Source organism: Manis pentadactyla, chromosome 8 (genome assembly GCF_030020395.1).
Source record: "Manis pentadactyla isolate mManPen7 chromosome 8, mManPen7.hap1, whole genome shotgun sequence".
NCBI classification, from domain to species: Eukaryota; Metazoa; Chordata; class Mammalia; order Pholidota; family Manidae; genus Manis; species Manis pentadactyla.
This window is the reverse complement of record NC_080026.1, coordinates 71,558,402-71,630,490: the sequence shown is the minus strand read 5'-3', so window position 1 is coordinate 71,630,490 and position 72,089 is coordinate 71,558,402. Positions and strand designations below refer to the sequence as shown.

Below are 72,089 nucleotides of genomic sequence, written 5' to 3'. Positions count from 1 at the left end.
ATTTGTTTCTGAGTTTTGTGTTCTTTGCATTTCTTTCTATATTTTTACTTTCAGAATGGGGGAGGCTGCTCCTATCCCTAAGGAAAGTCCATTAGGACATATTTCGAAAAAGTGGTCAGCCCACAGCTATGAACCTATTGTTGGGCTGCCGCAGTTATTTAAGAAGACCTCCAAGGGGACAGCATGCACTCGGCTCCTGTGTGAGGAGCCTGACCCCTGGAGGCCACCAGGCCTGGGCACTGGCTGCGCAGCTGTGTGAGGCCTGGAGAGCCCAGGGAGGGGGCACTCTCAGGCGGTGACCTAATTTTTTTGTTTTTATAATTTTTATTTTGGTATCATTAATCTACAATTACATGAGTGACATTATGGTTACTAGACTTTCCCCATCATCAAGTCCCCACCACATACCGCATTACAGTCACTGTCCATCAGCATAGCAAGATACTGTAGAATCACTGTCTTCTCTGTGTGGTACAGCCCTCCCCATGCTCCCCACCTCCTACATTATGCCTGCTAATGTAATGTCCCTTTTCCCCCCTTGGCCCTCTCTTCCCACCCAACCTCCCCAGTCCCTTTCCCTTTCATAACTGTTAGTCCATTCTTGGGTTCTGTCAGTCTGCTGCTGTTTTGTTCCTTCAGTTTTTTTCTTTGTTCTTGATATACTCCACATATGTGTTGGATTATTTGATACTTGTCTTTTTCTGCTTGACTTATTTCACTGAACATAATACCCTCTAGCTCCATCCATGTTGTTGCAAATGGTAGAATTTGTTTTCTTCTTATGGCTGAATTATTCCACTGTGTATATGTACCACATCATCTTTAGCCATTCATCTACTGATGGACACTTAGGTTGCTTCCAGTTCTTGGCTATTATAAATAGTGCTGCAATAAACATAGGGGTACCTATGTCTTTTTCAAACTGGGCTTCTGCATTCTTAGGGTAAATTTCTAGCAGTAAAATTTCTGGGTCAATGGTATTTCTATTTTTACTTTTTTGAGGAACGTCCATACTGCTTTCCACAAAGGCTGAACTAATTTACATTCCCACCAGCAGTGTAGGAGGGCTCCCCTTTCTCTACTTCTTCACCAACATTTGCTGTTGTTTGTCTTTGGGATGTTGGCCATCCTGACTGGTGTGCGGTGATATCTCATTGTCATTTTAATTTGCATTTCTCTGATGATTAGGGATGTGGAGCATCTTTTCATGTGTCTGTTGGCCATCTGAATTTCTTCCTTGGAGCAGTGTCTGTTCAGATCCTCCGTCCATTTTTTAATTGGATTATTTGCTTTTTCTTAAGGTGCATGAGTTCTTTATATATTTTCAATGCCAACCCTTTATCAGAATATATTCTCCCACACTGTAGGATGTTTTTGTTCTATTGATGGTGTCCTTTGCTGTACAGAAGCTTTTCAGCTTGATATAGTCCCACTTGTTCATCTTTGCTTTTGTTTCCCTTGCCCAGGGGGATATGTTCATGAAGAATTTGTTCATATTTATGTCCAAGAGATTTTGCCTATGTTTTTTTCTAAGAGTTTTATGATTTCATGACTTACATTCAGGTTTTTGATCCATTTTGAATTTACTTTTGTGTCTGGGGTTAGACAGTGATCCAGTTTCATTCTCTTACATGTAGCTGTCCAGTTTTGCCAACACCAGCTGTTGTAGAGGCTCTTATTTCCACATTGTATATCCATGGCTCCTTTATCATATATTTATTGACTGTATATGTTTGGGCTAAAACATGATTTTTATCTCTACAATAACCACACTTTCCTGAAAAACAGTCATAGAAAAACTTGTTTGGAAAATAATTGAAAAACAATGATATGCTTCATAAAGAAAAAATGTCTGACAATTGTGGATAAATTATTTGGATCAAGGGCCCAGAGGAGTAGCGCATCCTCCCTGGCCTGTGACCATGGCACCTGTCTGAGTTTTACTGCATGGGACCAGGAAAGCCAATATATCAGGATCATTAGGGGCTTTTCCATCCTCCTTCCTTCCTTGAATAGTAGCCCCATCTAACATGACCAACCTCCTGGTTTGCCACGAAAAGTCCCTCATCCCCTAGCACATGGTTCCAGTTATTCACCATCCCCACCACTCACCCTGATTAAGTCACCACCTGGGTCAGTGACTGAGGACACCAAGGGCGTGTGGCAAGCTTTGGCTATGTGGGCAGGGAGAAGCCTGCTAAAGAGCCTGGGGTAAGGTGACGAGGCCAAAGAAGCTTTGCCCACCCACTAGGGGATGAGCCTCTGTCCTCTGACTCAGATCTCCTTTGTTTTCAGGTCAGAAAGCATGAAGGACACCTGGAAGAAGTATTACAGAATGGTGACTGGAATACTGGAGAGGTTCCCAAAGTACGGCTGCTGTTTTTTCCTCTCCAGGCATAGTACACAAATGCTTACACACAATGGGCACTGGTGGCCCTCAGGTCAGAAACCAAGATGGTATCCTGAAGCAGGAAACCGGGACAGATCCGAGTGCTTCAATCGGGTCTCAGCAGCTTTGCTTGGCTCCTCCCTAGAAGTCAGGACAATTTGCTGAGGACACAGGACACAATCTGCCCTTGATAACCTCACAGATTAGGAAACATGCAAAGCAGTAATCCAGTAACTAAACACCTGGTCAAATGGTGCCAAGGGCCAAAAATAAAAATGAAAGACTTGCGTGACAACTTTAATGAAAAAGTAGTGATTCTTAGAGGATAATAAATTCAGGGATGGCTTTCTAGAGGATGTAATTTGATGTAGGTGTTTAAAGATGGGAAAGACAGGGTAACAGGAACTGGTAAGGACACTTCTTGTGCAGTGAGTGACCTGGTGTGCTGGACAGTGTGGTTAACTCAGGGAAACACTGGGAGACAAAGCTGGAAAAGTCAGCTTTGGGTCAAGGCCACAGAGAGTCATAATTCCAAGTTAAGGGGCTTGGAATTCCTGCTGTGAAAAATAGGGAACTATAGATGTTTCTTGAGCAGAGGTCTGATAAAAATAACAATGTGCTTCATAAAGACAAAGTCTGACAGTTGTGGATAAATTATTTGGATCAAGAGCCCAGAGCAGTAGGAAGCTCAGATAAGTACCTATGATAGCAATTTAGCCAAAGGATAATGAGGGTAAGTAGACCAAACCACCAAAAGAGAGTAATCGGGAGGGGAAAAAGGAAGGGATGTACCTAAATGGCCCCCAAGAGAGAGAGTCATTTCTTTAAGGAGGAGCTGGAAAAGGAGGTTGGTGAAGACGCAAAGACTTTAACATTAGAGGAGCACGTAGGCATCTTTCTCCATGTTCATGCATCAGGCACATGCACACGTTTGTGTGTATGTGTGTGTGCACTGATACTTGTGGGATGTTGGAAATACAGGGATGGAGTATTCCCTTCTGGGAAGGTCACACAACTTATAGGACTCCAGTTCCTTCACTAAAGTTATGGGAACTCCCAGAGTTTGGGAAATGGACTCCAGAATGGAAGAGACCGGATGGGTAGTAGGTATATTCCCATGCACCCCTTCCCTGGCATAACAGCTCCATCAGTTTGAGCCTGTGTTTTTCACTTCTACAAGTCCATGCTTCCTGCCCAGCAAAAAAATGCAGATCTCCATAATCACCTATGGCACACACGGCAACACCCGCGTGGATATCACCTCAAACAGGTAAGTGGTGCTTTGATCCCATAAGACAAACCCAGTCACAGGGACAACCACAGAACTGAGGGGCTCCCTGATACCGCATTTAAGCTGGGCTGCCTTGGGCCATACTCAGTACCCACCCTGACAGCCCTAGTTCCCTGGGTCCCAATGACCCTTCTAGGACTGGCACTTACTGAACCCTGCCCTAGTCTCCACCCCTCTGAGCCCAGCCTTCTGCCTGCCCTGAGTCCTTCCCTCCATGCCCAGCCCTTTCCCTAGAACAGACTGACCAGGAGGATTCTCTGGATTGGGTGGAGCAGATGTGGGAGTCCTTTGGGGACACTACAGAGAACTGGCAGTTGTGTGTCACTCTCTGCCCTGGGCCACTGGGAAAAGAGGGATGCAGAATCAGAAACAGGGAGGAAGGGATGGGTGTCATCCAGGTGTTGGCACTTCAGTGGAGTGGAGCACGGTCCCACTGGATCTGGTCAGGTGAGCCCAGAAGTGGATCCTGAACACCAGGCTGAGACAGGGTGCTGGAGGAAGGATTGATGGGCCTGGATCCCAGGTGGGTCATAAGTGGGAAGTGGGAAGGTGTGGAACTTCTGAGTAGCTGAGAGGTTAAGATTATTCTGGAGGCAAATGAGTGGATTCCACCTGAGAGTGGGTGGAGCACCGAAGAGAGCCTGGAAGGTCCTAGGGCCTGTGGCACAGAGCTGCTGTTCAGGACCATGGAGAGAAAACAGGAGCAGCAGAGTGAGCAGGGCTAGCCAGCCCTCAGGGGAGGGAGCCTGGTGGTGCCAGGGCATGAGGACAGCACTCCCAAGTCTGATCCTGAGGAGGAGCAGGGGGCACATGGCCACTCTGTGAGCCTGGGTGGCCAATCCTGCTTTCACAGTTTGAAGGCGAGAGAGACCTGTGTGGGTTTGAGGTGGAAGAAAGCCATTGCACGGGAAGGGACTCTGGCAAGGGGGAGAGGCAGGGGTGCTGGGTTTGGGTTTCAGGAGTAGCAATTACCAGATAGTGGGGAAGAGAACACTGCCGCCTCCAAGCTGGGGAAATAGGGTCCAGACCTTATGAAACTAGAGAAAGTATGGGGGGGTCATGGAGGACCTCTGTGATCCTCTCTGGGGAGTGAGAGTGGAGCCCACTTCCCTGAGGTGAGGGTTCAGGACAGGAGTAAGTCCAGGAAGCAGGAAAGGTGTAAAAACCTGTGCCTATGGGAGAGATATTTTGAGTAGCCTGGTATCCCTTCCATGAGCAGAGCTGGGGGCAGGGCTGGAAGGGCAGCACACTCAGGGGAGAGTCAACTGAGATGAGAGATGCTGGGTAAGGTGGGTCCTGGGCTGGGGTTGAGGAGGGCTCAGAGGGGCAGCACATTCGGCAGTGCTGTCGGCCAGTGGGAGATCTTCCAAATTGTGGTGAGAAGGGGGGGTTTGTGGGATGGGCTGGGCAGGGTGTGCTTTGGCCTGAACTGGCCTTGGGTCCCAGGCCTCACCCCAGGGCTGGGCGGGTCAGTGCTGGATCTGGGGCCCTCAGATCTCAGCCCTGGGCAGCATCTCTTCTGCCCATGGTGAGAACCCAGCCTTCAGGGCCCATGGTCTCCTTCACCTTGCTGTGCCAGCTCACCTCATCACGTGGGGTCAGCTTGACGTAGACCCCGATGCCTTCCCATGTCCCAGTGCCAACCTGAGCTGTCTGTCCAAACAGGGCTGGCAAGCTGAGGGTCACCTCTCTTTTGCCTGCATGGATAGCCCACAGGACCACTTCCCAGCCCCTGCTCTTTTCTTTGGGAGCACATGATGTCCAGCAGCCCTAGGGCTCTAATTTGGCAGTTTGTTACTTCCTAAGCACCCATACAGAAGGAGAAGTCTTCGAGGGGATTGAGTCACCTCAGGGGACAGAGGCAGGGGAGGACAGGAAAAGCCAGTGGTATAAGCAGGGTGACCTTTCTGAGCTCAGCCTTACCTATGGGAGCACAGTGTGCCCTCACCAGGGTCCCCCGGGGCTGAGCCATGCTGCTAGTCACACTGTGATGGAATCACAGTGGTGACCTCCCCACACTCACCATGGACAGTCAAGGCATGTCCCTGGGTGAGGTCCCCCAGGTCAGCAGGGTTGAGACAGACCTGAGCACAGAGAAAGCCAGGCCATACCCATTGGGCCAGCAAAGCAGCGTCTCCCCCTCACGTTGCTCAGTGGATGGGGGACTGAGAAGGTGAGTACTAGGATGCCAATGCAAAAGACACAGGACAGAAGGGCTGAGACAGGGCTACTTGACTTGGCCCTCTCCTATCTTGGCAGGTCTGCATGTGCAGGTGTGCCAGGACACTTCGGGGGTGTTTATAATATGCAACCCCTCACTCCAATTCCCCCTTGCTCTTGAATTTTTTTTTTTTTTTCAGAACAAAAATAGATGAAGGCATTAGCAGTCTTCACACTATAGTGCCTTCAGGAGCCAGAACCTATATAAAGGATTGAATAAGGTACAGAATCTAGACCTCTGAGACCTGGCTCTGCTTTATCAAGTTCTTAGAGGATCATGGACTTATTACACTATCCTCCTTATTTTCTTCATTTTTTTGCAGGCAAATGAGCAGATTGGGCTGCACTTCCAATGTAAGTTGGCTTTTGCGTTCTTTGTGGTCAGGAACGGGGACAGAGCCAGGCCTGGGCCTCAGTGAGGTCAGTGCAGACCCTTGCAGGCCATGTCCAGGTGCTGACTCCTGGAGCTAGCTGGTTGCTCTCTCTGAGCTGCAGCTTCCTGCTCTGAGCAGTGAAGAGGAAAACCACCCACAGTAACGTTTCTCATCACAACATGGGGTCATGTGTGCACCTCTGGGTTCCTAGGAAGTATGAGGTGCTGGCCCTGGAGTGGGGCTGGATGAAAGAGAAAAGGAAAAACCCAGAGGCTCCTAGAACTGCAGGGCTTCATTCAACTGAAGAAGAGAGCTTGATCTTCCTCACTGCCGACCACACATTCCTCCCTGAGTCCTTCTCCCTTCAACTCCTTCCCTTGGGTTGATGATCCTGCTCTGCCTGTGTCTCCCATAGTAAGAAGGCTGTGCCTGTCCCAGAACCATCTTCATCTCAGCTATAGGGTCCAGGAAAGATGTGTGGGCCCAGGGAAAGGCATTGAGCTGGGCAGGGAGTCTGCTTATCAAGCGCCTCTGACCTCAAGCCCTGAACCTGGGTCCACAGATGCCCACAGGAGAGCTGTGGGTGAGGTCCATAGCTGGGCCAGGCCTGCAAGGACCTGTGGGAATCTTGCAGGGTGGGGGTGCCCATTCCTGCCTTTGCTCATCTGGAAGGCTGATGCTTGTCCAGTGAAATTGCTAGAGCGCCTTTCAGGGCAAAGGTTGTACCATCTGGTAGAAGTGACAGTTCTGTAGGAAGAAGCTGGGCCTGGTTTCCTCATTCATAAAGTGGGTGCTGGGCTAGGGCCCCTTTCTTGCTACAGGAATAAGCTACAAAGATGTAGACCTCTGAGACCTGGCTCTGAGGTCAGGTGTGTGGACGGCTGGTGCTCAGGTCTGGAAGGCCTCTCCCCAGGAGGGTGAGGTGTGGAGAGCAGTGCTCGGGTCACTCCTGGCGCCTTTTCTGGTAATGCTATGCCCTTTCCCTCTTTGCAGTTACAACGTATCCCAGCCTGGTTATTGCTGTGTCGGCTGGGACACTGCTGCCAAACATCATTCAGAAGAGTAAGGTCAAAGTGAGTCCAGTCCAAAGTTAAAATCATTTTGCTTCATGCACCTGGGTGTTTCATACTTATGGCTTGCTTTCTTGTAGGCTGACAAGGCTAAGAATATGGGGGCTGAGGTTTACCTTGTGGGGATAAAAGACTATAAAAAGATGAGTTATTCTGAACAGGTAACCAGGTGCCACTCATGAGCCTAAATGTGGAAAGCTTTCAAAGTTAGCTTTGAAAGCGTTGCCCAGATGTTGGCCCTTAACCTACCCCAAGAATCTGCACAGCAGATGGTCCTGCAGAATGAATAACAAGGGCTGTGTAAAACCTACACAGCAGAGGTGAGGGTGGAAGAGCTTTCCCTTCCCTGTGGGTGGGGTGCTGGCAGATGCCAGGGTCTGGCCCTTGGTGTCTGTCTCCTGGGATGGGGACCTCTGTGTCATCAATCGCTGTTTATGGATCATGCCATCTCCTTTTCCTTGTAGCTGAAAAAGATTGTACCTCAAAAATCCTGTATTTATGGGGAGCATGACTACAGGTCCATGGATGAAATTATTAACTCCGTGAGTGTGGGCTAAATGGGAGAAGGAGTTTGGGGGTCTTGGCCATGCCCTCTCCCTTCATCACCCTGACCCTACCACCCTCTCTCTATGACAGCTTGTGGTAAATGCCTGTAAGAACGTTATGAATCATGATGCTAACAAGCCCTGTATAGGAGGTAAGAGCTACAGTCAGTCTTGAAGGTGTGTGAGTGGGTGTGTGTTTCATGTGAATGTCAGCATACATGAGTGTGCTGCTAGGTGAAGAAGTCAGAGGGCCAGGGTCCCTGAGGAAGCAGGCAGGATACACTCTATCTGCATAATTTCTATCATGCAGCTGTGGAAACAACTGCACAATGAACCACCCTACCTGGTCTCACAATTCCTAGTTGACCACATTTTCTTATCATGTATGGATCTATCATGAATGGTTCACTCTCATTCTCTCTCCCCTCAACAATCCATCTGATTTTTGAAGCATCTCACAGTGTATTACTGACATCAGGCTACCTCATATCAAACCCTTCAGTCTGCGTACCTTAATCTTAAACTATGGACAAATGTTTGTTAAGATTTCTCTTCTTGAAGTGCAGGAATGGTAAGGGTGCCATTTGACAAGGCTGAGAAAATGCACAGGACCCTGTGTAAGCCAGCCTGTGGACATACAGAACTTAGCGCTGCCCCAGGAAAACCCCCCTGGATGATGCCCTCCCAGGCAGTTGCCCCCCACCCTGCTCCTGGGGGCAGCTCCCCTCCTGACATTTCCTCCACAGGCAGTCCGCTTCTTTGCAACCTCTCCTCAGTGGACATGTCATGTGCTGTGCATGCTGGGTCCAGCCTGGTGTGCTGGGCACAGTGGTCTGAGATTCACCCCTCCTGTGTGTTTGCTGGGGATGCTCAGGCTGTTCACCCCCGGGGGCCATGCTGGAGGTGGGGCCTTGAATTCATTTTCCTAACGTGACTGGCCATTGCAGGACCATCTGTGCAGCAAGGGACCCTCCTGCCGCCCAGCCTCGGTAGACCACTATCCCTCCACTATGATAAGGGTCCCCATTTGTCGCATCCTGCTGTTTCCCAGAAAGGACTACTATGAAGACTTGACTATATATGTTACATACCTGTGTAATGAGTACTCAGTTACACATGTGTACACCTATTGCAATATATTTGACAAGGATATTATATTCCATATTAATGGGATCATGCACTACATAGTATTTTCCAGCAATCTGCATAGCAGTCCATCAAACTGAAGGACCATATTAATCTCATTAGTCTTCCTTGCTCAATAGTAAGATTGTTCCTGAAAGAAATGCTACTGCAAGCCACCCTGTGGGGAATTCCCCAAGCATACCTCTCTGTGGGCATGGGGTAGGGTTCCCCTGGGATCAGTACCAGCAGGAGAATTGCTGCAGGAAGGGGACACATAGATGAAAAGTAGGTCTGCAGTGTGAGAATTGTCTCAAAGGGAGAGAACGGTGTCCCAGCCCCTGCCTGGCTGCCCCAGGGCACTCACCTCTCCATCTGTGCACCTGCCAGTCCTGGCAGTCAGCCACCCGCCCTCACTACCCAGCTCCACCTGGCCTTCCCAGGGAGCTGCCTGCCTTCAATATCCTTTCCCTGGAGCCCAGGCAGCCTGGTATATTACTTTCCTCCCAGAAATAAAGCTCTCCTTTCCAGAATGGATCTTTCTTCCATCCTGGGGCTGCAGGTCCCTTTGCCATCTTATTGCTCATGGGGAGTGGGACTATAGGTAAATACAGCTCCCTGCAGGTTCACTGTAGTTCCTATTAACTTCATTTCCCTCCCAGAGTTGTTACTGTTGCAGAAATGGGGTGAGGGCTGCTGGGAAGCAGGAGGAGCAGCTGTGTAGGCTCACACATCTTCAACATGAACACTCTTCCTCAAAATTTGGTAGGAGTAAGCCAGATCTCTGAAGGCTAGTTGCTAGGGACCCAGGGAAAGTGGTTCTTCCTGAAAGGGACTTAAAAGGCAGCAGGGACACAAGGCAGGGCAGGAAGCATGGAACAGAGGGGGCACTGTGCATGGTTCCCGGGAGTGCCAGCACCTGCCTTGCTCTGGGCTCTCAGCCCTGTCCTGAGCTGCTTCCCTGCCTGCGTGTCACAGGCATGGCAACAGAGGCTGGACCCAAACTTCCCCATGAGACTCAGGCTGGCCAGGTCCCCTCGTGGGGCTCTCAGGCTCAGGACTCAGACACAGGGGGAGCAGTGAGCATGCAGTCTGGTCCCTAGCAGCACTGTGCTGAGATAGTATGCAGAGAGGGTGGGTCCCTTAGGGACGCCAACCTGCCTTTGTGGGCCATGGGCCTGATTTCCAAGCACAGGGCCATCTGCTGGCCTTCCCCGCTCTCTCCAAGTCTCAGCGCTCTCTCCATGCTGCCATGAGTCTTGGGCTAGCCTAGGACTGGGCCACTGCCATCAGGAGTCCTTGGGGGCCAGGCAAGTACCATGAGCAAGATTCACGGGCCAGGCCAAGCCAAGGGTGACTGGCTGCCCTGTGAGGGATCCTGGGGTGAAGGCAGGTGCTGGGCACTGGGGAGCTCCCCACCTCTAAGCAGCACATGGCCCCAAGGCCAGGCAGTAGTTGACGTGCAAAATACAAACCCAGTGAGCCAGGTGTCCCCATTGTCCAGAAAGCTAGGAGTCTGGGTTATTAGGAAAAATGTTCACTTTTATATGCAGGCTCCCACTTCTTGGAAGCACTTAACAGTCTAACAAATCAGATCAGCTTCAGTCCACAGGCCAAAAATCTATTTTCTTCATAGCAGAGAATTTGCCAACTTCACCTTGATCTTATGGGTCTGGGTCAGGAAGTCCTGAAGCAGGAGGAACTGGGCCTGCATGGTCCAAGGTTGTGCAGTCATTTGAGGAATTGTTCCTTGAGTTCATTGGCCTTGGGTGATGAGTCATCAGGGGTTGGAATTTGCCAGGCCTGGGCCGGGAGGCAGTGGTGCAGTCTAATGACCTCAAGATTGCAACAGGAAGATCTGAATAGTGTCCTGGCTAACTCCCCAGAGCTGGGCCACTAGCTGTCCTCTCTGTAGCTGCTTCAGGGACTGGGAATCACTTGGGGGGTCCAATCACCCTGTGAAAGGATAGAACCCAAAACTGAACCTTTGCATATCAGTGTCTCCCAAGAAGGTTGAATGAAGTGCTGTTGATTCCCAGAGGGTGTTGGTGAGCCCCATGAAGGGTCAGGAAGAGGATGGAGAAGTACGATCATCTGCAAAGCTCCAGAAAGCAGCCAGGACAGGACTTTCCTAGGCAATTCTCCCGTGCATTGTCCTTGACTCTTTGCCTTGCCTGAGTTCTGGCCCTGCCCCGGGTTGTCCAGAGTGTCAGAGACACTTGGCCAACAGGGAGAATAAGATGCCCATGTGTCAGAAATTCCCACAGGTACCTAGACTTGGGGATTCTGCTCAGCCCTGAGTCAGAGCCGACTCAGCCTCAATGTCTTGGCTCCTCTCATTTATGTAAAGGTGGTCTGGGAGAGAGCCCTGTGTGCACCTATTAGGAGGCACCTTGGTATATCAAGTCAAAAACCCATGGCTGACTTTCCCCTGAGAGGAGGCTGGGTGCCTTTAATGGGCTTCATGAATCATAGGCAGTGGGGAGGGGTGCCCCAAGTGCTAAGGCCCAGCCCAGGTGCCTGAGAGGACACCCTCAGTACCCTAGGTGAAGATGTGGGCTGGGAGGTTTCACAGATGTTGTATCAGACACAGCTGCTTCCTCACAGGAGTCCCCTGGGAATCGTGTTTGGGGATGGCCTGCCATGACTGAGATCTGAGGGAAGACAGCACTGAGCCCTTCCTCACACAGACCTTTCAATGTTACCCTTGCAGCCTATTATGATGGGGAATTTCGCTTCATGGACACAACAGGAAGAGAAGATCAAGTTCTTTGCAGATACAGACTGGAGAACAACAGTATTTATAGTAAGTGGCTCCCTCCTTTCCTCCAAGACAGTCCTACAGCATGCTGTAATCTGCTCAGTAGGTCAAGCCTTCAAAGCCCTTGCTGACCATTCACTGAGGAAACAGGCAATGCGGACAAGTAGGAGGAAGGGACTGGTGGGGAGCCTGGACACCTGCCACTCCTAACAGGAAGTTGATTCATCCCCAGCACCACCCCCTGCACCTGGGAGCAGCCTTTCCTGTAGCCCTGGCTGGGACTGGGTCTGGGTCTGCCCTCAGAGCTGCATCCCCCTGGGCTCTAGTCCATGGAGGGAAGTGGGGACAGCCCCAGGGCTCTGAGTCTCTTCCAGGTCTCCCAGGTTGGTGTGTTCTCTTTGGATTGAAAGATGATGCCAACTGGGACTGGGACTGGGATCCTGGCTCAGGCATACACTTCATGTGTGGCCTTGGCCAAACAAGTGTCCCTTCTCACTTTTTTCTCTGTAGTAGCTGTACTAACTAAGCTCTATCACATATGTCAACCTCTACTTGGAAATAGGAAGCAGGTGTGTACCTGCATGATGGGGGAGTGGCCTGAAGAAGCCCAGGGCGGGAGCAGGGAGATGTGCTACCCCTGGTGCTGAGGTGGGTGTGATCTTTCCCACAAATATCTGGGCTACAGCTGGACTTTTTGGGTCCTCCTCAGCCCTCCCAGTTAACCACTTGACATTTGATCTGCTTACATTACATTGAACTGACTTATTTTTCAGTCATCTGGTAAACCCAGAAGAGCCACTCCCCCAGCCCACCTCTAAGCCCTCTGTCATTCCTTTCATGGGTGCAGAGAACTGGGCAGGGCACTGCCATTACCACGTTTCCACACCTTACAGTGTGTAGACAGCCTCCAGGAATGAGATTTCCCTTGGTCCTTACATCCCAGTAGGGGCCTAGTGACAAAGCAAGCCCTTACGTGACAGCTCATGTTTATGCAGCACTTAGTACATCAATAGCCTTACATGCACTATCCCAATTCTCAAAAGAGACTTACTGCTATTCCTGTGTGTGGATCGGCACCAGAGGCAGGGGCAATTGAAGAGTTTTCCCAAGGTCATGAGCTGGGGCAGGAGGAGTTGGAAAGTACTCACAGGTGACTGACTGCCTAGTCAGGGATGTCTGCCTTGCTGGCACGACAGTCTTGAGGAAGACTGGACACAATGTTTCCCCCCTGAAAATATGTTCACATACTTCCTCTCTGGTCTGTGGCTGGACTTCCTTCCACCCTGAAGATCATCGGTGTTCTGTGCAAGGAGGACCGTACTAGGTTCTCACACAGAAGGTCCCTCCCCACATTTCAGCAAACATTTTAGAAAACATAGAGAAGTAGTTTAAATCAATCTTTGGATATGTTTCATGTTCTCTGCTTTTAGTGCGTGAGATTTTCATATTTTAAAATGTGGCAAGTTGAAGTATTCAGTTTAGTTTGTTAGTATGGGTGGAAAACTCCTGTCCACTCAACAATACTTTGCTGGATCCTTGGTACACTGGGTGCCTGCCATCACTGCACTGGACCCGCTCTAGACACTGACACTGTATTAAAATTTAATTTAACTCACAATTATTTGGATTTTTGCAAATTCCAGTCAACCTACTGCTGAAACATAATTCCTCTTCCCTAACCATACTTATCATTAGGTTTTCTTTATCAGTGCCAGTGAAAGAGTAATCCAGTTCAGAAGTCCATAGCTAATCTGACACCTGGGTCAGGGCCAAAGGCGGGCCATGTGGAAAATGAACCGTTTTGTTGGAAATAGCTCTGACCAGTGGTCAGAGCAGGATCTAAACCATTAGGGCTCAGCAGTGGGATGATGCCACAACTACTGGTCATGTAACCTCAAGTCTCCTGAGTGCCATCTGCCACATTCCCACAAAAGAACAAAGCTAACCAAAGGAAGCCCTATGCCCTCCTTGGGCTCCCCATTTCCCCATTCTCAACAAATGGCTCCTCCACCCACCCAGTCATTCTGGTCAGCACCGTGTGTGCCATCCATGATTCCTCTTTGCTCATCCCCACATTCAGGCCTATGACCTCTGTGTCCAAAACATAACCTGATCTGGCCAGCCCCCTCATCAGATTCATTGTCCTTAGAATAAAACCCAGAGTCTCTCCCAGGGCCCACGAGGCATGCCACCCTCCAGTCACTCACTTCTTCCTGCCGAACAAGCTCAGCTTGTGTGGCCCCCAGGCCTGGGCAGATGCAGTCCCAGTGAGGACACTCTTCCCTAGACTCTTTGCGTAGGTTTGAAACCTCATCTGGTTTCAGCTCCAGGATCATCTCACTGACACCCTTTTTTCAATGGAAATTTTTGTCAACAAACAAAAGTAGCAATAATTGTATAATGAACTCGAATCATCTTCACCTACTTTCATCTTCACCTACCAGCTCTGCCAGTCTTTTCTTGATACCCTCATTGTGACTATTTTGGAGCAAATACCAGAAATCACATCATTGCCACTCCTAAATATTTCAGTTTCTCTTAAAAATAAACTGTACCTCAAAGACAGGACAGGTCACCCATTCCTAGGCTGCTGCCCCCTCCCTCCATGCCCTATCCCTTGCCTTGTTTGTTGATGTCACAGCACTTTTCACTATCTGGCATTTGTCTTGGTCATTGTCATTTTGTTGTCTACCTCCCCCTCCAATTGCTCAACTGTAAGGCCCATGAGAGCAGGGGCTCTGCCAGCCTTGTTTCCATTAGACAGCAGAGCATTGCATGGTGCCTAGTGCATGGTAGGTGCTCAGAAGGGTGAAGGGAAGAGAGGCTGACACCTGTCACAGTATTAGCTTTGCTTGCTAAGGGCAGATGGGAGGGGAGACATGGCTGTGGGGACATGTCCATTCACATTATTCTCTTGGATTTTCTTTTAGTACAAGATCCCATTTCTGTGAAACATGATTCAATACTTTGCCATGGACATGTGCTTAGGGAAGAAGGAGAGTACGTGCCCTGGAAGAGCCAGATGGTCAGTTTTTGCCAACATGGCATGTACAATATGGGGGATGCCCCCTCTGGCGGAGCTGCTCACGCCTGTTATGGGAGGGCTTGGGGCCTCCTCTGCACTCACCTGTGTGGGGGGGCTCACTGATCCCCTATCACCCAGGCTCTACCAAGAAGGGCAGGATGCAGGAGGTGATGGGCCCCAGGGATGGTACCTTTGGCCCAGGCAGCTTTCAGGGCCAAGCCAGCATACTCTGTCAAAAAAAAAGAGTTTGGAAGGTGACACCAAGCAGCCAGCATGGCCACTTAGCCCACCGCCACAAGGGCATCTGGCACATGTAGGGCTCCTCACGGCCTGCTCAGCTTCCATCACAGAGGTTGACATCATATCACCTGTGGTGGCTCTCCTGTCCCATGCTGTCTGCTCTCTGGTGGCCCTAACACCTACTGATCAAAGACACTACAATGAGGACCTCTGTGGGCTATGGTTTTGAACTAAGTGCTTAAATTTTGCCTGTCTGCACAGCCTGCCCTTTCTGTGCTTTAGGCTCGTGGTGATGGATTACAGCCTAAACATGAGTAACACCTTCTCAAATAATCAGCTGAAATTCATGGGCATCAACTGTGTGAGTGTCAGGGGGTGCTGCAACCTCCTTGTGGGACAACTGGGTTTCCCTGCACTGGAAGGAGAGACACTCTTGGGAGTCTAGAGACCAGCAGACGGGAACAATGTCCAGGGCAGGCCGAGCAAGTAGCTTGTGCAGCTGGGCAGCTGGGTGGCTTCTCACAGCCAGTTCCAGGCCCTTAGCCTTTCATCAGGGAGCTGTGCCCTGGCTCAGGCTTGGGAAGTGCCCTGGGAGTGCCTCTACAAAAGTATGTGAGATGCAGCCAGCTGTCTAGACTTTGCAGCACCTCTGCTCTTCTGAGAAACAAGTGTCCCCGAAGGCAGATGGAAGGGACCAGTTGGAGCTCACAGAAGACTCCAGAAACAGTGCTGCGATTCTGCCCACACTGACTCCAACTTGCCACCTCCCTGGGGCAGGCTTATTGGTGGGGTGTTCAGAGCTCCATATGGATCTGGCTGGGAAGATTTGGGGCAGCTGAGAGGCTATGTGTAGGGAGCTGGAGCCCCAGGCCCTCCAAACTGGGGTCTCAGTCCCAGGGGCCCTGGAGGCTGGGACCAACTGTGGCGTTGCATAGTCAGGATGAATTTCCACAGCACTGGTGTCCTAGTGTGGGTACAGCCGTGAGCCCAGTTGTGACCATCACAGCCCCTGACTGCCAAGCCTGCTGGGGGAACACCAGCTGACCTTTTGTAGGTGCCCTCAGTCTCCCTTCTGCCTTCCTCCCTTCTCCTGCTCCTGGGCTACCTCTCTGCCAACTCCCTCTGAACTGCTTAGGAAGGTTCCCTTTCTCTTGGTGGGAAAGCTGTCAAGGCTGGGCCTCAGCTCATGGAGAGGCACCTGGGAATGAAGGTGGTGCTCCCCAGGTGCCCACTTCTCAGAGCTGCACATCATCTGGGCATTTAGCCCAGGGAAGCATGACGTAGGCCACAGGATCAGGCTGCCAGAGAGGTGTGCTGGGAGGAGGTGTGCCTAACGCCACCACCATTGTGCCCAGTAGCATCTTCTGAGGCTTCCAATAGCACTGGCCCTACTGTGCGTGTCTGTTTATACTTTTCCCTGGATGTTCGCTCATGGATCAGCAGACAGATCTGACCTATTTGCCCATCAGTAGTCCCACTCAGTGACAATGGCTCTTCAACAGGGACATTCGGGGAATAACTCAGGAGCCAACTGGTGAATCACTCCCAGCACAGTGCTTCTCCCCCAGCCCTGACCTGGCCTCTCCTTTCCTCCACCCTGTCTCCTGGGCACTGAGTCTCCCCCTGTCCCTCTCCCACTTCTCTGAAAGCACTTCTGTTGGACTACAGCAGGGTTCACAGCACCTGAGACCACAGATGCAGTGTGCTGGCCCTTTGCTATGAATATCAACAGGACAGTAGTCCCATTCCTCAATGCCACACATAGGCCCGGCCTGTGCTAGGACTTGCTAAAACCTCTCTCTAAACCTCACAGGTGTCCACTCATTTGCTCCTACAGATGTGGAATTGTGGGCTCGGAGGGGCTGAGCAGCTTTGTGGAAGGGTGCAGGGCAGATGAGGCTACGGGGAGATAGACCCAGGGTGCTGCACTGATCCTACAATTCCCCTTCATCCCGGCCCCAGCAGCCCCTCCTGCAGCCCCCTGGGCAACTTAGCCCGTGTGCTCCTCACCAGGCCCCTGTGCTGTCAGCTCAGGTGTGCAGTGGGGGCTACCTGTGGCCCAGCACGGAGGATGCCAGAGTTCCTGACAGGGCTCTGGGGCAGAGCCTCAGAGCAGTCTGTGGTCCAAGGCTCCTCAGGGGCTCCTAGGGTACCAGCCCTTGCCTCCTACTCCAGCTGTGACCTCACAGAGTGGGGAAGCCGACACAGCACAAAAACAGATGGACAGGGAGACAGTGGGAGATGCTGGATGGGTGGTAGGATCCTGGGAAAAGCACACACAGGCCCACCCCAAGACCTTGCCTCCTGTACTTTCTGCAGGCAAAGTCTGAGCTCCAGATTAACCAGGTGACAACCACAGAGCCCATGACTGTCTAGGTGAGGACGACAAAGATGACAACTATCCCACTGGAAGAGACAGCAGTGACAGATGTTGTCCCACCATCTGCACCATCTCCACCACCTGCACGCCCTGGAAGCCCTGTCCTTGCAATACATATGTCCACTTGGCTAGGCAATAGTGCCTGGTTGCTCAGTCAAACACCAGTCTAGATGTTCCTATGAAAGTGTTTTTTAAGATATGATTAATATTTAAATCAGTAGGCTTTGAAAAAAGAAGATTACTCTCCATAATGTGAATAGGCCTCATTCAATCAGTTGAAAGCCTTCAGAGAAAAGGATGAGGTTGCCCAAAGAAGGAATCTGGCCTCATGGCTGCAATACAGAAACCTTGCCACAGTTAACAGCCTGCCTGGCCAGCTTTTCAGATTTCTCAGTAGAGATGACAGTATCAACTCTTACCTGAATTTCTAGCCTTCAGGATTATTCTACAGGTTTAGGACTTGCCAGCTGCCACAATCACATAAATTAATTCAGTCTCTCCTTCTTGCTCTTTTTGTAATTGGAAAGGGTTTCTGGATAACCCTGACTAATGCAGGTATCATAATTTTTGTATTCAAAATTTAATATTATGATTTCTGCTTCAAGACTATAATGAAATAACTGGTACCACACTAAACAACCATGATAAACATAAAAATACACAAAAAATAGATGAGACAACCATTTGTAGGCATCAGACAAAAGGCAGCACAGAAATTCAATCCTGAGAAAAGGCAGATTCATGAGCTGAGTTCCATGAATGCCCTGCCTCTTGGCCTGAGGACATTTTTCTAACTCTAATGCAGTGAGTAGGAAAGACAGAGATAAGGAAATAAATAAATAAATAAAGTCTACTTAGAACTAGCAAAGCTTAAGCCAAGCCCTGACAAGAGTTACTGGGGAGACAGAATTTGGAGGTTGATTTGTCAAGTTAGATTAACTCAGAAAATAAGTTAGGCTTTCTACAGATCTGTGTTAACAAAGAGTAGAAAGAACCCAGCCTACACAAATTCAAGGTGATCAGCTAGTAATTGACTTACTGACCAGAACAAAAACTCTTCAGTGGAAGGTAACACAATACTTACCTTTCACAATGAATTAGGATCAATGTCTAATTATGTGATTAAAATTATATATATTAGGCATGCAGGGGAAAATAGAACAGAAAAAATCACAGTCAATGAAGAATGTATACAACAGAAACCAACTTCAAATGGCCAGGTATTAGACTAGAAAACAAAAAATGTTTAAGCAGCTATTACAAATCTATTCAGAGAACTGAAGGAAGATATGGTCAAGTAACAACAACAAAAAAAAATATGTTCAAAATTTAATGAATGAATAGACTCTACAGAAAAAGAAAACTATATGGAAATTACAGAAATAAAAAGTACAATCACAAAATTGAAAGTACAATCACAAAAAGTACAATCACTGAATTGCCTTAAGAGCTATTTTGATATGAAAGGAGAAATGGTCAGCATGCTATGGATGAATCAACAGAATTACCCAATCTGAAAAACAAAGGAAAAAATGGCTGAAGATAAATGAACAAAGTTCATCAGGGAACTGAGGCACAACCTCAGATAGTCTAACATGTCTGTAAGAGCTCTAGAATAAAAAGAAGATGAGAATGAGGCAGAAAAGATTTGAAGAATTAAAGGCTGGAAATTCCCAAATGTGATGAAAATCATTTATTTATATATCCAGGAGTCTCAAGATACATGAAGAAGGATAAATGCTCAAAAACCCACTTATGAACACATCAAAGTCACAGTGGTTACAACCAAATATAAAAAGAAAATCTCGACTGACTCCGAAGAAACCACATTATATACAGAGATCAATGGTAAGAATAAATGCTGACTTCTCAAAATAAATAATGGAAGCCAAAAGATACTGGAACAATTTTCAAGTGCTAAAAGAAAAGAGAAATAGAATTCTCTAAGAACAATATCCTTCAAAAAGGGAGGATGAGATAGAGCTATATTTTGTTTAAAGCTCTTTTTTAGATAAGTACCAGCAAACATACATTATGAGAAATCCTAAAGGGTATTTGTCAGGCTTATGGTGAATGATACCAGAGGGAAACTTTGACCCATAGGAAAAAACAAAGACAACCAGAAATTTTATCATGCATTTAAGGGAGGTGCAATACTAATTTTACTCAGTTTTTCAGAAAATAGAGGAAGGGAGAAAGAACACTTCCCTGATCACTTTTTGAGGTCAAACAATAAAAGCTGACAAAGAATTTGTGGAAAATTTTAAATGTAGACCAGTATTAGCCATCATCATAGATTCAAAACTCCAGATCAAATACTAGAAAATGAAATCCAGACTTATATAGAAATGATAATTCAAAATGATCATATACATTATCCCTATAATGCCAAGTTGGCAAACCATTTGAAATTAAATATGATTTACCATACTAACATGTAAAAGAGGAAAAGATTATATGATCATCATTATATCTCCATTATTTCAATAGAGGCTGAAAATATTTTGAAAAGATCAAATACTCATTCATGGTAAAAGAAAAGAAAGAAGGAAGGAGGAAAGAAGGAAGGAAGGAAATGAAATAAAGGGAAAAAAGGCATGGAGCAAACTAGAAATAGAAAGCATCATCTTCAAACTAGTAAAAACTTTTACAAAATACCTATAGATAATATTATATTTAATGATGAAAAAGGAATGCTTTATTTATCACAGCCCTAGCTGAACCATCAGCAGGTGAATGGATAATGAAATAGTGGTACATTCATTCAATTAAGTACTACTCAGCAGTAAAAAGAATGAGCATGCACACACATACACACAAATAAACACAAATGAATCTCAAAATCGCTATTCAGAACAAAAGAAACCAGATATAAAATAGTGCTTATAATATGGTTTGATTTATATAAAATTAGAGAACCTAAAAAACTAATGTATAAAGCTAATTTATGCTTAATATACATACATAGGTGCTATACAAAACTATTGCATAGTCCTAAAAATAAGTGGTTATTTCACTTAGTATAATACCCTTTAGATCTATCCATTTTGTCACAAATGGCAGGATTTCTTTCTTTTTTATGGCTGAATAATATTCCATTGTGTATATATACCACTTATTCTTTATCCATTAATGTCTAACTGCACCAGTAGGGGTTAATAATGTAGGTAACTATTGAACCACTGTGTTGTGTACTTGAAATATAAGATTGTGTATCAACTATACTTCAATTAAAGAAAATAAATAAAAAAGATCAGGATGCATGAAACATGCAAAAGCCATAAGGGAACTTTCTGAGGTGATATAAATGCTCTATCTATATTTTGGATAGGGCTATGGTTAACAAGTGCACAGATGTATCAATTATCAAACTGTCAACTTCAAAAGAATGGCTTTTTTCATTTAGATCATACCTCAATAAAGTTGATTAAGATGTATACTATTAAAATCTAACATAAAGAATTGTTCTTTATAGTCTAAATTATGATAGAGAATAGACATAGCTAGATATTACAGATGTCAAAGAAACAGTGAAAAGCAATACAACATATTAACTGAGGTATGAAAGGGATTTCAGGCAATTTTTATCTTTGTGATTATAACTGACAAACATTGTAATTTACAAACTTGCTAAAAATCATGCTGTAAGTTAAAAAAGAGGGATATGAAAAAGAAAATCAAATATCTGATAAATGATAAAATATCTGATATGTGGTAGATTTTCAGGATATATTTTGAACTTCCTTGCAGCTCTTTCTTTTTTATACTCTCTTTTACCAATTTACCACATTTCCGGTGTCTTCTGCCTTTACTTCTCTTTTTCTTATTTCCATTATATAACACACATTTCTCCATATCCAGATCTGATGATTTTGATGAGAACTTTTTTGTTAATTCAGTTCAAGTCATTACCAGAAATCTCCAAGGAATACATGATAAAGTTTGCACAATACTGAAGCTAACAGAGCCATACACAAAAACAAGATGGTAAGAAAATAGAATGTGACTCCACTGTAATAGCATTGTTTCATTTCTCCAGACCTCAGCTCAGCCAGGACCACAGTTTTTTACATGCCTCTTGGAATATCAACATCAGCCGGCTCTGAGAGAAACTCTGGCTAAGATCCATAATGGTAAACTTACACTCAGGGGATCCTCTCAGAGGAAGGCCTGAAAGAAAGCGTGGATTACACAAACTGGCAGTCATTGGTCAAATCCTTCTGTTGGATTTTTTTCTTTTGGAAGCCAGCTGGGAAGGCTCCCCTTTTCTTATCTGCCCTTAATGAAGGAAAGCCTTTGTGATCCTACCTTTGGCAATCCAGGAAATCAGTACATCCATTCTAGCAGACACATTGCTCTCTGAGGGAAATGACAGCACAGGGCCCCAGGGTCACTGTAGAGTTAATGCTGGTTGATACCGGAGGAGACTAAAAATGGAAAACAACAAAAATACTTGCTGATTGTATTTCCCTTTATAGTGTTTCCTCACTTAAATTTTTATATACCTCTTAGGAAGATGTTTCTAAAAAACTACAGAAATAAGGCATATAAAGACTGGCTGGAAGGCTATTGACTTTATTTGCTGACAACTTGATAAGTTAGTTTAAAATACTAAAACAGACATTAAAAACAAAAGAATTCTATTACCAGAATTATTGTTGCAGTTCCAAAAGTTACAATGTCAATAAAGATTAATTTTATTTCTATATAATAACCATAAATAATTGGAAAAATATAATTAAAAAATACCACTATTTTAAAGATATGACTAGATTTCTTGATTAGGGATAAATTTAACAAAAAAGGTGAAATATCTGTTTACTGAAAACTAGAAAACATTGCCTGAGAAATTACGGACGCAAACAAATGGAGAGACATATCAAGTTCACACAATGGAAGACTGAATACTGCTAAGGTTTTCTCCATTTTGATCAAAGCGTGTATTCTCAACATGGGCGATAGACCCCAAAGAAGTGAACTGGTACTTAGGGGGTAAAGAAATCCTTAGATATTCCAATGTCTTGTCACTTTCCAAAGTTCAACCCTCCTGATGAAATCTTATACATTACTGTATAATTTATCTTACTTCAGTGAATTTAAATATAATTTATTTTTTTTCTCCTAGGTGTTAGGAGGATAACAAACAAAAGACAGAACTAAATGTAAAATATCTGTACACTGAAAGTGAACTAAAAACTCATGATAATCCCAATCAAAACTCCAGCAGGGTTTTAATAAATTGGCAAAATGTGATGCCACCACACATCTACTAGAATGGCTATAACTCACAATTCCAATGTATGGCAAAGATGTGAAGCAGCTGATATGCTTATGCATTACTGGTTGGAATGTAAAAGAGTACAAAAATTATTAAAAATAGTTTCTTATAGAGTTTAACATCTGCTTACTACACAATCCATCAATATCACTTTTAGCAAATTTCCCAAGAGAAATGGAATCATATTCACAGACTAGTATAAGAATGTCCATATTTCATCACTATTTTCTCAAAGTTACAATCATTCTACAAGACCATGAACTAGAGAATGGATAAAATAAGAATATAGTATATTGAGGAGGGGCAGAGCCAAGATGGCAGCGTGAGTAGGACAGTGGGAATCTCCTCCCAGAAACATATATTTTTGAAAAGACAACAAATACACCTATCCCTAAAAGAGAGACAAGAGTATACAGGACAACAGCCAGACTACATCCACACCCGCGAGAACCCAGTGCCTGGCGAAGAGGGTAAGATACAAGCCATGGCCCGGTGGGACCCGAGCGCCCCTCACTCCAGCTCCTGGCGGGAGGAGAAGAGTTGGAGCGGGCAGGGAGAAGAAGCCCAGGAATGCTAAATAGCCAAACCTAGACATCCACACCCAGAGTGCAGACACACAGTGCGTGGGGTGCTGGATACTAGGGAAACAGGACAGTAAGTCTTGTGAATGGGTCCCCACAGCTGGTGCTCCTGGGACAAAGAAAAGCGAGTGCTTTTTGAAAATCTTAAAGGGACAGGGACCCCATGGCTGGACAGAAGCGTCCCAAGACACTTAGGTCAGCAGCTGGGAATCCCGGGGAACTCCGGGCACCCTAAACCCTGGGCAGCAGCTCTGAGACCCCTCACAGTAGATAAACAGCCCCCTGCCCTTTTCCCCTCCAGCGCAGCCCCTCTATAGCACAGCAGCGGCCTGAGGCTGGCCACACCCACAGCAAGGGAGCTTCCTTCATAGTGGCCAGGCAAGAAACAGAGACCCAGTCTACGCGCGACTGCCCAACACAAGCTGCTAGGGGTCACCGTTCTCCCAGTAAAGAAAGGCCAGGAGCAAGTGGAAAGGGTCTTATCTCTCCCAGGTGACAGACAAGTCAATGGCATACCACTGCATCTATCAATATGAAAAGGCAAAAAAATCTGATCCAGACCAGACTAACCCAGACATCTTCCACATCCTCCCCTGAGAAGGAATCTGGGGAGATAGATTTAACCACCAATCTTCCTGAAAAAGAATTCAAAACAAAAGTCATAACCATACTGACGGACCTGCAGAGAAATATGCAACAACTAAGGAGGGAGAATACAGAAATAAAAGAATCTCTGGGAGGACTTCAAAGGAGAATGGATGAGATGCAAGAGACCATCAATGGACTGGAAAACAGAGAACAGGAACACAGAGAAGCTGATGCAGAGAGAGATAAAAGGATCTCCAGGAATGAAAGAATTTTAAGAGAACTGTGTGACCAATCGAAACGGAACAATATCTGCATTACAGGGGTACCAGAAGAAGAAGAGAGAGAAAAAGGGATAGAAAGTGTCTTTGAAGAAATAATTGCTGAAAACCTCCCCAAACTAGGGGAGGAAATGGCCTCTCAGACCACAGATATACACAGAACTCCCATGACAAGGGATCCAAGGAGGGCAACACCAAGACACATAATAATTACAATGGCAGAATGAATGCCAGAAGAGAATGGCATGATATACTTAATGCAATGAAACACAAGGGCCTTCAACCAAGAATACTGCATCCAGCACAATTATCATTTAAATATGAAGGAGGGATTAAACAATTCCCAGACAAGCAAAAGTTGAGGGAATTTGCCTCCCACAAACCACCTCTACAGGGCATCTTACAGGGACTGCTCTAGATGGGAGCACTCCTAAAAAGAGCACAGAACAGAACACCCAACATATGAAGAAGGGAGGAGGAGGGATAAGAAGGGAGAGAAATAAAGCATCATCAGACTGTGTTTATAATAGCTCAATAAGCAAGTTAAGTTAGACAGCAAGATAGGAAAGAAGCTAACTTGAACCTTTGGTAACCACAAACTTAAAGCCTGCAATGGCAATAAGTACATACCTTTCAATAATCACCCTAAATGTAAATGGATTGAATGCACCAATCAAAAGACATAGAGTAATAGAATGGATAAAAAAGCAAGACCCATCCATATGCTGCTTACAAAAGACTCACCTCAAACCCAAAGATATGCACAGACTTAAAGTCAAGGGATGGAAAAAGATATTTCATGCAAACAACAGAGAGAAAAAATCAGGTGTTGCAATACTAGTATCAGACAAAATAGACTTCAAAATAAAGATAGTAACAAAAGATAAAGAAGGAAATTACATAATGATAAAGGGCTCAGTCCAACAAGAGGATATAACCATTATAAATATATATGCACCCAATACAGGAGCACCAACATATGTGAAACAAATACTAACAGAATTAAAGGAGGAAACAGAATGCAATGCTTTCATTTTGGGAGACTTTAACACACCATTCACTCCAAAGGACAGATCCATCAGACAGAAAATAAGTAAGGACACAGAGGAACTGAACAACACACTAGAACAGATGGACCTAATAGACATCTACAGAACTCTACATCCAAAAGCAACAGGATACAAATTCTTCTCAAGTGCACATGGAACATTCTCCAGAATAGACCACATACTAGGACACAAAAAGAGCCTCAGTAAATTCCAAAAGATTGAAACCCTACCAACCAACTTTTCAGACCACAAAGGCATTAAGCTAGAAATAAACTGTTCAAAGAAAGCAAAAAGGCTCACAAACACATGGAGGCTAAACAACACGCTCCTAAATAATCAATGGATCAATGACCAAATCAAAATGGAGAGCCAGCAATATATGGAAAAAAATGACAACAACAACACTAAGCCCCAACTTCTGTGGGACACAGCAAAAGCAGTCTTAAGAGGAAAGTATAAAGCAATCCAAGCATATTTAAAAAAGGAAGAGCAATCCCAAATGAACGGTCTAATGTCACAACTATCGAAATTGGAAAAAGAAGAACAAATGAGGCCTAAGGTGAGGCCTAAGGTCAGCAGAAGGAGGGACATAATAAAGATCAGAGAAGAAATAAATAAAATTGAGAAGAATAAAACAATAGCAAAAATCAATGAAAGCAAGAGCTGGTTCTTTGAGAAAATAAACAAAATAGATAAGCTTCTAGCCAGACTTATTAAGAGGAAAAGAGAGTCAACACACATCAACAGAATCAGAAATGAGAAAGGAAAAATCACAACGGACCCCACAGGAATACAAAGAATTATTAGAGAGTACTATGAAAACCTATATGCTAACAAGCTGGGAAACCTAGGAGAAATGGACAACTTCCTAGAAAAATGCAACCTTCCAAGACTGACCCAAAAAGAAACAGAAAGTCTAAACAGACCAATTACCAACAATGAAATTGAAGCGGTAATCAAAAAACTACCAAAGAACAAAACGCCCGGGCCAGATGGATTTACCTCAGGATTTTATCAGACATACAGGGAAGACATAATACCCATTCTCCTTAAAGTTTTGCAAAAAATAGAGGAGGAGGGAATACTCCCAAACTCATTCTATGATGCCAACATCACCCTAATACCAAAACCAGGCAAAGACCCCACCAAAAACGAAAACTACAGACCAATATCCCTGATGAACATAGATGCAAAAATACTCAACAAAATATTAGCAAACCGAATTTAAAAATACATCAAAAGGATCATACACCATGACCGAGTGGGATTCATCCCAGGGATGCAAGGATGGTACAACATTCGAAAATCCATCAACATCATCTACCACATCAACAAAAAGAAAGACAAAAACCACATGATCATCTCCATAGATGCTGAAAAAGCATTTGACAAAATTCAACATCCATTCATGATAAAAACTCTCAACAAAATGGGTATAGAGGGCAAGTACCTCAACATAATAAAGGCCATATATGATAAACCCACAGCCAACATCATACTGAGCAGCAAGAAGCTGAAAGCTTTTCCACTGCGATCGGGAAAAAGACAGGGATGCCCACTCTCCCCACTGTTATTCAACATAGTACTGGAGGTCCTAGCCACGGCAATCAGACACAACAAAGAAATACAAGGAATCCAGATTGGTAAAGAAGAAGTTAAACTGTCACTATTTGCAGATGACATGATATTGTACATAAAAATCCCTAAAGACTCCACTCCAAAACTACTAGAGCTAATATCGGAATTCAGCAAAGTTGCACGATACAAAATTAACACACAGAAATCTGTGGCTTTCCTATACACTAATGATAAACTAATAGAAAGAGAAATCAGGAAGACAATTCCATTCAGAATAGCATCAAAAATAATAAAATACCTAGGAATTAACCTAACCAAGGAAGTGAAAGACCTATACCCTGAAAACTACAAGTCACTCTTAAGGGAAATTAAAGAGGTCACTAACAAATGGAAACTCATCCCATGCTCCTGGCTAGGAAGAATTAAAATCGTCAAAATGGCCATCTTGCCCAAAGCAATATACAGATTTGATGCAATCCCTATCAAACTACCAAGAGCATTCTTCAATGAACTGGAACAAATCATTCAAAAATTCATATGGAAACACCAAAGTCCCCAAATAGCTAAAGCAATCCTGAGAAGGAAGAATAAAGTGGGGGGAATCTCACTCCCCAACTTCAAGCTCTACTACAAAGCCACAGTAATCAAGACAATTTGGTACTGGCACAAGAACAGAGCCACAGACCAATGGAACAGAATAGAGACTCCAAACATTAACCCAAACATATATGGTCAACTAATATTCGATAAAGGGGCCATGGACATACAATGGGGAAATGACAGTCTCTTCAACAGATGGTGCTGGCAAAACTGGACAGCTACATGTAAGGGAATGAAACTGGACCAATGTCTAATCCCATACACAAAAGTAAATTCGAAATGGATCAAAGACTTGAATGTAAGTCACGAAACCATAAAACTCTTAGAAAGAAACATAGGCAAAAATCTCTTAAGACATAAACATGAGTGACCTCTTCTTGAACATATCTCCCTGGGCAAGGGAAATTAACGCAAAAATGAACAAATGGAACTATATCAAGCTGAAAAGCTTCTGTACAGCAAAGGACACCATCAATAGAACAAAAAGCTTTCCTACAGTATGGGAGAATATATTCGAAAATGACAGATCCGATAAAGGGTTGACATCCAAAATATATAAAGAGCTCACACACCTCAACAAACAATAAGCAAATAATCCAATTAAAAAATGGGCAGAGGAGCTGAAGAGACAGTTCTCTAAAGAAGAAATTCAGATGGCCAACAGACACATGAAAAGATGTTCCACATCACTTGTCATCAGAGAAATGCAAATTAAAACCACAATGAGATATCATCTCACACCAGTAAGGATGGCTACCATCCAAAAGACAAACAACAAATGTTGGCGAGATTGCAGAGAAAGGGGAACCCTCCTACACTGCTGGTGGGAATGTAAATTAGTTCAACCATTGTGGAAAGCAGTATGGAGGGTCCTCAAAATGCTCAAAATAGAAATACCATTTGACCCAGGAATTCCACTTCTAGGAATTTTCCCTAAGAATGCAGCACTCCAGTTTGAAAAAGACAGATGCACCCCTATGTTTATCGCTGCAATATTTACAATAGCCAAGATATGGAAGCAACCTAAATGTCCATCAGTAGATGAATGGATAAAGATGTGGTACATATACACAATGGAATATTACTCAGCTATAAGAAAAAAACAGATCCTACCATTTGCAACAACATGGATGGAGCTAGAGGGTACTATGCTCAGTAAAATAAGCCAGGAGGAGAAAGACAAGTACCAAATGATTTCACTCATATGTGGAGTATAAGAACAAGAGAAAACTGAAGGAACAAAACAGCAGCAGAAGCACAGAACCCAAGAATGGACTAACAGTTACCAAAGGGAAAGGGACTGGGGATGACAGGTGGGAAGGGAGGGATAAGGGAGGGAAAAAAGAAAGGGGGCATTATGATTAACATGTATAGTGAGGGGGGGGCACGGGGAGGGCTGTGCAACACAGAGAAGACAAGTAGTGATTTTACAGCATCTTACTATGTTGATGGACAGTGACTGTGAACGGGTATGTGGAGGGGACTTGCTGAAGGGGGGAACCTAGTAAACATAATGTCCTTTATGTAATTGTAGATTAATGATACCAAAATAAAATTAATAAATTAAAAAAAAAGAGATTCTTCCATTAGTGGATTATTAATAAAGAATTTAATAGGATTAGGTCTTCCTCCCCTGGTGTTTACCAATATGTCAGGTATAAGCATTACCCATTCTCCTAGAATTCTTGTGCTTGATATTAAATTAACCTGTCAGTACTACTATAATTTCTGATTGTATGTGTATTAATTGTACTCGTATACCTTCTTATTGTAATTCCACTATGCATGTAAAATGGCCATATGGATATAGACACCCAAATGGTTGGGTGTTTCTGTGTGATAACAAAATCTATCAAGCCTTTTCTTCACATTACCAAGGTGTTTGTGGCATAGAACGTATTCTTCCTGCTCTCATAGATCATCCTGGATATACGCATAGGAGATCTCCTCAAGCCCTACCCTCTGGCTGTAATGACAACTTGAAGTTGTTAAATTCTGCTGCTGTTGCAGTTGCTGCTGCATTCGTTTTGCCAGTCCCCGGACTTGCTACTGGGATGCAAAATGAAAGATATCTAAGTTGGCCTGTGCGTATAGTAAGACTACAAACTTGACTGCTTCTATATTATCTGAACTCAACCAGGAACTGGGAGAAGTACAAGTTGCAGTACTTCAAAATCGTGCTACTATAGATTATCTATCATTAAAAGAACATCATGGGATGTGAACAGTTTCCAGGTATGTGTTGTTTTAATTTGTCTGATTTTTCTCAAACTATCCAAAATCAATTAGATAATATTCATCATGTTATTGGTAAGTTTTCACAAATGCCTAGATTATCAAATTGGTTTTCTTGGTTTCATTGGATATGGCCAATACTTATAGGTGTACTATTATGTATTTGTCTTCCTGTTTTGGTAATGTGGGTACATCATTTGACTACGAGTTTATTGAAGCCAATACATGCTTATGCTACTTTTCAAGAAGTAACGTCTAAGAAGTGATTGTTCTCTTTCTACATACCCCCCATGAAAGTTCGTGCAGTGAAACATTGTATTCTGTGATTTTTATGATTATGGCTGGACATAAGAGTATGAGAAAAAGCACCGACCTACTTCAGATGCCTCTTTTTGCTGCATGCTATCTCCCTGTATGGCCCTGGAGGATGGCTAATTAGCCAGAGACAAGTAAGATTCCTCATGGGAGGAACAACCTTGGACAGGCACAGTTGCAGGGGGCCAACAGGTGAGGAGAAGGGGGCCAACTGAGGCAAGGCTTAGAACCTCATCCCCCCATTTATGTGAGGCATTCTCTGCTGTTTTCACCCAGCTAAATTAATACCTAAATTTAAAAGTGGACTTCTTGCTTGTATTACACCCACTGTTCTGGTGTTCTTTAATTAAAAAATAAGAGGGAAATGTGGGTTTGAAATATATTTTAATTGTCTATGACTAAAATGTTTTTTCTATTACCTCTGGTGCATGCTTAGGAATGCTATATCTTAACTCAGATCTGTTTCCATGACATGGCTGTTCCTACATTGTTCTTATGTTTTAGAGAACGTTGTGCCCCAGCAAACTGGAGGCAGCTAAACACTAGGTGTGGAATTAGTTAGTAATTATGTATGTATGAAATCACTAACTCAGAATACTATTGTTATTAAACAACTATGTGATCAATAAATATGAGAGGTGCCCTCTCAGCACCACTCTTGCACTGTTACGCCTTGAGTCCCCTGGCTGGTCCTTTTAGGTCTTCAATATCTCATCGTATCTCCTCCCTTATCTGCGGGTCAGAGGCAGGGAGGGACCGACATGGCAGTAAAGTATGAAGGACGAGGGGTCTGGCTTGAAGATGTAGGGTCAGGGTTGATCACAGTGACCCATGTGGGAAACGGGAATTGTAGCGAATGATAAAAGCAGTTGTTATCAGGCATTTTATATGGTTCAGTTCTCAAATTGGAAGCCAAGCAAATCACTAACAGGAATCATGACACACAAATGCAGTGCATGATCCTTGATTGTATTCAGAAATAGGGAAAACTGCTATAAACAATATTATTGCAACAATGTGCAATTTTGCATATGGGTAATATGGCACATAATAGTACTGTATCGATATTAAATTTCCTGAGTGTGGTAATTATTTAATGGTTATGTAGGAGAATATCCTTGTTCTTGGTAGATACAAACTGAAGTATTTAGTGGTAAACTGACAGAGTATTTGTATCAAATTGCTTCCAAAAAATACAAAGGAGACATAAAGCAAATGTAGCAAAATGTTAACAATGAGTGAATCTAGAGGACAGAAGCTTGATATTTTTCAAAATGAAAAAAAAAAACCTTGGGAGGAGGAAAAAAACAAAACTAGCATACATTTGGTGCACTGGATTTCTATTGCTCTGCCAGATGGGGAACACTTACCCCAAAATAGGAATAGTTAGGTACATGATCACTGTTGAACATGATTTAAAATGTAGATGCTGGATGGAATTGACATAGGCGACACTGGGCCTCCCAAGTGTCAGTAGTCTGCTGTCACCTGCTGGCCTCGTATTTGTCCATGTTCTCCAGTTCTCTACGGGCTCACAGTGGTTAGGACTGGGAACTCTTATAAGCCTCATATTTGGTTGAGTGAGGGCCTTCTGTTCTCATAAACATCCTGTATGACCCCACCTGTGGGCAACATCAGCTTCTCCTTGTCTGCAGTCCCTTGTGCTGTGGGGCACTAGAGCCTGTCCTTTGGTTCAGAGCCTTGTTAAGTAACTACAGCTGTAGTTCTTCATCGCGCCTATGCAGGATGTACACACAGTAAGTACTTGTTTTAGCTGTACTCAATGTCATGGAAATGGCATGCAGATTTAAGTGGCATTTTTGAAAACTAACTTGAAGTCTTAAACCCTTGGAGCAACAGGGCACTTAGCTAACTGGCAAGTACCAGAAACCTGAAATGACAACTATGAACAAGTTGAAGAGAAGAGCCTAGAGGAAAACATCAAATGCTCCCCTTTCTGCCTCTCTTGATACAGTCTCAGTTGCTTACTTATTGGATGTGGGCTGCCAAACTGATGAAAAGGGCCAGCTAAGACTGACGAAGATATTGAGATATGGACAGACATACTTTTATAGGGATCTTCATGAATGCTTATTCCTATGAGCGGGTCCTGCTTCACTGTGAAGCTGGTGAGCATCAGGTCTGTGAAACTTCCCAAGATTTTGTAAATCAAATATTCTGATATTTTCTTATTCAGAACCCTAAAGAAATGATGGGTATGTGATGGCTGTTAAGAAGGTATCCTGGTAATATAACTATTGGGGTCTGTTTGCCAATAGGTTTCAGCCCTGGGCAAGTTGACTATGGATTCAGTGCAACCAAAGAAATGACATTAGAACATTCTTGGGGTGAAAGGGTTTATTACCTGGCTGGTTCTCCTGGGGGTAGGTCAAGCACTAGCATCTCTGCCTCTGCCCAGAGCACTGGGCCGAGCTCTCTATATAGCGTAACAATAGCTCATTGCTAATGGATGTGGAAGCAGCAGCCGAGCAAAAGGCCAGTTACATCATCAGGTGGTTTAAGTTCCGTGAGGATCCTGGCCATAGGAACCCCAACTTCCCCACACTCCACCCCTCCAGGATTCTCGCCTTACAATCTACATGCTCTCAGTCTTCCACAATGGTCCCTGTGTGAGAAAGCTGGAGCACTGTAACCAGATTCCACAACAGCAACAGAGGATAACAACAACTTAGAGATAATAACATAAAGTAAGACACAACAAGACTTTGAACAAAAATTATAATAATCCTCAAGCCAGAGGAGGATCCCAACCCACAAAGACCTTAAGGGCAGTAAGACACAGGTTTTAATGGCACCAACATAGGCAAATCTTGTCCATCAGGTAGGATGCATGCAAGAGTGGTCCTGTGATAGGACTGTAGCAAGAAAGGGGTCCTATCCAGGTCTAGTATACCATACTTCTACTCCTCTCCCCACAGGGGTTACTGAAGGGTCTATATATAGTCCTACTGGAGGTGCACGCACTGGCCATAACAATACAACTCCCTTGTAAAATGCTCCTACCTTCTGTCCATTCAGGATATATTACTGTGATCTTTGGAGGCCACTCTGCTGTTATTCCAAGAATACACAGGAGGCCAGCTTCCAGGCCTTGTCCCCAAGGTGCCAGGAGAGCCAGCCATCGTTGGTTCATGTGATGAAAGGTCCAAGGCCATGTCCACTCAATGGAGTCTCCAGGGTTCAGTGCAGTTGGTGCTGGCAGCAAGATATTATTCTGGTGGCCAAACCTTGGCTTCAACAATTCTTCCTTGGTTTGTATTTGCAGTTGTACAGAGGAGGCAGCCATATGTGTTAACATGTCTATGGGGCTAAGGGCTCCCTTTCAGGGTTTCTCATTCAAATGCTGTAGCACGGTCTATAAGTGCACTGACCATCCCTGTAGACTATTGGTATCTGACTTGAGCCTGGATTTTAACAAGCCGTTGTGCCTCTCTATCATGCCTACTGTGGTAGGATTGTATGACACATGAAACTTCCATTTAATTCCCAACTGTTGCACCCATTCTTGCAGTGTATGTCCAGTAAAATGGGTGCGCTGATCACTCTCAATTACCTGTGGTCAGCCATAGGCAGCAAAGAGATGCTCCAGGCCCCTTTTATTTGTGTGCTGGTCTGCAAAACGTGTAGGAAAAGCAACCAGAAGTCCAGTAGTTATATCCACATAAGTCATGGCATACTGATATGGTCTGACACAGGTAGAGGCCCAATATAGTCTATCTGCCACCTGATGAGGGATATTGGTCCCTTAGGTATTGTCCCATGTTATTGTGAAAGTTGGTGTAAATTCCTTTTAGAGCATACGACACACTCCTGCCGAGCTCTACTAACTTCTTCAAAGGTCAAAAGCAAGCCCCACCAACAAGCTACTGCCCACATTATCTTTTGCCCCACATTCAACAAATCCTGATAGAACCATTGGGCTACATCAGAGGCAGGCTTTCCTTCTAACCAACATATCTGGTCCAATATCTGCTTCATCATTTCCTGGGGATGCCAGTGGCAAAGGATGTGTCACATGGTATACTGTAATTGTTCTTGTCTCACCACAGACCCATGTCTTGCCACAATTCTTGCCCCCAAAGGGGTCGGTCACCAACCAGTCAGTTGGCATGGTACCAGGTTGGTAGCCACAGGGTCAAGCCCCGATAAGACAACACAGCTGTCAGTGCAGATAACTATAGGGGAGGGCTCCTGGCTGATCACAAGCCACACAGCCTGCAACTCTGCCCACTGGCTGCTCTTCCTCTCACCATCTTCCATCCACATTGTCTTCAGTCTTAGGATGGAAAGCTAGGGCCTTCCATTTTGGGGGCTGCCCACAGCTGGGGCCATCTGTGTACCATGCATCTTTGGGTATAGGAGCTCTTCCCTCCTGATAAGGACTGTTACTAATGGTTCTAAAGTAAATTCTTCCTGCTTTTCACTAGTATATGCCACTGGCCCCAATAAGCATTGGAGTTATTCACTTAAGAGGCTCCTAGAGAGGGCATTACACTCTATAGGTAAGCACCCTGCTTGGCCAGTGTGAGCATTTGTGCCACACCACTCCTTGGCTTTTGGGTCATCTTGTACCCACCCCAAGATGGGATAGGTGGTTATTACCTTTATCGGGGTCATTCCAGTGATGGGTTCTGTAGCCAGCAAGGTGTGATACACAGCTGCCAGCTGTTTTTCTATCGAAGTGCATTGTACCTCTGCCCCTTTCCAGAGTTGTGACCAGATCCAATAGGTTGGTGAATTCGATCAAGCTGCTGCCAGAGACCCCAGCCATAATTGTCTTCAGTCACATGAACATCCAGCTCACAGGGCTCTGATGGGTCTATCACACTTAAGGCCTGCATGGCCCTGACTGCCCATTTTGCTGTAGTAAAGGCAGATGCACGTGTCATTCTAGTCCCACCTGATGCCCTTTCGTACCAACGGGTGTAAGGGCTTCAGAATTTGTGCCAAGTGTGGGATAAACACTCTCCAGTAGCCTAGAAGACCCAAAAGCTAAGGGCAGCTCTATAAATGGAATGAGGAGCACATGCCCTACAACTAGGGCATTTCTGTACCAGTACGTGAGGGGAGTGGGGAACCCTGTTATTTGAATTATACAAATAATTCCATAATCATCTGAGAAAAAGTAGAATCAAATGTGTGGTAATATATCAAAACTGACATTCAAAAAAGCATTCGATTAGATAATTCATATCATTTTATTCAATAATCCGACATATTGTTCCTGTCCCCCTTAATATTATTGTCATTACTTCTCTTTGAAGAGGGCCATGCTTTTAAAAAATTGGGCTGGATTTCAATATGTTTAAGTACATGAAAAATCTATTTCCGTACCAACCCCTTACTTGCAAGAATAACAAAGGGAAAGACAGATTTGTAGAAATCATTAGCCTTCAGAATCAATTCATAGTCTATAATCTTTCAGGGTTGTGCTGCTTCTATTCGGGGCCTCTTTTTGGGGAGTGGGCTGTTTCTCCTAAATGTTTACTTAAAATAACACACCTACTCATGGAAGGAAATTAAGGTCTAAGCCTTACAGAACAAGCAGGCAGTCCTCCAGGAAAAAAGCCTGAATGGTGACAAGTCATTCTACCCAGGTCAGGGGACAGACTCAATGAACCCCTTGCCCCAACCAGCCAGTATTCGTAAGGTTTAACCAAGTGAATGGGAGAGGTAGTAACTGGCCAATTAAATCCTCCAGAACAGGAATCTTTGAGTAAGCCAGAGCTAGAGGGAGATATCTCCAGAGTCTGGAGAAAGTGACCAAGAATAGTAGAGTGTGAAAAGGATACAGGCTCCCACCAGAAAGGCAGCACTCCCAGGCATGGCAGTCCTAAGAAGAGGATGCACTGAATGGATTCTCCAGTTTTCATGTAAAAATTGAAATACTGAACAAGTAGAAAGAGAAATCAAGAGTTCCCCTCCTTTGTTTAATTAACACTGATAGAACCCATGTGTAAGGTAATAGGCCAGGAACTAAAGAAAAAAGAAAGCTATCTAAGATGTGGTCCTGACTTGAAGGAGCAATCTAGCAGTGGCCATCAGCCCCCGCACACTAGAGAGCACTGTGTCCCAGGGGCCACATGGAGGGAAGAACCACTCCTGGCTGGCAGGATCAGGGAAGGTATTCCCCAGCCCTCTCCTCTGGGTTCTCAAGTGTGTTCTTTGTGCTCCTGTGTAACGGCTCAGCCTGCCCCGCTCAAGGCATTTACTTTTCTCCATAGTGTGAGAAACGGAAATTTGAGAAGATAAGATCGTGACTCACAGATGCCTAATAAATGTGTGGAATAGATGTGCTGTGAAAATGTCACTCTGTCTTTGTCCAGAATGGTGGAAAAGTTGGGGGAAAGGACAGCTAAGCTGGTGGTAAGGGTGAGAAGTGTTAGTCAGAAGGTGGAAGCAGAGGTGCACCGACAAGCACACTGAGCGGGTAAAGCAGATGACAGGGAGAGCGACAACACAGCCAAGGACCCTGAGGCAGCTGGAAGCCCTCTGCCAAAAGGTTACTCTGCAGAACTGGAAAGCAAAAGTCTTTGCCTGTTATCTACTCAAGCTCAGACTTCAGTCTGAAGACAGTTTACCTACACAAACTCAAGTGTGTCAAAGAATATGAATAATGAAAGGGTCTTAACTCTCTAAATACAACATCCCCCCAAAAAGATGAAGTTGAATGTCAAAGTATAGAGAAATCTTTTGGATATCTTCTTTTAAGTATGTTTTTGGCGTTTCGGTTTGTAAGCCATCAAGATGGAGAGAGATGCTATCCCAAACAACAAAGTCTGTAGGATCCAGAGTAGTTGAGCCCAACCATCTGTGATGCCTTTAGACCTTTAAAAAAAAGAAAGAAAGAAAAATTTAACCACCAGAACTTTACTGTTACGGTTTTATAGAAATTACTGTCTTCCATTAAAAAAAAAATTTATTCCTTCTATCTACTTTCACTGGGTTTGTCATTTTCCTCCAGCTCCTTAACTTGAAAGGGTAGTTCATTTATTTTCATTTTTCTTGTGCGTTTAGGATGGTACACTATTCCCTGAGAAGCAGTCTGCTTACTGCTTAGGGCATGGCATTATAAAACAGTTCCTCACATGATGGTAATCAGTGAATAGAGTTAAAAAGCACTGGTAATGGCTTTAGAGCAAGTGTTCTGACGACAAACCTAGCTTGGTCAACTACCAACTATGACCTAGGGCAAGTCACTCTCTCTCTCTCAGAATCAGTTTCCTCATCTGAAAAATAACAGTAATAGTATATATTCCCACCAAGTTTTGAGATGATTTATAAGATAATATACACAAAGTGCTTAGTAAAGGGCCTGGCACATAGTAATAATAAACACCTGTTTAGACAGCCATTCAAACTGAACTGCTGAAAATAAAGCTCAAAATAAAATGACCTAGTTGAAGTGAATAGCTTGCTACAGTCTCATCTGTGTATGAGTAAGTCTCATGTGGATTACTTTTAAAAGGAATTCACCAATTTCTTTTCATCACCGGACAGTAGGATTTGGGAGGCTACAAAAGCACTACATGTCTTCATATATCAATTCATTCACTTAAATTTACTTATTTATTCTGATTTTAGTGACCAGTGATATACTGTAACATGGTAGGCCATAAAAAAAAGATTTCAAGAACATAATAGTGGCCTGGCCTTGTTATGCCTATTCTCCCTCCACCCTTCAAAGAACTGGATAGCAGAATGTTAAACCTGAATCTTTTGGTTTTATGAGAGGCTCCATATGCCAGTAACAAAATAGGTGTCAATACTCCCATATTTTAAGTTGAGAGGCTGGATCACACACTTCCAAGCTAAGATTTCACTGAGAGGCTGAAGAGGCCACTGGAAAGAGGTACTAGTGCTATAGCTCCTACTATAAGTCAAGCCCAAAAACAACTTCAACAGAACTACCTGGTGAATTTGACATGAGTTCCCTGGATTTGGGGGGAGGGATTCATAGCTGATTCAAAAGTTTGAAGACTGGGACAGCTTGCCCGATAGGAGATCAAAAGACATATGGCTGCACTGGGAACTATACTTCCTTGCAGATTTACCCTATTGGAGGAATAAAGAAGTTATCATGAGTTATACAGATTTTGTGGAAGAGCACTAGCATGGATGGGCTTAAAATGGACCCCATCCCATAGGAGAGATCTCAATAAAAGGAAAAATTCTCCTCCTCACCCAATCATAGATCCCAAGAGGAGACTGCAAGCGGTATGCTGAAAGAGATGTCTGAAGGAACCAAGGGAACTGCAGCGGGGAAATCCCCAGTGATGGGTGGTTTCTCAAAAATCCACCAGGGCCCCTCAGAAAGAGCCAACACTGGGCATGCAATATCCATAGCACCCAGTTGCCTGACTACAAGGCAGACTGTCCTGTTTCCCCTAACTCTCCCACCAGCCCAAGGGGCCACAATCAGCTGTTGCAAACGAATAGAGCAAAAAAGTAGAGTAAGAGAAATTATACACACTCTCTTCCCCACAGCAGACTCCTGAGCCCTAGCTAGGTAAGAGCAGATGTCTTGAATTAAATAGAGGTTTATAGCTTTAATAAACAGATTGAGTAATATCAGATAGTGCCTGGAAAACCTATGGAACCACTTCAGATTTCATCCAGGGCTATGGTGGGAGGCAGACATCAATAATCCACAGGGTGAGTTTACTTGGAGAGGTGTGAGAAAGAATAAAGTTGCTTTCTGCTCCTCTCCTAGAAAATTCAGCTTGTTTGGTAAACCAGAAGACAGAGTAACATAATCTGTTTAAAGCCCTCGGCAATGCCTGGCATAGTGTGCACCCAATAAATATTATTTTTATATCAAAATAGTAATAAAATACCTTATTTTCCACCTCTAGAAGAAATATAACAGTAATAGAGGGGATAGCTAATCTTGACCAGAAAAAAATTGCAAAGCAATCTGGCATTACTCTAACCATCTCTTTAATTATACCATACTTTCTGTATACGCTTACATAAAGTAGAAATGTAAAGAGAAGTGATTTTAGTACTCTCACACACTATTAAGCTACACTGGCATCTGCTGAGTAAAGTCAAATCAAAGGGCTTTAAGCTTACATCGCATCTCAGAATTATCCATGAGCTTGAAAAAATAACATATTCCCATGTCTGAAGCAAGGCCTATGGGATCAGGATCTCTGGGTTTGGAAACCGGACATGTAGTCTGACAAGCTCCTCAGGTAAATTCAGTTGTGAAACTACAATTGAGAAACCATCATGGGCTTAGGTCAGTAACTTAGTTCTTTTTCAAACTAGAAGGCAGCCTCCTAATCTTTTGTTCTGACTGGGGCCATACAGAGTATTTTTTTAAATGAGAAAAATCATATAAATGATGTAAAATAGTGATAAGCTAACACAAATGAAATTAATTAATTCACTAAATATTTACTGAGTACTCCTTCTGGGCTAAATTCAGTATTAGCCATGAGGATTCAGTTCTACCCTGAGAGTGCTCTCAGCCTACAAGTGCATGAATTATTTAAATGTGGATGCTCTCAACTTACATTAGATATCAGAAGAGAAAGTGACAAGGACCTATTAAAAACACTTACTTGCACAATACCATGGCATAAAAGGCCTCTCCCATGTGAATCACGCAGGCAAGCCAATACCTGAAACAAAAGTCAGCCTAGTTTAAGGTGATGGTTGTCTGCTGATACAATCTAACACAGAAAACTCAAAAAGAAAGGTGCCTTAATGTGAACTAGTGCCACTCTTTGACATCTAAAGGCAACTGCAGGCCTTCCAGGTCAGCAGTGAGACTGGAGCTGGACTGTCCACATTCCATTTCTGCAGCTGTCCTTACCAAATGTACAGGAGGGTGTAATGATGGTCCACCAAGTACTGAGTGAAGAAGCCCAGGGGCCCTAGGCTCTGATACGGGATACTCTGCGGCCAGAAGACAATCCACTGAAAGAGAACCACAGGCACAGAATACCATTAGGTTACTTTAATCGGCAAATGTTTATTTTTGAGAGAGGCTATGAAATAATCCTGATTCTCCAAGAACAACTACAGACGAAAGAAACTCTGAATTAAGTCATCTGGGCTTCCACTCTCCACCTGTACTTTCTAAAAGCTATCCTAGTGGGAGATTTATGCTGAGGAACCTATGTGGTTATTAGACTCAGTGTCTAGGTTGGATGACTTCTATTCTTAATGAATTCCACCTAAACCATTATTTTATACAGACTATTAACAAATTTTAAGAGTTTATGTGTCCTGGCTAGCTTCTTTACTGTAGAAACTATGCTTGAGCAAAACCCCCATTTAATTTAGAATCTCTTCCTCTTACTTTTTTCCACCTCTAAACTGGGAATGACTCACAGAACTGGAAAATAAGTGATACCAGGTTTGTGAAGTGTTAACAGCAACTACTTAATCACATGATGTTTTTGTAATCTCATCAACTTTCCCTCTGTCTCTATGTTGTAACTTCTGCCAGTTTAGGCTTTTCTGAGAATAAGTGCCAGCAGTCCAATATTTACACTTCCATTCAGGTCAAGAGCAGGGCAGTACTACCAAGCGCGGCCAAGGGCAGTACACCTCTCTAACTGTGGTGTTACACATCTAAAATTTAAAGCATAAAACATCACCAAGGGGAATAGAAAGGGCAGCATCTGCCTGCTCCACCATACCGATCTCAAGTCCCCAAAGCTCTCCCCCATGTATAGTCTACCTACTCAAGAGACATAGAATCATAGCACAGAAATGCACCTTTGAAAACCTGCAGTTCAACACCTCCGTTTTACATATGGGGAAATCAGGACAAAGGTGATCAGATTTGACAACAACGTTGTGGACATGATAAACACTTCTAATCACCTATTTCTAGAACCTCCCGGGCAATATCCAAATAGCTTTGCCTTCCTTCAAAATTATACCAACTTAGTCCCCAACCTACTTTTTCAGGCGTCTTTCCTGTTATCCTTAAAACGAACTCCGTCTCCAGACAAAGTCGTTCCTGTTCTCAGCAGAGATCCCATCTTCTTGATTCCACACCTACGCCAGAACATTTATATCCTCTCTACCCCTTCTTATCAATTAAATCCTACCCAGACTTTAGGTTTATCCCCACTTTCCAAGCAATTCGACCTGCCTCAAACACTCTGCTTCGGATGCCCAACCCTGACTTGGGCTGTCAACTTGGCTTCCCCGCTCGGTGAGCTCTACGCAGACGCAGTTAAGTCGCAATACCCGTGCAGGTAAGAGAACGAGGGGCAGGAACACTCTAAAGGAACCATTCCTACAGCCCACCGAACCTCCGCTTACTCCCGCCACCCAGGCAACCGCCCGGCGAGAGATCGGGCTCCCAAGGCGCTCCACGCCCTACCGGGGCACAGCGGGCCAGAACACCTGCGCCCCGCCCTACAGCTCACCCCGAAATACCCGAGCCCCAGGACGGTGATCAGCGAGAGACAAGGTCTGGCTGTACGGAAGTATGCGGTAGCGGCCCTGCCCGCCTCGGACTTCGCCACCGCCATCTTGGGAGGACTAGACACTGAGTCGAAAGGGTGGGGAGCCGTCCCGTCCCTACACAAGGAAACCCTGGGCAACCGGTTTCTCAGGACCGCAAGCACCGGCGAAAGGTGTGGGCAAACGAGCACGCCGGCGTGTTCTTCACACAGCCAGTCCTCTTCCCTCGCGTTCAAGCGCGCGGCAGCAGGGGCTGGGGCTGCGCCTGCGCAACCTCTCCGCCTGCAGGCGTGGGTCTTGAGCGGAATGGAGCGCTCGCCCGCCTCGCCGGACTGGCTACTCCCCTTACCGAGTAGTAGGCTAAGGAGAGGGTGATGAACGTGAACCAGAACAGATTGCCTCTCTGGAAGTACGCCTCTCCGTCTGCCGCACTCCCCATGGCTGCAGCAGAAGCTCCAGTGCGCAGCGGGGTACTTTAACCCGCGTGGTGAGGAGGGACGGGGCGGGGCATCGGCTAGCGCTCCGCCCTTCTCCCGCCTCCCACTCCTAAGCAGGGACTCAGCTGGGTCGGGCACTGTTGAGAGCTGGTCGTCGTCTTGCAAGGGAGACCCCTCTCTTGAGTGTCGCTTTTCCGGGCTTAAGATAAAAGTGTTGGAATAGATGATGCTTTACACCTCCAATAACCTCAAGTCTATAATTTTTGAACTTTGGTTCTGCTGCACCTGTGAGAAACAATGCTCTTCCTCTTCATTAGTAAAGATGCCTTGAACCATAAAGGCATTGCGGCTATGAGCTGGGTCTGTGGAATCCTGGCTCTGCCAGTTTTTGCATAAGCTTATTTCTCCCATCTGTAAAATAGGGATATATCCGTTCCTACCTCAACTTTTGAGTGGATTAAGTGAATCATTACCTCTAATAAATGCACTCACAATACTGTCTAGTCTATAGCATTTTGTTAGTTCATTTTTAGTATTACTGAGCCTTCAGAGGAGGTGCCAAGCCCTGTGCTTAAGAGCTGTATCATCAGTGCTCCATAGGAGGTTGATCACAAATGCAATCCCAGGCTTACCTGCGCAAGTTGCCATGGGAAAAGAAAGGCTGGAGAAGTATGAAGGAAAGACCTGGAGTAGCCATGTGAGACATGAGGATTTATATAGAGAATCCAGGAGCAGCCAGCTGGAGGAGGATGCACACTGGTCTCCTGGATAGGGAGAGCACTGCTTATGTGGGGCAAGGGGACAGACTGCATGCTAGGCTAGGAGGGATTATTCTTGTGGGACCAGCGCCCCAAGGAACAAAACCTTGGTCAGAGGGGTCTGTCTCCCAATAAAATGTTACTGTAGATAAGGTGGGCCTGAATTTGGCCACCTCAGCCATCAACATACCACATAATTCAATTCCCATACTCAGAAGAAGGGGGCCATGTGGACATATGGTTATTCTGGAATAAAGATTATAAACAGGACAGTGCTTGTCCCCACAGAGACAAAGTTCTGATTAGACTTGATGAAATACTGTTTCAAGTGGGCCTTAAAAGTGGGTTAAAGCAATAGCTGATACTTACTGAGCACTATGTTCATGTTACAAGTACTGTATTTAGAAGGATTAGCTCATTTGCAAAACAACTCTATTCAGTAGACTATTGGCCTACATTTGAAAGAGGAAACAGTACAGAGAAGCACCCAAAGTCATGTTAAGTAAGAAGGAATAGTGGAAACCAGGAGGTAATTGAGTGTTTCCCACACTGTTAAAGGTCACGCTATATGAGATGTAGAATAATTCCAGAACTTCAGTTGACATGGAAACAGCAGTGTTCTGTTTCCTAATTTTTTTACATGAGTATATTCCGCTATGTTTTAAAGAATGAGTTCTGGAATATGTGACACAATCCGTTTCCCAGATAAACCAGAATGCCTGCCAGTATCAGGGTTACCAGTGCTAAACAGCTTTTCTTAGTCCTGATTTTCTTCATCATAGCACCCTTTTGTTCTCCTCCCTGACTGAACACCTCTGTTTTCTCAGCTTTCCTTTTACTTCTTGTCTGCTAGATACAGATTTTTCCTATAATCTGTGTTTACAAGACCTTTGAGATTCAACTTTTACCTCCATCTAGATGACTCTTATAAAACAGTCTCTTCAGTTGCCTGCTGGTCACCTTGGCTGGGTATCACACCACACCTCAAAGACAAGAAGCCCACTATTATCCAGAGAGTCAATCTTCACCGAGCCGCCCCATTTATGTTAATAACATCTTCCTTCTAGACCCCCAGACTCTCCCCTTTGGCTCTCCTTATATGTAGTCAGCCATCAAGACTTCTATTAATGGGTAACATATCTCATCCTTCTGGATTAAACCATGGTTTAATTTCTGCCGTCTCTTTTGGTAATTCCCTCCTATGTTCCACCACTTCGACAACCTGCATGCAATCCCTTCATCAAATTTTCTACAAATGATAGAGTAATATTCTTCAACTATGGTTCTGATCCAAGCCTTTATCTTACCAAAACATTTAAAGAACTTCCCTAATTTTAGGCTACTGTTTTTCAGTATTTCTCTTCAGGTATTAAATCTGCAATGAGGGAACTACTAGAGGAATAACTCCTGTTAGGATAAAAATTGCTGGAGAGGCAAAATGGCTTGGATGAAAGGAGTATGGGAAGCTAGGTTTTAGTTCCATATCTGCCACCATCACGCTCTGTGCCCAGCTACTCAGTGTCCTGTGCCTCCCCATCCCTACACCCCTTATGGTGGCAAAGAGTGTTACAGCCCATAACCAAGGGGTCTTACTGTTGGGCAGAAAGACAGACATGAGCAGGGTGGAGAGAAAATAATGCTAGTAAAGCCCACTTAAAGGGACTAAAAGAGTTAACGAGATAAAACCAGAAGTCAGAAAGGACTCACAGAGGTAATTAATTAGTTGAAATTTCAAAGGCCAGGAGTGACTTGGAATGTCCGGATATTACCCAGATAAAAAACAATTCAACAGATAAAGAAAAACATCAGAGTGCAGCCCATGTCTTCATTGTACTAATTAGATCAGGCCTCCAAGGCCAAACATTGTCAATCATATTTCTCTGCCCTACCCCAGGAGATTGAGCAGGGAAATGGGACGTGAGTCATGCCATTGTAAAATCTACTTAGCCTGCTAAATAGGCCCGGTTTATTCTTTAACTTAATATAGGCTGTTCTTCCTCTTTTTCAAGCCCCTTAATCAATTAAGTAACTTTGTAACCAGAACAGGAGATAGACCTCTGAAAAGTAAACAAACCTATAGGGATAAAGAATGCTGAGATCTGGAACAACACATTACCTAAATAATCCTATTCTTAAAACAAAACTTCAAAGGAATTATAAATCACCTGTATACATCATGCCTTATGCTGACCCCCTACCCAAAGGCCCTGTAAAACCCTAGACCCTAAACCCTTAAGTGCATCTCCTCTCTGAGGTTTCCCACACTTCCTTTTCTTCGAGTATGCACTCCTTGCCTTAAATAAAGACTTCTTAGTGCTCAACTTACTACATTTTGTGTCTGTGCTCTTCCAGTGGTAAGCTTCTTTTTCACTTTGCTATTTCATTCCATTCTTCAGACTTAAGCACAAGTCTTCACCCTCTGTTCTACTCCAGATAAGCAGGGAGGGGCTTCCAAGAGCTCTGATTTGGGCTTGCAAGTTTCCGTCACTTGGGTGATATGGACAGGACTGCAGCTGTACAATCGTGCTCTTTAGTAGCCTGCCTGAAAATCTCCTTTCTTTGCCTTTGAGAAGTTCTCAGAACGTAATCTCACTCCATCCCATGCTCTGCGGCTTCCCAAAATCCTGGGGTGGTAGGGACTTAGTTCCCAGGCCTAGGCCTTGTGATTCTAGTGGACGCTGGGTGACCCTAGCTTTAGGAATTGGCAAGGGATCTGCCTTATGCCTGACAGGAGTTCAATTAGCTCTCCTTTCCTGCTTCTGTTCTTCCTTGCTCTCTGCTACGTGCAAAGCAGCTGCCATTCCTTGCTGTTCTCGCTCTAATGAATTTCTTCCTTACCTTTCACTCTGACTTACCTGCGTCTCTGAACCAAATTCCTTCCCACCATTACCATTATCCCATCATACACACATAAGAAATCCAGGGGAAGGTACAAGATCTCCTCTACTCAGATGTAAGTAGTTATGTCAATCCGTAAGGAACCCATAGTCAACTGGAGATTGAGAAGGGGTTTCTGTCTTCTATCTAACTTCTGCACATGTGAGGGAGATAGCTAAATCCTTTATCTTCTAAGTATACTATATTGCCATGCCGCCTGGGTTGGCAGAAATACATCTCTTCCTTTTATATTTTTCCTCTCTCTTTCCCCCTCTGGATGGATTAATGACCAAAACATTGAAAACAATTAAGAAAATACGGGAGAAGAGTTTTACAACCTCTGAGAGAGGGGGAAGAAACTTCTTTGCAAGATACTAAAATTAAAAGCCATTGAGGAAAAGATCAAAAATGTAATTGCCCCTGTTAGAATGAGTTAGCATGAAAATGGCCATCTTAAGGGCAGAAAATCCATTTTCTGAGTGCATGACTCAGGAAAGGAGGAACTGGGTAAGGCTTGATAAACAAGTTTTGAAGAACAAATTAATCAAGGACACCGGGTTGTGGGCAGTTGCGGCCCTGGTCAGCTTATCTTGCAACACCACTCTAATTGAGGAGTGGTCTTATCTTGCTCTTGCTAAAAATAATATGTAACTGTGGAAAATTACTGTGAGTTAAGTGCTTTGAAAGTGCTATATAAACCCTTAGCTTTGAGTGCTCGGGGTCCTTGTTGAAACCCGCAGCGTCGGGCAGATACTTGGACCCCAGCTAGCTGGAAATAAACCTCGCTGTGTGACTTGCATTATCGTGAGTGTCTTCTGTCAATTTGAGAGGTGGTCGACTCCAGACCTTAACATTTGGGGGCTCGTCCAGGATCTGTAGACCCCTCCTCAGGGAAACAGACGACCCCCCCACCCATACCGAGGTTTGCTCAGAAGCCGCGGAAGGAGGTTTGGCCACCTCCAAGAGGGGAAGACTGAAACAGGTCCTCGACCAGAGAGACTGAAACAGTTGAGAATTCTCGCAAAAAGGAAAGGAGCGGATTACGACCCTGGGGGGCTCCTTTACTGAAAGTCGTGGGAGATGTCCCCGATGAAAGGGTACCAGAACGACATCCGCATTGGACGCCGTTTGGACGGCTAGGTAAGGATCCTGTGCGTTGTGTGACTGAGACAGCGCCTGTGGATGTGGTGTGACTGACCGGCCAGTGGGTGTTAGAAAACTCGGTTTGAATTTGTATGTTTGCTGGCTTTGTGTCCCTTGTCTTTTTCTGGCTTCTTTTGTAATAATAATGAGACAGGCTCAAGTAACACCTTCTAACTTCATCAATCTCATGGAACCCGATGCTCACCGCCACAAGGTAAGAGACCTACACTTAGCTCTTATTCCTGACTAAATGCTGCACTTTTTATCTCATAAAAATGTGTCTGGGCACCCATTAGCCACTTAAAAGACGATTAGCATCAGCTACCAGTCGTAAGTCTCAGGTGAAAGGTTTCCTGGTGTCTGCGGCTCCTTGACCCCCTCCTCTGGACGGACGGGAATGTCGGGGAATGGCTAAGCCAATTTCCTACTTTCCTCCTCCAAATGTTAAAAGGGAGCAATTTATACCTTTCTGCTTCTTTATTTGTAACAGTCTTATGTGCACAGCAAGCGAGCAGGCAAGGGGGAGGGAGTTTTGGGAGTGAACCTTGGAAACCTGTGTTCGGCAGAGCGGGGAAACCAAGGGAGTGTTTTTTGTTTTTTTGTTTGTTTGGGTTGGGGAGGGTGGCGAGGCAGAGGGGAGCCACTTCATAAATTACTGTCCTTGTAGTGTTGTTTATGTTGAGGAAGGAGGGGTGCGAGACAGCGTGGAGCCCCCCACCCACCCCACCGCTAGGTTTCTGTCCTTATAAATTTTCCCTATCATTCCCGCGGACTCCAAGAGCAGACCAGACTAGTAGACAATGGTCCTGAGATCTCAGCTCCAGCTGATTGATCTGACGGTGCTGAGTGAACCTCCGGCTAGGCTGCTGCCTATGCGGGAGTCGCAGATGACCCCCGACTCTTGTCTCAGTGATCAGATTTGTTATAGTGGGTGACTGGCAAGATAATTTCCAGGCAGTGGCAGAAACTGGTGTTTGAGAGTATAGCTACCCCCCCCCCACCGCCTAAATGTCTGTGACAGTCCCTGAACTTTATTTCTGGCCTTAGCAAAAATTCCCTTGCTCTCCATTCAAAGCAGTCCTCTTAGGCCTGCACCACTTTCTCCTGTGTAATGTAAATGAAGTCTGTAAAGTAATCAAGATGAAACCTGAGACCAACATGTAAATGACTCTATTTTGTTGATCTCCTTTCCTTAGGGGCAGTCGTCCTGGGGCTAGGCATTTCCTTTTCTACAGCCCTGGAAAAGCAAGACAGGCTTGTAACTTAGCTCAGGGCTCTGGCAGGAAGAAGTCACACAGTCCCTACACTTATCAGACAGGCAGGGGGCTCTCAAGGAAAGCTGGTGCAGAGAAAACTAGGGTAACTCCCAAAAGGCTTAAGTAAGAGCACACTAGTAAGGTCCCACTAAATCCAGAGCTCCGAGGCAACTCTTGCTGAGTGAGAAGGCAAGAGGAGAATCAAGGCAAGGTGCAGGCCACGCTAGTAAGGAGTGGTTAAGTCCAGTAGGCCTGGCAGAGGAGGTGATTGACCACTATTACCTAAGCTCCAAAGCAAGGGGATGCCCTCACAGAGAGAGTTGTAAGAATGAGAATAAGTTAGCATAAGAGTAGCCATCTTAAGGGCCTAGAAGCAGTTTTCTGAAGTTGTGACTTTAAAGAAAAAAACCTGGAACTGGGTAAGGCCTTGGAAAACAAGTTAATCATGAACACCGGGATGGGGGCAGCTGTAGCCTTCGGTCAGCTAACCTTGGTCAGTTAATCCTACATACCAAGCTTATCGTGCAGAACCTCCCTAACAATTGAGGAGTGGTCTTATCTTGCTCTCGCTTAACCCCAGGATGTATGTCTTGCAAAGATAATGTGCAGCTGTGGAAAATTACTAAGAGTTAAGTGTTTTGAAAATGCTATATAAACCCTTAGTTTTGAGTGCTCGGGGTCCTTGTTGAAACCCGCTGTGTCGGGCAGACACTTGGACCCCAGCTAGCTGGAATAACAATAAACCTCTTGCTTGTTGCATCGATCTGCAGTGGCCTTCGTCTCTTCACTGGGGGGGAAGCGCAGACCGGAATAAGGCCGTTGGGTCTTACAGAGGCTGACCAGGTGCTGGACACCTGTCTTTCTCTCTCTCTCTTTCAGATGGGAGCATCCTCTTCAAGGTTAAAGCCAGACATGCCTCTGGCATGCATTCTGAGGAACTGAGAGCAATTTTGATCCCCAGACCCTGAAACAAAAGAAATGTATCTTCTGCAATACAGCCTGGCTTTAAATGACTGGTGCTAGAATTGTACTTGCATTTCATTTCCAGCCCCCTGGACACACACAGTCCCTATTGAAGGGCCCCCACACATAAGATGGCGAACTTCCTGCTTCTCTTCCGGGTCCTCGGTTCCCACCGGCGCCACCCGAAGCCCAATCACCCCTCGCCCCCATCCCAATCCCAGCACCTAGCCAATAGCCACCAGCCCCGTAGAAGTGACACGTCAATCAGCTCATGCCTGTTCCTATATAACCCAGCACCTTTCTCTAATAAAGCAGAATTCTCTGGTGAATTGCTGCTGTGTGTCACTTCTTTCCTTTAACCTATCAGTTCAGAGCCTTCATCGCCCCGTTAGTCTGGGGCCATCTAAACCTTAACCCAGTTATATAAACTGCTCACCTGTAGAGTATATTCTTGAAAACTAAGATACTTTTAGTCAAATAAGCTAAAAGGAAAGGCAATTCAATATCAGTAACTCAAGTTTCTGTGTCAGTTTGTCTGTGTATATGTTCTTTTTATGAAGAGTGTTGCTAACTGTAGTCATTATGTCTCTGTATGTTTGTGTGTCTAAGCAAAGATTTTTCTACCTCCAGATGGTATTAATGAAATTGATTTAAAGATAAGTGTTTGTAAAAATTGGGCATTCTAAAACTTCCAGAGAATTCTAATAGAAAATATTAAGCATTAATGCTAATTTAAGTTAAACTGAAATAGACATGTCCTTATGGTTCTCAGCTGCCTAAGTTTATCTAAAGTCATTTGAGTTAATGTTGTCTGTTAAACATTTCAAGAAAATGCTTAAATTAAAACTTGACTTTGTCTAATGTTTAGTAAAAGTTTTGTAAGTAATCTAGCATGGTTGCTAAAAGTAAGTAAACAAGTGTAACAAATAAACATCTTAATAATAATACTGTATTAATGTATAACAGTGTGTGTGTGTGTGTGTGTGTGTGTGTGTGTGTGTGTGTATATATATATATACAAACAGCCTGAGAATTTTTGTGATAATCAAAGTTCTTAAAATTTGCTAAGTTATATAGACATATTTTGTGCCTAATGAGAAATTGTGCTGTAAAGCACATTTCCAAAAATGATAATATATATTCATAGATGTATCAATCTGAAGAATGCTAGTGTAACAGTTTACAGTGGCCTATTTTTCAGTGTTCATTGAAAGTTAAAGTACCTAATAATGGTTTTAAGTTCTAATTAAAACTGCTTAAAGTAATAGAAGGTATAAAGAATGGAAATTCATTTTATTGAGGACAAAAGAAAGCAACTGTTCTAAAGTACAGCTGTTTATTTAAAGAAGAACCTAAATGTAAAAAGAAAGTTGTAGAAAGTTTATGGAAGAATTTAATATAGTCATGCTATATAAAATTAAAGCAAATGAGTCTCAGTATCAAGTACACAGCAAAATTAGAATTTTGTTTTCTTAACTGTTAGTTTGCTCTTAATATTGAAAGATTGCAAAGAGTTCTGTTTTATCAAAGCAGTTTCTCATGCTTAAAGTTTCAAGGAGCTTGTCAGAGTATTTAAGAAAATAAGATCTTACTATTAAAAGATTAAAAGCTAAACTTTGCTAACAACTGTGTAACCTTTTGCATTTGCCTTTGAGGTATTTTGTTGTCATTCTGGTTAAATAGATAAGTATTGCTTCATGGCAACCTATAATCTTATTTAAGGAAGTGCCAAAAAAAAAAAAAATTCTGACAGTTTCCCAAAATCAAATTCAAAAAAAGGTGTTTTTACTTCTAGTTAACTGATATTTTCCAGAAAGCCCCTGGAACATGTCAGAGGAACTTTTTCTCATTGGAGAAAGTATTTGGCTAATTTGGCTTATTTATCTAATATATAATTACCTGCTTAATTGTCTGGGAAGCACTGTCAAGAGGAATGATGCTAAACTTTGGTACTGAATGTTTTGTGTTACAAAAATGTCAAAATTTCCATATGTCAGCTGTCTTATAGTAAGCTCTCATCAGATCTTTAACCATTGTCATTTGTAAGTTTTTTGTCATTTATAGTCACTGTTTTATTACTCCTAAACTAGTAAAGAACTAGATTTCAGCAGAACAGGTACTGGTTACAAAGATTAAGTAAACTAAGAAAGATGATTTTGTGGCTTTTTGTTTCAAGTGTTGCTGATAAAGTGTTTAAAGTTTTTTTCTCTTAAGCTGACTGACAACAGTTTCATAAATGACAATACCTTTATAAGCAGAATTGAAACATTTATCTTTCTCTCTACCTGACCCCTCAAGAATTTAAAAGCTTTCAGTATTTTTATGTTTCATGGCAGTATGTTTATTTGCATAAGTTCAATAAGAACCTGCTTTCCTTGTAAGAGGACCAATTAAAAATACAAGTTATATTACCAAGGCTTTAACTAGAATGTCTTACTTGAGAGACACGTGCATAAACTCGGATATGAACAGCTTTAAGGAACTAAGATTGACTTTATAAAGCCAACAAAGCCCCTTGGAGGAACTGGCCTGGTACCTTGCTTACAGAGTTCCCAGCAGCCTTACCAGGTGAGTAAGGAAGGTCACTTCCTGGCAGGTGCAGGAACCTCAGGAAGAGAGGAATTCACCCAAATCTACAGGTACTGCAGGCAAAACCTGATGGCAAGTCTGGCTTGGCTGTCTGGCCACAAGTGGCCTTTAAAAGTTCGATCTGAAATTCCTTGCAAAAAGTTCCAGCAAAGCACATTTAAAAGAACCTGTGTAATCAATTGCTCTTCTTGCTGCACTTAGGCAAATAATAGAGCCAAGTGTTGATTATTTTCTTAATCTGGTTACTTCTAGTGAGAATGAGGGTGATTTTAGAGAGGGGTATTGTTTCAATAGTGCAGCCTTGTCCATGCTGGGTCCTAGTACTGGTCATTGAGACATGGACTAGATCCAGAGTTCAGGCTTCTTCAAAATATCTGGCTATGATTTTCCAGATGTTTTAGTTTTCTCTTATCATTACAATTAGAGTTTTGCTGTTTCTAGTTCTCATATTCAACCATGCATTCTTGGTCTTATCAGGCTTGTCCTTCCAGAGTAGGGGGGTCCAACTCCAGATATTGCTACTTAACTTAATGGCATAATTTGTTCTGTCTTGCCTAGAAGCCACAAAACTGCAAATAGTAGTGGAAATAGAACCTGGAGTGAAGGTGCCAATCTTCTGAGGCCCTCTCAACTGACCAGTGATGGAGACCTGGCTGCACCCCTTACTGCGCCCCCTCTCAGCATGAAGCAACCAGAGCAGTCATCGCCCCTTTCCCTAGCAGCAGCTAGAGTCTCTATCTGTAGAGGGGAGAATGAGACAGGGACCGTGGGCTTAGGCAGAGTAGGGTGAGGGTCTCTGGAGGGGGCAGAGCGAGATATTTGCTGTCAGGGCAGTGTGGCTGCATGCAGGGAGGCCCCCCTGCTGAAGCTCTATGTTAAACATTGAGCTCTGGAATTATTCTTCAGTGAAATCAATTGGTGTTCCCCAGATAAAGAAGAGTAGCATATGTTTTGTTATGCTAATCATTCGTAACCATGTGGAGGATTCACTTTAGCATGCTGAAAGGCCCGGACCTGTGTGCTGTCTTTCCTCCTTCGGACCTGACAGGGTAATTTTGCAAAACTGAGCAACTAGCTTAGTATGCAGACCCAGCTGTAGATGGCATGGTAAAGGGAAGGGAGAATTCCATCTTAGAGATAAGATTGCAATTTAACCCCCAGGAAGTTCAAGAGGCAAGATTCTTTAGCAAGTAGACAATGCCTCGGCCCATCTTGGGGGATAGGCAAACAGCCTTTTGATATACTCCCGGACCCAGGCGCCAGTGTCCTGGAGAGAAATCAAGGCAGAAAATTCTTTATGTTAAGTTAATTTTAATATTCAGAGACCACTTAACAAGTCCACACCCCTAAGTTTTTTTCATGTTCTCCAAAAATCTCTCACCTCCCTATCCAAAGTCGTACTCCAAGATAGAAGCTGATCATACAAGAGTAGTAAAAGAATCCATGGCTAAAGTAAGAGAAAGAGAAAAAGAGAAGCACAACAAAACTAGGTTGAGACAAGCTTATTAATTTTGTAAAAGACCATGTTAATACCGTCCAACTCCTGTTCTTGAGACAACAATACGAAAAGTTGCCCCTCCTGAGAGCCCCTACAACTACCCTACCAGTGAGCAAGATTCCTCATTGTAACAACAAAAAAAGGGGGGAATGTAAGAATGAGTTAGCATGAGAATGGCCATCTTAAGGGCAGAAAATCCATTTTCTGAGTGCATGACTCAGGAAAGGAGGAACTGGGTAAGGCTTGATAAACAAGTTTTGAAGAACAAATTAATCAAGGACACCGGGTTGTGGGCAGTTGCGGCCCTGGTCAGCTTATCTTGCAACACCACTCTGTCTAATTGAGGAGTGGTCTTATCTTGCTCTGCTTAGCCCCTATCTTGCAACACCACTCTGTCTAGTTGAGGAGTGGTCTTATCTTGCTCCTGCTAAAAATAATATGTAACTGAAAAATTACTGTGAGTTAAGTGCTTTGAAAATGCTATATAATTCCTTAGCTTTGAGTGCTTGGGGTCCTTGTTGAAACCCTCAGCGTCGGGCAGATACTTGGACCCCAGCTAGCTGGAAATAAACCTCGCTGTGTGACTTGCATTATCGTGAGTGTCTTCTGTCTATCTGAGAGGTGGTCGACTCCAGACCCTAACACCCCTAAACTTAAAACTTCATTCTTCTCTGGAAGACTCATGCCAGAAGATGATCATCAAAAAACCCCAACAAAGATCCATGCACTGCTACAGCTGTAGATGCACTCATCCCACCAGCTCCTGGACTTGCCATGGGAATGAAGGAGATATCTAAGCTGGCCTGTGCATACAGTAAAACAACAAATTTGACTGGACCTATACTGTTGGAACTCAACCAAGAATTAGGAGAAGTGCAAATTGTAGCACTCCAAAATCTTACAACTACAGACTATTTACTGTTAAAAGAGCATAAGGGATGTGAACATTCCCCAGGAATGGGTTGTTTTAATTTGTTTGATTTCTCGCAGACTGTTCAAGTTTAGTTGGACAATATCCACCATATCATAGATAAGTTTTCACAAATGCCTAAGGTGCCTAACTGGTTTTCTTGGTTTCACTGGAGATGGCTGGTAATTACAGATATGCTTTGGTTATGTAACTATACTCCTATTATGTTAATGTGTGTGCACAATTTAAGTAGTAGCTTAAAACCTATACATGCTGAAGTTACTCTACAAGAAGATATGTCAAAGAAATAATCAATCTTCCCATGTTTTCTTCTGCCTGCTACTTCTATAGCTTTTCTTCTTCCTTCATAATTACAACCCTTAAATAGAATTCGTGCCTCATATCAAATTTACTGAGTATCATAATTCTTCCAAGTGGTAAAGATACCTCAAGACAAATGCTGGGCAGAGAAGCCACAGGGCATAAATATGCAAAGAAGTAAAAAGCTAACCTTTTCAAACAATAAGGCTTCTCTCTCACTTACCAACTTTACATTTCCCTGTATGGCCCCGGAAGATGACTGGTTAGCCAGAGACGGGTAAGATTCCTCAAGGTAGGAACAACCTAAGACAGGCACAGTCGCAGGGGGGCCATCAGGTGAGAAATTGGGGATCAACAGAGGTGAGGTTTAGAACCTCACCCCCCCTGTTCTGAGAGAAATCTTCTGCATATGTGGATGTTTTATTGCCCTTGTCTAGCTTGGATTAACACATAGTCTACAGGCATACACCTGATCATCTACATTTGCTTTCTTACAACACTAAACTATGTTTTCTACCTTTATCTTGTATCTACCTACCACTTCAGCATTTTATTAAAAATAATAATAATAAAGAGAGAAATGTGGTATCCACATATAAATCAAGTATAAAAATCCAATGAGTATTCATATTTGAACTGACTGTTCATAGTTCATAATGCATGAGCAAAACCGAAAGTTTCTGTGATGGCTGCCCTTGTACTGTTCACTATGTAACTTATTCATTATGTAAGAATTTGTTCTCCATGTAAGAACTTGTTTGTTATGCTTCAGAAGATTGGAGACTGACGAAAATTAGGCTTGGGGTGGATTAATGATTGTGCATTGAGCACTGACTCCCCTATACCGAATTTTATTGTTGTTAACAACCATTTGATCAATAAATATGAGAGATGCCCTCACACAAAAAAAAAACAAAAAAAACACTTCATTCTTATCAAAAGCACCATAAAGTTCCTCCACCCCTCGCCCCCGCCGACCCCCTTCCTCAGGTCGTGGAGAGAGGTGGGGGCAGGAAGAGGTGGGCACCCAGACAGGGCTGATGGGTAAGCTGTGAAAGCTGTGTGGATTTACTCTTTGTGAGAGGAGCCAGAATCTGTCCTGAGTGTGGTACTCCACTCAGAAAGAGCAACTTCAGGTACAACTTTTTGAAGATCCTACTGTTGACAAGGAAGTTGAGATTTGGAAAAAAGTGCTAAAGATATACAATAAAAGTGAAGACTTTCCTAGTTTGAGAGAATATAATGATTTCCTGGAAGAAGTGGAAGAAATTGTTTTCAACTTGACCAACGATGTGGATTTGGACAACACCAAAAAGAAAACAGAGATATACCAAAAGGAACACAAAAATGTCATTCAGAAAAACAAGTTCAAGCTGATTCGGGAACAGGAAGAGTTGCAAGAAGCTTTAGAGATAGAAAGACAAGAAAATGAACAAAGGAGACTTTATACAAAAAAAAGAACAACTGCAGCAGATTCTAAAAAGGAAGAATAATCAGGCATTTTTAGATGGACTGGAGAGTTCTGATCTCCCTGTTGCTCTGCTTTGGGCTCAAAATAAAGATAGATCTACTCAGTTGGAAATGCAGCTTGAGAAACCTAAACCTATAAAACCAGTGACATTTTCCACAGGCATCAAAATGGGTCAGCATATTTCATTGGCACCTATTCAAAAACTAGAAGAAACACTGTATGAATACCAACCACTGCAAATAGAGACATGTGGACCACACGTTCCTGAGTTTGAGATGCTAGGAAGACTTGGGTATTTAAATCATGTCAGAGCTGCCTCTCCACAGGACCTTGCTGGAGACTATACTTCTCTTGCTTGTCACCGAGCACTACAGCATGCATTCAGTGGGCTTTTCTGGCAGTCCAGTTAACCTTTCTTTCTCCTATATAAGATTTGGACCTTGGAGCCAAACCAGGGAATTAGCACAAGTAAAGCAGACTTGTAAAATTATAGCCACGTGCAGCTGCACAACAGGACTACTTAACTAGCAGCTGTGTTAAAGTATTTATAAAGAGAAAATTTCAAAACTAACCTGAGTAATATACTGCATAAGTATTTGTGAAAAATTTATTTTTTACTTATGTTTTTCTGAGAGGGAATAAAACATTAAGCCTTATCTGATGGAAGATATGAATAATTCACCTATGTATGCTTGAAGTTGACAGACTTGTAAAATCTTTTTTAAAATAAAGCTAGACTTTATATTTTAAAAAAAAGCACCATGAAGTTGAAAGACCTGAAAGGAAGAAATTGTCAATATGTGTAATAGACAAATGAGTAAATCATATGAATCAGGCATTCTCAAAAGGGAAAACTTGAATGGCCAAGAAACAAAAGATGTTCAATCTTTTTTCTTTTTTTTTAATTGAAGTATTGACATACAAAGGATGTTCAATCTTTTAAAAAAAATTTTTTTATTAAGGTATTATTGATATACACTCTTATGAAGGTTTCACATGAAAAAACAATGTGGTTACTACATTTACCCATATTATCAAGCCACCACCCATACCCCAATGCAGTCACTGTCCATCAGTGTATTAAGATACCACAGATCCACTATGTGCCTTCTCTCTGCTACACTGTTCTCCCTGTGATACCCCACACCATGTGTACTAAACATAATACCCCTCAATCCCCTTCTCCCTCCCTCCCCACCTGCCCTCCCACACCCCTCCCCTTTGGTAACCACTAGTTCATTCTTGGAGTCTCTGAGTTTGCTGCTATTTTGTTCCTTCAGTTTTGCTTCGTTGTTATACTCCAAAAATGAGGGAAATCATTTGGGACTTGTCTTTCTCTGCATGGCTTATTTCACTGAGCATAATGTCCTCCAGCTCCATCCATGTTGTTGCAAATGGTAGGATTTGTTTCTTTCTTATGGCTGAATAGTATTCCATTGTATATATGTACCACTTCTTCTTTATCCATTCATCTACTGATGGACACTTAGGTTGCTTCCATATCTTGGCTATTGTAAAAAGTGCTGCGATAGACATAGGGGTGCAAATGTCTTTTTGAATCTGAGAAGTTGTATTCTTTGGGTAAATTCCAAGGAGTGGAATTCCTAGGTCAAATGGTATTTCTATTTTTAGTTTTTTGAGGAACCTCCATATTGCTTTCCACAATGGTTGAACTAGCTTACATTCCCATCAACTGTGTAGGAGGGTTCCCCTTTCTCCACATCCTCACCACCATTTGTTGTTCTTAGTCTTTTCGATGCTGGCCACAAAGGATGTTCAATCTTAATGGCAATTTGAGGTGTGCAAAATAAAGCAAAAATAGAGTACTATTTTTTCACCTAAGATTTGCCTACCAAGTATCAAGACACACTATAAAAACTATAATAATTGAAAATATCTGGTATTTGACCTGTAAATCAAATAAATCCATGGAAAATGATACTTCAAAGGGGTACCTTTCATTTGTAAGATATATGAGGCAAAGAACAGAGTTGCCTCACATCCTGGCACCAAAGGAAATTAAGGGGAAGATCAAACTTTCTTGTTTATCTTTTAGCAGGAATCCAGATGGCCAATTTTGTTTAGCTTTTAACCTAATCGATAGTGTTGCAGAAACCACAGGAACTATGAACAAGGAGTTGGGACACCGAGACACTGGCAAGAAGAATTTATTAGTGCCAGCCCTGAATCAGCAGATTCCTGTCCAAAGGCTGAGCCCAGAGCACAGCACAGCTATGCCTTTTATACATTTATTACAAGGTTAGGGGGGGAGTCAGCACCCAGGAACCATTGCAGTGGGAGCTATTAGGTCATTATAGGTGTATCCAGAATGCTGGTTACATTTTAATCTATCTCTGTAAAAGTTAGCCAGATACCCTACTGTAAACTAATGGGCCTCCATGACTATGATCAACAAGCTGTCCCATACCACTGAGTCCCAGTGGGGGGAATACATTGTTACATTGTTTCAATCTCAAGCACCCAAGCACCTTGTGATTCTTCTACATTCCAGAAGCTTCAACTGAAACTTTGTCTCCTTGGCTTCCTACCACTATATTATTATACAGTTAGAAAGTTTAAGTTTCTTCGGTGTCCATTTTGGGACATAATGAAACATTCAATCCTTAGGTCTTAGATAGTTTTGTGCTCCCTAATATAGTGATAACTTTTCTTTAGGTTCACAACCCATTTAGTGTCAGACACAGTTCTAGGATCTGGGATACAACTCTGAATAAGACAAATACAGTCCTGGCTTCAGGCTGGGCACAGTATAGTTCTGATGACAGACACATCAATAGGGATTTACTAGCAGCAGCATAATTTAATGTTTTAATACAATCTACCATCTTTAGCTTAAAGTATGAGATTCTGCACGCAGGGTCTGCAAACAGAAATCTCTGCCAAGGATTAAATTAACAAATGAATGAAGGGGGCTGAAATAATCCAGTAGGGCGTGGTGAAAATCTAGAGGGAACAGTGCTTTTCCTGCCTAAAAAAACGTCAAATTCTAATAATGATGATTAGATTATGCAGTAATTTGGCCTATAGGACACTGTATTTTAAAATATATGCTTGGTTACTAGTTAGTTTAGAGGTGTCATAAAGTAAAAATTTAATAAATGTTAGCTATTATTCTTACCATTGTTATACTTCAGTAAACTAAGTGCTGTAATATGGAAGAAGCAAGTAAATGGCTAAAATTCATTTGAGAAAATACAATTAATTGAATGGGAAATTTACATAAGGTCATCTCAACAAAACCCAGTGTGCTCAGAGCCAATTTGCTGAATCACCAATTTGCCAAATTCACCAATATATGGAGTGTATATTTCAATACAGATGATAAATAGCTTTATTGGACATGCTTACTTTTGGTCATGGAGTTTGGTCATGTTTTCAGCTGAGACGCTGTTTTTCCCACGATTGTGTCTCAAAGGTGACGAAGAATGAAGCCAACAGAGGTGAGTGTGGAGTAACTAGTAAAGCTTTTAATGAGGAGTGAAAAGAAAAGGTGTCCTGCTAAACAGGAGGGGCTCTAAGAGGTGGGGAAGGGTGTGCTAGTAGGGCTGCAGTGCCTAGGGTTTTATAAGCACTAGAAGGAGGAAGTTCACATGTTTGACCAGCGCTCATTGCTAGTGTTGAGCATGATATATTGCCTCTCTGTACCAGTTCTTTCAGGATGAGGTTTCTTGTTGACCAGGTTGGCCAGCTGACTACAGTGTCTAGCCAGCATTCTGCTTGGTCAGCCTCTATTGGGGCAACATATCCTGTTCTACCTATCTGTTCCACTACCTCCTGTCTTAGTCATAAACTTTTCTCTTTATACATATATTTCGTAAGTCTTTTAACATGTCATTTCCTGTTTTTTTGAACTTTAAAACTTTTAAATGAGCTTTTAGCCAGTGTCTCATATAGCATTGTGTATTAGTTAGGACTAGATATGTTAGGCAGAAAGACAGATATGAGTGGAATGAAAAGGGTGGGGCCCACCAAGAACTGAGGGAGTTAATTCTGAGATGACAAAAATTCCCCAGATAGACAGGGAGGGAGCCAAGATGGCGGCATGAGTAGACCAGCGGAAATCTCCGCCCAAAACCACATATATCTATGAAAATATAACAAAGACAACTCTTCCTAGAATAAAGACCAGAGGACACAGGACAACATCCAGACCACATCCACACCAGCGAGAACCCAGTGCCTCGTAAAGGGGGTAAGATACAAGCCCCGGCCCCGCGGGACCCGAGCGCCCCTCCGCCCAGCTCCTGGCGGGAGGAGAGGAGTCAGAGCGGGAGGGAAACGGAGCCCAGGACTGCTGAACACCCAGCCCCAGCAATCTGGGCCAGAGCGCAGACACAGTGCGTGTGCGGGGGACGCTGGATACTAGGGAAACATGCCAGCAAGAACAGTGAGCGGGTACTGGAGGCCAGGCACAAGAGGACATAAGAAAAGCGAGCGGCCATTTTTTTTTTTTTTTTTTCTGTTTTGTTTTGGCGATCGCTTTTTGGAAGCCTTAAGGGATAGGGACGCCAATACTAGGGAAACAGGGCAGCAAGACCGGTGAGCAGATGCCAGAGGCTGGCGCTGGAGAATAAAGAAAAATGAGTGGCCATTTTTAATTTTTACTTATTTATTTTTATTTAAAAAAATATTTATTATTATTATTACTTTTTTTTGTGGTCATTGTTTTGTTTTGGTGGGTGCTTTTTGGAAGTCTTAAAGGGGTAGGGCGGGACACTTAATCCAGAGGTAGGGAATCTGGGGATCTCTGGGAATCCTAATCCCCTGGGCTGCAGGGAGCATGGAGGCCCCTTACAGTGATAAATAGCCTCCTGGCTGCTCCCCCTCCAACAGATTCCACCACCTTGGAGCAGCAGCCCAAGACAGGCCACGCCCACAGCAACAGCGGAGATAAACTCCATAGCAGCCAGGCAGGAAGCAGAAGCCCTGTCTCCGTGCAGCTACCCAGCACAAGCCACTAGAGGTCGCTGTTCTCCCAGGAGAGGAGGGCCACAAACCAACAAGAAGGGAAGTTCTTCCAGCCGTCACTCGTCCCAGCTCTGCAAACTATTCCTATCACCATGAAAAGGCAAAGCTACAGGCACACAAAGATCACAGAGACAACACCAGAGAAGGAGACAGACCTAACCAGTCTTCCTGACAAAGAATTCAAAATAAGAATCATAAACATGCTGACAGAGATGCAGAGAAATACGCAAGAGATATGGGATGAAGTCCGGAGGGAAATCACAGATGCCAGAAAGGAGATTACAGAAATGAAACAAACTCTGGAAGGGTTTATAAGCAGAATGGATAGGATGTAAGAAGCCATTGATGGAATTGAAACCAGAGAACAGGAATGCATAGAAGCTGACATAGAGAGAGATAAAAGGATATACAGGAATGAAACAATGTTAAGAGAACTGTGTGACCAATCCAAAAGGAACAATATCCATATTATAGGGGTCCCAGAAGAAGAAGAGAGAGGAAAAGGGATGGAAAGTATCTTGGAAGAAATAATTGCTGAAAAATTCCCCAAACTGGGGGAGGAAATAATCAAACAGACCACAGAAATACACAGAACCCCTAACAGAAAGGATCCAAGGAGGACAACACCAAGACACATAATAATTAAAAAGGCAAAGACCAAGGACAAGGAAAGAGTTTTAAAGGCAGCTAGAGAGAAAAAGGTCACCTATAAAGGAAAACCCATCAGGCTAACATCAGACTTCTCAACAGAAACAATACAGGCCAGAAGAGAATGGCATGATATATTTAATGCAATGAAACAGAAGGGCCTTGAACCAAGGATACTGTATCCAGCACGACAATCATTCAAATGTGATGGTGGGATTAAACAATTCCCAGACAAACAAAAGCTGAGGGAATTTGCTTCCCACAAACCACCTCTACAGGACATCTTACAGGGAATGCTCTAGATGGGAGCACTCCTAGAAAGAGCACAGAACAAAACACCTAACATATGAAGAATGGAGGAAGAGGAATAAGAAGGGAGAGAAGAAAAGAATCTCCAGACAGTGTATATATAACAGCTCAACAAGCGAGCTAAGTTAGGCAGTAAGATACTAAAGAGGCTAACCTTGAACATTTGGTAACCACAAATTTAAAGCCTGCAATGGCAATAAGTACATATCTTTCAATAGTCACCCTAAATGTTAATGGACTGAATGCACCAATCAAAAGACACATAGTAACAGAATGGATAAAAAAGCAAGACCCATCTATATGCTGCTTACAAGAAACTCACCTCAAACGCAAAGACATGTACAGACTAAAAGTCAAGGGATGGAAAAACATATTTCAGGCAAACAACAGCGAGAAGAAAGCAGGGATTGCAGTACTAACATCAGACAAAATAGACTTCAAAACAAAGAAAGTAACAAGAGATAAAGAAGGACACTACATAATGATAAAGGGCTCAGTCCAACAAGAGGATATAACCATTCTAAATATATATGCACCCAACACAGGAGCACCAGCATATGTGAAACAAATACTAATAGAACTAAAGGGGGAAATAGACTGCAAAGCATTCATTTTAGGAGACTTCAACACACCACTCACCCTAAAGGATAGATCCACTGGGCAGAAAATAAGTAAGGACATGGAAGCACTGAACAATACAGTAGAGCAGATGGACCTAATAGACATCTATAGAACTCTACATCCAAAAGCAACAGGATATACATTCTTCTCAACTGCACATGGAACATTCTCCAGAATAGACCACATACTAGGCCACAAAAAGAGCCTCAGTAAATTCCAAAAGATTGAAATCCTTCCAACCAACTTTTCAGACCACAAAGGCATAAAACTAGAAATAAACTGTACAAAGAAAGCAAAAAGGCTCACAAACACATGGAGGCTTAACAACACGCTCCTAAATAATCAATGGATCAATGACCAAATCAAAATGGAGATCCAGCAATATATGGAAACAAATGACAACAACAACACTAAGCCCCAACTTCTGTGGGACACAGCAAAAGCAGTCTTAAGAGGAAAGTATATAGCAATCCAAGCATATTTAAAAAAGGAAGAACAATCCCAAATGAATGGTCTAATGTCACAATTATCGAAATTGGAAAAGGAAGAACAGATGAGGCCTAAGGTCAGCAGAAGGAGGGACATAATAAAGATCAGAGAAGAAATAAATAAAATTGAGAAGAATAAAACAATAGCAAAAATCAATGAAACCAAGAGCTGGTTCTTCGAGAAAATAAACAAAATAGATAAGCCTCTAGCCAGACGTATTAAGAGGAAAAGAGAGTAAACACAAATCAACAGTATCAGAAACGAGAAAGGAAAAATCACGACGAACCCCACAGAAATACAAAGAATTATTAGAGAACACTATGAAAACCTATATGGTAACAAGCTGGGAAACCTAGGAGAAATGTACAACTTCCTAGAAAAATACAAACTTCCAAGACTGACCCAAAAAGAAACAGAAAATCTAAACAGACCAATTACCAGCAATGAAATTGAAGCGGTAATCAAAAAACTACCAAAGAACAAAACCCCCAGGCCAGATGGATTTACCTCAGAATTTTATCAGACATACAGGGAAGACATAATACCCATTCTCCTTAAAGTTTTGCAAAAAATAGAGGAGGAGGGGATATTCCCAAACTCATTCTATGAAGCTAACATCACCCTAATACCAAAACCAGGCAAAGACCGCACCAAAAAAGAAAACTACAGACCAATATCCCTGATGAATGTAGATGCAAAAATACTCAACAAAATATTAGCAAACCGAATTCAAAAATACATGAAAAGGATCATACACCATGACCAAGTGGGATTCATCCCAGGGATGCAAGGATGGTACAACATTCGAAAGTCCATCATCATCATCCACCACATCAACAAAAAGAAAGACAAAAACCACATGATCATCTTCATAGATGCTGAAAAAGCATTTGACAAAGTTCAACATCCATTCATGATAAAAACTCTCAGCAAAATGGGAATAGATTGCAAGTACCTCAACATAATAAAGGCCATCTATGATAAACCCACAGCCAACATTATATTGAACAGTGAGAAGCTGAAAGCATTTCCTCTGAGATCGGGAAAAAGACAGGGATGCCCACTCTCCCCACTGTTATTTAACATAGTACTGGAGGTCCTAGCCACGGCAATCAGACAAAACAAAGAAATACAAGGAATCCAGATTGGTAAAGAAGAAGTTAAACTGTCACTATTTGCAGATGACATGATACTGTACATAAAAAAACCCTAAAGACTCCACCCCAAAAACTACTAGAACTGATATCGGAATACAGCAAAGTTGCAGGATACAAAATCAACACATAGAAATCTGTGCCTTTCCTATACACCAACAATGAACCAACAGAAAGAGAAATCAGGAAAACAACTCCATTCCCAATTGCATCAAAAAAAATAAAATACCTAGGAATAAACCTAACCAAGGAAGTGAAAGACTTATACTCTGAAAACTACAAGTCACTCTTAAGAGAAATTAAAGGGGACACTAACAGATGGAAACTCATCCCATGCTCGTGGCTAGGAAGAATTAATATCGTTAAAATGGCCATCCTGCCCAAAGCAATATACAGATTTGATGCAATCCCTGTGAAACTACCAGCAACATTCTTCAATGAACTGGAACAAATAATTCAAAAATTCATATGGAAATACCAAGGACCCCGAATAGCCAAAGCAATCCTGAGAAAGAAGAATAAAGTAGGGGGGATCTCACTCCCCAACTTCAAGCTCTACTCTAAAGCCATAGTAATCAAGACAATTTGGTACTGGCACAAGAACAGAGCCACAGACCAATGGAACAGACTAGACAATCCAGACATTAACCCAGACATATATGGTCAATTAATATTTGATAAAGGAGCCATGGACATACAATGGCGAAATGACAGTCTCTTCAACAGATGATGCTGGCAAACTGGACAGCTACATGTGGGAGAATGAAACTGGACCATTGTCTAACCCCATATACAAAAGTAAACTCAAAATGGATCAAAGACCTGAATGTAAGTCATGAAACCATTAAATTCTTGTAAGAAAACATAGGCAAAAACCTCTTTGACATAAACATGAGTGACCTCTTCTTGAACATATCTCCCCGGGCAAGGAAAACAACAGCAAAAATGAACAAGTGGGACTATATTAAGCTGAAAAGCTTCTGTACAGCAAAAGACACCATCAATAGAACAAAAAGGAACCCTACAGTATGGGAGAATATCTTTGAAAATGACACATCCGATAAAGGCTTGACGTCCAGAATATATAAAGAGCTCACACGCCTCAACAAACAAAAAACAAATAACCCAATTAAAAAATGGGCAGAGGAACTGAACAGACAGTTCTCCAAAAAAGAAATACAGATGGCCAACAGACACATGAAAAGATGCTCCACATCGCAAATTATCAGAGAAATGCAAATTAAAACTACAATGAGGTATCACCTCACACCAGTAAGGATGGCTGCCATCCAAAAGACAAACAACAACAAATGTTGGCGAGGCTGTGGAGAAAGGGGAACCCTCCTACACTGCTGGTGGGAATGTAAATTAGTTCAGCCACTGTGGAAAGCAGTATGGAGGTACATCAAAATGCTCAAAACAGACATACCATTTGACCCAGGAATTGCACTCCTAGGAATTTACCCTAAGAATGCAGCAATCAAGTTTGAGAAAGACCAATGCACCCCTATGTTTATCACAGCACTATTTACAATAGCCAAGAATTGGAAGCAACCTAAATGTCCATCGATAGATGAATGGATAAAGAAGAAGTGGTACATATACACAATTGAATACTACTCAGCCATAAGAAAAGGGCAAATCCTACCATTTGCAGCAACATGGATGGAGCTAGAGGGTATTATGCTCAGTGAAACAAGCCAAGCAGAGAAAGAGAAATACCAAATGATTTCACTCATCTATGGAATATAAGAACAAAGGAAAAACTGAAGGAACAAAACAGCAGCAGAATCACAGAACTCAAGAATGGACTAACAGGTACCAAAGGGAAAGGGACTGGGGAGGACGGGTGGGTAGGGAGGGATAAGGGGAGGGGAGAAGAAGGGGGGTATTAAGATTAGCATGCAAGGGGGGGTGGGAGAAAGGGGACGGCTGTACAACACAGAGAAGGGAAGTAGTGATTCTACAGCATTTTGCTATGCTGATGGACAGTGACTGTAAAGGGGTTTATAGGGGCACCTGGTATAGCAGAGAGCCTAGTAAACATAATATTCGTCATGTAAGTGTAGATTAATGATACCAAAAAAAAAAAATGGCAGTTCCTGTGTGGTGACCTCCAATGAGTTCTACACAAGGGTATAAAGGGCATATAAAAGTGTATGCAAAGGGTCTGTTTGTGTTTATACAGAGGATCAAAGCCTAATTGAGCTACCCCGAAAATGAACTAAGATATGATATGAAAAAGAACTTCCAACATCAGCACTGTCTGGAAGACTCATGTCAGAAGATGATCATCAAAAAACCCCAACAAAGATCCATGCACTGCTACAGCTGTAGATGCACTCATCCCACCAGCTCCTGGACTTGCCATGGGAATGAAGAAGGAGATATCTAAGCTGGCCTGTGCATACAGTAAAACAACAAATTTGACTGGACCTATACTGTTGGAACTCAACCAAGAATTAGGAGAAGTGCAAATTGTAGCACTCCAAAATCTTACAACTACAGACTATTTACTGTTAAAAGAACATAAGGGATGTGAACATTCCCCAGGAATGGGTTGTTTCAATTTGTCTGATTTCTCTCAGACTGTTCAAGTTCAGTTGGACAATATCCACCATATCATAGATAAGTTTTCACAAATGCCTAAGGTGCCTAACTGGTTTTCTTGGTTTCACTGGAGAGGGCTGGTAATTACAGGTATGCTTTGGTTATGTAACTATACCCCTATTATGTTAATGTGTGTGCACAATTTAATTAGTAGTTTAAAGCCTATACATGCTGAAGTTACTCTACAAGAAGATATGTCAAAGAAATAATCAATCTTCCCATGTTTTCTTCCGCCTGCTACTTCTATAGCTTTTCTTCTTCCTTCCTAATTACAACCCTTAAATAGAATTCGTGCCTCATATCAAATTTACCAAGTATCATAATTATTCCAAGTGGTAAAGATACCTCAAGACAAATGCTGGGCAGAGAAGCCACAGGGCATAAATATGCAAAGAAGTAAAAAACTAAACTTTTCAAACAATAAGGCTTCTCTCTCACTTACCAACTTTACATTTCCCTGTATGGCCCCGGAAGATGACTGGTTAGCCAGAGACGGGTAAGATTCCTCAAGGTAGGAACAACCTAAGACAGGCACAGTCGCAGGGGGGCCATCAGGTGAGAAATTGGGGATCAACAGAGGTGAGGTTTAGAACCTCACCCCCCCTGTTCTGAGAGAAATCTTCTGCATACGTGGATGTTTTATTGCCCTTGTCTAGCTTGGATTAACACATAGTCTACAGGCACACACCTGATCATCTACATTTGCTTTCTTACAACACTAAACTATGTTTTCTACCTTTATCTTGTATCTACCTACCACTTCAGCATTTTATTAAAAATAATAATAATAAAGAGAGAAATGTGGTATCCACATATAAATCAAGTATAAAAATCCAATGAGTATTCATATTTGAACTGACTGTTTATAGTTCATAATGCATGAGCATAACTGAAATTTTCTGTGATGACTGCCCTTGTACTGTTCACCATGTAACTTATTCACTATGTAAGAATTTGTTCTCCATGTAAGAACTTGTTTGTTATGCTTCAGAAGATTGGAGACTGACGAAAATTAGGCTTGGCATGGATTAATGGTTGTGCATTGAGCATTGACTCCCCTCTACAGAATTTTATTTTTGTTAACCATTTGATCAATAAATATGGGAGATGCCCTCACAAAAAAATAAAAGTACACACTTCCAATTGTAAAATAAATGAGTAACTGGGATGTAATATATAGCATAAGGAATATAGTCAAAATATTGTAACAACTTGGTATGGTGATAGCTGCTACCTAGAATTATCCTGTATATAAATGTTGAATCACTGTTTTGTACACCTGAAACTAATGTAATGTAATACTGTGTGTCAACTACCCTTCAATAAAAAATAACTACCTACAAAAGAAAAAAAAAAATTCCCCAGATAAAAAATATCAGAGTACAGCCCACGTCTTCAATCCTCCAATCAGATCAAGCCCCCAAGGCCAAAGAATGTCAATAACGGCCCCCCCCACGCCCCCCGCTGATGCCAGCTTTCTTGTTTGCGTAGTCGAAGAATGAACTTAGCAAACAGTCAAGGTAGGAGAGCTAGGGAGACTTTTATTGAGAGATACAGTGAGAGGACAGACAGAGCTCCCGGAGTGAGGCAGGAGGGGGCAAGAGGGCCCATAGCAGTGCGTTGTCTAGGGGATTTGTAGGCAGTTGAGAGACAAAAAGCGAGGGATGTAAATCCAACAAATAGTCTCTAAATGTTTATCTTTGAAGAGACACTATGTTTCTTACCAGTTTTCTGGACTATTTTGCAATGTTAACATAAGAAATTTATTGCTTTGATCCTTTCTGAGAATAGCAGTTTCTTGGTTTGCGAGTATATCAGTCGAGGCTGCTGTCTTGCTTTCAGGGTGAGCTGAGTTATTGACTTGATTAGAGCTGCAGAAGGAAAAGCAGCATCTGGATAAAGTTAAAGATAAACTGGGCCTTTTAGCAGGCTAAAGTAAATTTTACAATAGCTTAATTTAGTTGACAGAAAAAAGACATGGGTTATGCTGAGGTACTTTCTTATTTGGGGGATGTTTAAACATTCCAGGCCAGGTTATTCCTGGCTTTTTAGTTTTAATTAATCTTCACCAAAGAATGCTTATATTCCTAGTTTGATATTTTACTTTAGAGAATTAGTGTGACTCTGACTTTGCTTAAATGTTTGATATGGACTTTTGGTAGGGGTCTTTTTCTAGTGGCCCTCATCTTATTCTGTTCTAAGCCCATGGTCCTTGTCTTACCCCATAAAAGAAGTCTCACAGTAACAGGCTTGCCTGTCTAACCTTAGGCAGGCCCACTTTGTCTCTCATAGAGTATAATAAAATTTTGCTTTCTTGACTTTGCTTTCATTCTGACTTCCCTGCATCTCTGAAGATATGTTGGGGAAAAAGTCAGTTCAGAGATGGAGGGAAGTCAGAATGCAAGGTGAGGAAAGAATACATTAAAGTGAGAGTAGCAGGGAATAGTAGCAGCAGAGAGCAAGGGAGAACAGAGGCAGGACAGGGAAGCTCATTGAACTCCTGTTCAGCATAGGGCAAATCCCTTGCCAACTCCCGAAGCCAGGATCACTTGCTGTCCCTTGAATCTTCCTGTCATGGGCACTACGTCCCTATCACCCCAGGGTTTGGAGGAGCCCCAGAGCCCTGGATGGAGTGAGATTATGTTCTGGGAACTTCCCAAGGGCAAGGAAAGGAGATTTTTCAGGCAGGCTGCTAAAGAGCATGGTAGTACAACTCCAGTCCTGTCCAGGTAACCCAGGTAACAGGAACTTGCAAGCCCAAATCAGAGCTCTCAGTAGCCCCTTCCTACTTCTTTGGAGTAGAACAGAGAGAGTAACACACTCAAAGAAAGAGGAGTGTGGGCAACCTCAGAGAAGAGGCACACTTAACGATGCAGGGTCTGGGGTCTTGTAGGGTCTTTTTGGGTAGGAGTCAGCATAAGGCATGATGTATACAGGTGATTTATAATTCTTTTGAAGCTTTGTTTTAAGAATACGGTTATTTAGGTGACTATATTGTTCCAGATAGCAGCATTCTTTATCCACATAGGTTTATTTACACTTTGGAGGTCTATCTCCTGTCTTGGTTACAAAGTTACTTTATTGATTAAGGGGCTAGGAGTAGAGGAAGAACAGCCTATAGATTAAGTTAATGAATAAACTGGGCCTTTTTCACAGGCTAAGTAGATTTTACAATGGCTTGACCTTCCTCCTATTTCTCTGCCCTACCTAGGCCAGAGAAGTGCCTGGGGGACTGTTTATTTAGCTGGATAATACCTAGACATTCCAAGTCACTCTTGGCCTTTGAAACTTCAACTAACTAACTAATTAACTTTGTGAGTCCTTTCTGGCTCTTTGTTTTTATTTGGTTAACTCTCTGAGTCCCTTTTAGAGGGCTTTACTGGCTTTATTCTCTCTCCACCCCACTCACACCTATTTTGCTGCCTAACATAATGGCTGTGAAAAGTAAGCCTTTATTTCTCTCCCAGAGATTCAGGGGTTGACTTTTAGAGCAGGTTTGGGGGTTGTCATAGAGCCCTTAGACCTGTTCTCAGTTTACTCCCTTGAGGCTTGAGGATTTAGAGTTAACCATTCAAGCTATCCTCATACCTGCATAACTAACTTTACTCTTTTTTTGTGGAATACTGCTGCACATTGAATACAGTTTGACATAGATCAACTTTCTCAGGAATAACCAGTATTTCAGCATAGGGTAAGGGATGTGTGGGTAAAACTATAATATTTCCAGAATATCTTGCCTGGCTTTAGTATATCTGCATATCAATAGGCATTCAGAGGTGGAAAGAAGTATGGCTTTAGTGCATTTGCATAATTCCTCAGAGGTAGAGAGATGTTCATCTCCATATCAATGGGTAATTACCTGGGCAACAGAGGGCTTATCTGTACCTGAGAGGTGAGGGGGAGGGCCAGTTTTGCTTCTGCTGAAGCAGGAGAAACAGCCCCCCCTCCCCCCCGCACCCCGACTGCAGTTGGTAAGCAATAAATGCATTTTAAACTTTATTTTCTCCCTTTGACTGATCTCAGTTTTAGAAGTATTTTTGCCCTGGGATTTCCTGTTCCTGGACTTACAGGATGGAAGGAAGTGAAAACACCTAATAATTCTACTTGCACATGTACATTGAGAAAGAAAAAGATAAAAGTATTGAAAGGAAGGAGCGACACACAGCAGCAATTCACCGGAGAATTCCGCTTTCTTAGGGAAAGGTGCTGGGTTATATAGGAAGGGGCAAGAGCTGATTGAGGTGTCACTTCTACGGGGCTGGTGGCTATTGGCTAGGTGCTGGGATTGGGAGGGGGGCGAGGGGTGATTGGGCTTCAGGTGGTTCCGCCAGGAACCGAGGACCCGGAAGAGAAGCATGAAATTCGCCATCTTATGGGTGGGGGTCCTTCAAGTATCCCCTAGAGACAAAGGCAATGCCTTTGTAAAAAGAAAAGAAAAAAATGACCCAAACTTGGATGTAACAAACACATTATTGCTAACTCTGCTCAGGCCAGTCTGGCCACATGTAAGTCCTGGGAGAGGAAATCCTGGGACAAAATACCTCTAAAACCGAAATAAGTCAAAGGGAGAAATAAAGTTTAAAATCCATTTATTGCTTACAAACTGTAGTCTGGGGCCATCTCTCTTTCCTGCTCTGTTAAAAGCAAAACCAACCCTCCCCCTCACATCTCAGGTTCAGATGAGCCCTAGTTGCCCAGGTAATTACTCATAGATATGGAGATGAACTCTCCAACCCCTCACAATGCCTATTGATATGTCGATGCACTAAAGTCAGGTGGGATATTGTGGAAATATTACAATTATACCCACACCACAGTAGAGGCTGAGAAATATTTATTGAATAAGTGAGTGAATGAAATGTTTCAAACATCTTTGGAAAGTGTTACATTTTTTTGAAATAGGCAAACTGATATTTTGGGGCATTTAAGGTTAACATCACAAAAACAATGAGGGAAATGGATAAAAAATTCCCTGAATTCAAAAAGTGGTGGAAACATCCAAAATTTGGGGGTGGGGGAAAACCCAGAGAAAAACACTGAAGGAAAACAAAACTATAGAGCACCAAACTCTCAAACTCCCATGTTGTTATTGTTACCTTTTACTTTTTAACCAGATGATAGTTTTAATAAAATTTCGATTTTGATCAACTTGCTTTTGGTTAGAGTATTTTCTTTGAAGCACCTAAAGAAGATGAATAAGCCAAGAAGGTAGAGGGCATGGCAGGACTCTGGAAATGGCTTAGCCTGGGTGGAGCTACCAGTTTGCAGGAGGCTACGGAGTCTCCAAGGCAAGGCTTAAAGAGGAATAGTGACCACGTCATGGAACTCCCTGTTAGGTGTTCTAGTAAGTTCTGACTTTTCCTTGCACATGAAAACTGGGAGTTAAGTACTTCTAAAAGTTCACCCGGGAGGCGGAGCCAACATGGCGGCGTGAGTAGGACAGTGGGAATCTCCTCCCAAAAACATATATACTTTTGAAAATACAACAAACACAACTAGCCCTAAAAGAGAGACCAGAAGACGCAGGACAGTGGCCAGACTGCAGCTACACCAGCGAGAACCCAGCGACTGGTGAAAGGGGTAAGATACAAGCCCCGGCCTGGCGGGACCCGAGCGCCCCTCCCCCCAGCTCCCGGCGGGAGAAGAATAGGCAGAGCGGGAGGGAGACGGAGC

General features: G+C 43.2%; 1 protein-coding gene and 1 pseudogene across 2 annotated transcripts; one reads left to right on the top strand and one right to left on the bottom strand.

Annotated features, from left to right (window-relative positions):
• Window positions 1-35,114: 35,114 nt before the first annotated feature.
• Window positions 35,115-41,885, bottom strand: TMEM254 (transmembrane protein 254). Of its 2 annotated transcripts, none has more exons than XM_036924078.2 (4): window positions 41,723-41,885; window positions 39,764-39,867; window positions 39,510-39,569; window positions 35,115-36,768 (listed from the first exon to the last, which is right to left on the bottom strand). In XM_036924078.2, exons 1-4 carry the CDS (start codon window positions 41,810-41,812, stop codon window positions 36,648-36,650), a joined length of 375 nt encoding a protein of 124 aa, XP_036779973.2. In that variant the 5' UTR covers window positions 41,813-41,885; the 3' UTR covers window positions 35,115-36,647. The 2 variants fall into 2 exon arrangements, with proteins under 2 accessions (XP_036779973.2, XP_036779972.2); XM_036924077.2 differs by lacking the exon at window positions 41,723-41,885 and adding an exon at window positions 41,337-41,510.
• A 10,486-nt stretch (window positions 41,886-52,371) lies between these two features.
• LOC118931511 (CDK-activating kinase assembly factor MAT1-like) lies at window positions 52,372-56,006 on the top strand (annotated as a pseudogene).
• Window positions 56,007-72,089: the final 16,083 nt, after the last annotated feature.

What these genes read in the sequence shown, in the direction of transcription:
- TMEM254 (XM_036924077.2), bottom strand. Translation starts at nt 41,441, where the DNA reads ATGGCGGTGGCGAAGTCCGAGGCGGGCAGGGCCGCTACCGCATACTTC. An exon ending in TGGGGCTCGGGTATTTCGGG is followed by an intron (nt 39,868 to 41,336) that starts GTGAGCTGTAGG and finishes GTTCTCTTTCAG; the next exon opens with TGGATTGTCTTCTGGCCGCA. An exon ending in TACACCCTCCTGTACATTTG is followed by an intron (nt 39,570 to 39,763) that starts GTAAGGACAGCT and finishes CTTTTGTTTCAG; the next exon opens with GTATTGGCTTGCCTGCGTGA.